This window comes from Geospiza fortis, unplaced genomic scaffold (genome assembly GCF_000277835.1).
Source record: "Geospiza fortis unplaced genomic scaffold, GeoFor_1.0 scaffold283, whole genome shotgun sequence".
NCBI classification, from domain to species: domain Eukaryota; kingdom Metazoa; phylum Chordata; class Aves; order Passeriformes; family Thraupidae; genus Geospiza; species Geospiza fortis.
In genome coordinates, this window is record NW_005054571.1 from 542,115 (window position 1) to 605,454 (window position 63,340).

A 63,340-nucleotide genomic window follows, 5' to 3' on the forward strand; every position below is an offset into this window, starting at 1 on the left:
CAGTTATCTCTACTGCTACAACACTTTCTCCCCCCTTTTTTAGTTCAATAAGGATTTGGAAGACGGAGTTGTAGATGATTTTAGGATTACTGTCAGGCTAAAAGGGGTAACTGTTCTTTTGTGATTACTACATTTCCACCAAGCCCCAAAGCACGCCGAGGATCTCAGCGCAGAGAACAGGACGGACAGGATTTGTATTTCGTTGTTTACAATCTAAAGCAGACCTTCCCCGGCTCCCCCCAAAGGGAAACACCAGCTGCAGGGCAGAGCGGGGATCCCGCCGACCTCCCAGCGGGGCAGAGCCGGTCCTTTCGAACAGCACCGGGCAGCGCGGCGTGGGACACTCATGCCTGGGTCAGCGGGGCACAAGGGGACCCCTGCGAGCCGGGGGAGGCACCGAGCAAGGAGCGGGCTCGGGGAAAGGGGGGGGCAACACCCTCAGCAAGGAGAGGGCTGGGGGCAAGGGGGGCACAACACCCTCAGCCAGGCACCGAGTAAGGAGCGGGTTTGGGGAAAGGAGGGGGGCAACATCCTCAGCAAGGAGAGGGCTGGGGGCAAGGGGGCAATACCCTCAGCCAGGCGCCGAGCAAGGAGGGGGCTAGGGGGAAAGGGGCAATACCTCAGCCAGGCACCGCCGAGCAAGGAGGGGGCTAGGGGGAAAGGGGCAATACCTCAGCCAGGCACCGCCGAGCAAGGAGGGGGCTAGGGGGAAAGGGGCAATACCTCAGCCAGGCACCGCCGAGCAAGGAGGGGGCTAGGGGGAAAGGGGCAATACCTCAGCCAGGCACCGCCGAGCAAGGAGGGGGCTAGGGGGAAAGGGGCAATACCTCAGCCAGGCACCGCCGAGCAAGGAGGGGGCTAGGGGGAAAGGGGCAATACCTCAGCCAGGCACCGCCGAGCAAGGAGGGGGCTAGGGGGAAAGGGGCAATACCTCAGCCAGGCACCGCCGAGCAAGGAGGGGGCTAGGGGGAAAGGGGCAATACCTCAGCCAGGCACCGCCGAGCAAGGAGGGGGCTAGGGGGAAAGGGGCAATACCTCAGCCAGGCACCGCCGAGCAAGGAGGGGGCTAGGGGGAAAGGGGCAATACCTCAGCCAGGCACCGCCGAGCAAGGAGGGGGCTAGGGGGAAAGGGGCAATACCTCAGCCAGGCACCGCCGAGCAAGGAGGGGGCTAGGGGGAAAGGGGCAATACCTCAGCCAGGCACCGCCGAGCAAGGAGGGGGCTAGGGGGAAAGGGGCAATACCTCAGCCAGGCACCGCCGAGCAAGGAGGGGGCTAGGGGGAAAGGGGCAACCCTTGCCTTGTCTTCTCTCCCTGCCCTGCCGTGCGTGCCCTGCCCTGCCTCCCTCACTCCCTACCTCCTTCCCTCTCTCCCTCCCTGCCTCCTGCCCTCCTTCCCTGCCTCCCTTCCTGCCCTGTCTCTTGCCCTGCCTCCCTGCCCTGCCTCCTGCCCTCTCTCCCTCCATGCCTCCTGCCCTCCATCCCTGCCTGCCTTCCCTCTCTCCCTCCCTCCCTCCGTCCCTTCCCTCCCTCTTTCCCTCTCTCCGCTCTCTCCCTCCCAACTTCCACGTACCTGTTTATCCAAGCGCACCAGGGAAGGCAGCCTCCTCCAGGAGCTCCTGAATAAAACGTTAATTACAGCAAATGATGCACTGCCAAGAGTGCTAATGGGAATTTCATTGTTAGGATATTTTAACCCAGTTTCACAATTCAGTGTGCCTTTGAACGATTCTTTTTTAATGTCTCGTACAGTGACGCGCTGTTTTAGGCTGTATTTAAGTGTCACATAACTTTCTTCAGCTGTTTTTATAGTAGGCTTTCAGTTTTGGTAGAGGCCAATATAGATTTTCCTTCAATGTCTGTTTGCTAATGGCCTTTCACGTTATTAAGAAGGCAGAATTTAATTATTTGTATTTATTAGTTGGTCAACGTATTCACCAACATATTCACAAAGAGCTGCATTACAAAATAACCTAAGCAATTTGTTGGAATTTAAATTTAAGAGCAGCTATTAGGTAATGATATCCAAAAAGCAGCATTTGTCTTGAGATTTGGGTACTCACAATACTTAAGGTACTCTGAATCAAAATTTCTATGTCTGCTTTTTATGTTTTCTATGACTTGTTGTCATGCTCTTACATCTGTTGGGAGTTCCCAATCCCCTGGTACTCACACGTGAAGAGGGGAATAAAGACAACTGTTTCGACAGTAAAAACTGAGTTGCAGAAGTATGAGATGTTTACAGTGTTTAAGCATAAAATTTTAAATACCTACTACTAAACTGAAAGTTGGGGTTTTTTTGTTTTTTTTTGGTCTTCCACAAAGATTTTTGTGGGGAAGGGAGGGAAACAGAAGAGAGAAGAAACAAATAAAAAAAAAGGAGCTCTTACTTTGGTTGAAAGATTGACTACAAATCATGGACCACACCCACCAAGAAGGGATCTTCATCTCCTGTTCTGGATCTTAGGGATGATGCAATTCTTACTTCCCACACAATAGGGAGTGAACTTACAGTGTAATAGCTTGGTTCTCACTCACAGCCAGACTGAAGAACTGCATAAGTTTCCTGCATTGAAACTAGACACAACTAGAATAGGAAAAATACAAAAAAAACCTAGTCATTTTTTTTTCCTAAAATGAAGAAGCAAAACCAGTAAAAAGGAGATCTGAGAATCTAAGCTAAAAATCAAGGACATACATCTTCCTGCAGATGAATAACAAATGCTCTAAGCATTTAAAACAATATAAAAACTCAGGTGACAAATGCTCATAAAGTTAGTGTGCATAATAACAAATAATAACAATAACACCAGAAGAAAGCAAGGGAAAATGTCCCTTTTTTTGAAATATTTTTCTGATACATTGGTGGCATTAATGGGACTTTAGGTCCCATTCTCTCAAATGTTGTTAATTTCTTATGAAGCCTGGCTGTAGCTGTCTTTGTGCTGTTTTCTGGCACTCTGAAAGCTCCAGCCTCAGCTACCACCAGTTTGTAACTCGATTTATTGAGCTCTGGCTGCCCTGTGGATTGACACTGGTCCAGAGAGATGGAAGTGCTCTAATCTGCAGGTCAGTTGTGTGGACTGCCTGGCACAGGCTATACTGTGGAATACTTAGGCCATCTTTAATATTGGGTGTGTTGTCTTCTGGCCTTGTCCCCTCTCTTCATCCTTTCTATGCTGAAGCTGGTTTCCTACCTTACAAACTTGACTAATAAATTCTCCAGAGGTAAATTTTGACATCCATCCCAAGTGTTGGGAAGGATGTAAGTTTGACAAGAAAGTCTCACAGATATGTGTGCTTGGCAGAAAGATTTTGGAATGTAGAAACTGAAGAAAGGATTTAAATGAAAGCAAGTTTTGACATAGAGGAAAAGAATTGCTGAGCCAGTCTTAGTGGATAACCAAGCAGGCAAAGGGTATGTTAGTTAGAAAAGGTTTTTATGGCTTATAGCAAAGGATAAACCCACCTCAAACAAGATGCTTTTACCAAGCAGAAAGATAGCACAGGCAAACAAGTCTGCCAATGTTGCAAGTAGAACAAAGGTCTCAGAATTTTCCACTGCAAGAAAACTGAAACACAACTTCTAGCTTAAACGGTAACGTTCTAACATTTAGTGACTGGAGAATAGTGACATGAATATGGTAATTATAGTAGTTATGATAGGCTATAGGTAATAGTTAAGGTACAGATTGGCCCTCCTGTATTAAGATGCTCAGCAAAGAAAAGTATATCATGCATTGTAACCAAAACCAAAGGGTCTCCAGGCCTGCCTGCAGCTGGAGCTGACAGCTGTGGGCACAGGCTCTGTCACCCATGACCCTGGAGTGCTGTAACGTCTTGGATACAAAAAACTGCATTTTGGAGAGCAGCGTGGAGTCCTGCATCTCTCATTCAGGCTCTTACACCAAGCCTAAAGGTGAGATTTATCTCACCTATCTTTAGCCATCTAAAATGTAGCTGTCTAGTCTAAGGAACCCATCTAGGGTCCTAGATAGGCATCTCCATGGGATAATTGTTCCCTTTCTGTGGCTGGTGTCTGACACAGGGGTGATTAACGTACTTTTGGAGATGCCTGTCCCATGCTTTTGTGGTGGGAATGTGAATAATTGGGTTAGGCTAGAGACAGAACTCGTGGATTAAACCCATGGCCGTGGAGTTCTGCAGGATCAGAACCCTTCACAGCAAAAGTGCTGGGGAGTCATTAGGAAGGATTCATGTTGAAGGCCTGTCTTGTAGGCTCACAGGGCAGAGGCTGATGACCCTGTTGTGCACATGGCCAAATCAAATATGACTTCTCTAGGCATCATATAGAAGATTTGTCCATTTCACATTCCAGTAAATGAAAGCCAAACCACTCCCTCCAGTGAACTTGCAAACACAAAAGCTGTTTTCTAATCTATAGTTAGATAACATTTTCTAACTGTAAATTGAGCTATCAAGGGGCTACTGTGGTATGTATCTAAAAACCTCAGGGCTGTGTCAATACGTATGAGCTGAAAAGCTGACTCTTATTTTAAAATGGTTTTCTAAGCCTTTGAACACATTATTTTAGAATTTATTTCCATACCGTCCTCTGCTGTATGTGTGTAATGCTGTTCTAATCCTTGGGAACACACATGCTTATTTTTTTGTGGTTTCTGGCTTACAAAAGTCCTTTGTTTGTCCTGGGAGAGCATGGTGTTAATCATAGGAAAGTATTTTTACATTCCCTCTTTACAAAATATGAGAAAAAAAATGTTTTCTATCTAGGAGTAAATCCTATTCTAGTAAACCATCTTTTAAAATGCAATTGCAAGTATAATTCTCTTAAACCTACAGCTAATATGGTCCAGATTCACATCAAATCTTCTTAAAATGAAAACTGGTGTCTTGGTTAAGCCTGGTTTGTTTCTTTTTTTTTTTTCTTTTTCCCAGATATTTTAAAATCATCATTCTTAAATTAAGCAGTAACATTTCAATGGGAAAATAGGGACTTCTTTTCTTTAAGAGAATGAGAAATATTTTGGTTCTGTGAGAAGGGATACAAACCATGTGTAAAGAATGGCAAAAAGGTGGGAAACAAAGGGGCTAGCTGCAGAAAATAAGAGGTCTGCTTAGACAGGCTGGGGAAGCTGTATGAAAAGACCAAAGAATGAGAATTGCAGTAGGACAGCTAAAAAAGCCTCATAAGGGTACTTAACTTAAAAGAGGAAAATGATTTATTAATGAAAAATGGATTTGCCTTCCTGGAAGCCTGGAGTAAACACTGTCAGTGGCTGTAATTCTGTCAGACAGCAATGCCTGAGCTGACTGATCTGGGAGAAGACCAGAGGTGTTCAGGAGGTGAAGTGAAATTACTGCAGCCAGGCTGTCCAGACCAGGCATTTTCACACAGTAGCTCTCTCGAACCCTGTGAGGAAATGCAGGTACATGTGGGGAAGCCAGAGCATGTCCTGCAGGGCTGGATGAGTGCTTCCAGACCTGAGCCATGCTGTGGGATCCCACTGGGAGGGCTCTGGGACAGAAAACTGCTGAGCCTGGAAGGAGCAGGCTCTTAGTTCCCAGCCAGGTGCATATCCACACATGGACTGATGGAAACACCAGGAGTTTGGGAAAGCAGAGGGAGACCTGGTGAAACACCTGATGCTTGGAGGACTGAGGATGTGCATTCCCAGGAACACAGACTGAATGCATAACAGATCCCACTGTTTCCAGGTGTGAAGGGGTCATGCTGGGGAAAAGAGTCATCTCTTCACAAAACAAACTGCTAGGGTGGTGTGGAAAATGCCAATCACTTGTTTTAAAACGTTTTAAAAGTTTAATGATAATAAAATGGTTATAAAAATAGCAATATAATTAGAGTAATAAAAATTTGGACAATTAGGATATGAGACAATAGAAACAAAGAGTTCTGGACAGTCTGGGTATCTTTTTCTGGGCAAAATAAGCCTGGAAAAGGACACCCGTTAACAGACGTTTAGCCCTTAAAAACAATAGCCTGTTGCATATTCATACACCTCATACATGATGCATAAATTCCATTCAAACACAGGATTCTGTCTGGTCAGTGACAACTTCCTCCTCTTAATCCTAATGACGTCTTCAGGGCTGAGCGAAGTGGGAAGAAGTTCGTTTCTTCTGATAAGAGAGCAATAAATTCTTTTTCTCTGAAAGATTTAGGTGTCCTTTGGCTGCTATCTTGGTGCGAGTCCTTTCTTTAGAAAAAAAGTATCTTCATAGTTTCTATTTTAACCCTATGTTATAACCAAAAACTATATTTAACACACTACGTAAGAAAATTAATACAGCGTAACTTTCTAACATAACACATATAATTTTCATTTTAATATTTGGGAAAGGCCAATCATACAATACTAATTTTTCACAGGTGGGAGGAACCCATCTCTTTTAATTTATAATACAGTCCATTGAGAGTCTCCTGAAGTAGCAATTTGGGATGACCCCTCTGCATATGCTTAGTTTAGGAGAACTAATTACTGGTAGTGCCATATTCCCACACGTATCTGGTTATTGCTGTCACTCTGAGTTGCTTTACTCCACAAGTCTACTCCTTAGTGCTTCATTATCAGGGCTATCTGGAGTACTGGTTTGTTGCTCCTCTAGAAAAATGCTAATCCTCCCCACTCCAGATTACAACCCAGGGAATGCTCAGTATATTTGCAAAAATAGGTACCCTGAGATTTCTTAAATGACAAAAGTATCTGTGGGTGAGACGCTTGAAATGTTGAAACTTTGGACCTATTCCCTGTGAACTGTAGTCGTACCCCTGAGAGGAGAAGGATGTTGAGTCATAGTGAAGAAAGGAAAGAAAGAAAAACTGAATGTTTTTTCTATTGCAATCATCCCAGAGGTCAGACACAACCAAGACAGACAGATGAACAACAAAAACACTGGTTAAGTGACTCAAAAGGTTGGGTTTTCAGGCATTGGACTGAAACAGTTCAAGTACTCTGAAAGAAAATATAGAAATAAAGCATATTTTCTTTTGAGTCTAATGCCTGAAGAAAGATTAATTTTAACATTTATTGGTAGAAAGCTTCTGAAGGACTTACACCTAGGCTCTCTGATGGCTACTGTGGATATATGAGGACCAGAATAGAGAACAATGACATTGCATTTGCTTTTGGAGGTGTCTGATAATGGCATAAAGTAACATATCTCTTGCAGCATGATATAACACAATTTTTAAAGTACCTTATGAAGCTACTCTTTTGCTTAAATCAATTCTTCTTTATGATCACTCACCTTGCTTTTGCTACACAGAATGATTGCAAGAGTGAATGCTGTATTTGAAGACGTGGCTAAGGCTGGAAAGCATACCAAAAGTAGGAAAGAGTACCATGCATTCAAACACTTGGCTAAGGTTTAATTTCACAGCATAAGCATTTTGTAGCCTACTATTCATGCATTGATCATTCAATGACTTGCCAGGAAATTAGTTTGACTCTTTGACACAGTCACTCTCCTGTTACAGCTTTCAGAAGAAGTGATTTATTTTTCTGAGGTTGTACATTTCCCCATTTCCCCATTTGTCATAACAGAGAAAAAATTGATTCAGCATCTACTTCTGTCTAGAGCTGCACATTAAAATGCCCCACAACAGAGGCTGTTCAGTTTCTAGGACTCATTACCAAGCTGGAACCTCAACTGAGAAACCAGGGTGATTGCTGGCTTGTTTGTGACCCAAGGACCCAACCTTCACCCGTCTGCTGTGTCTATCTGGATTGCCTTCTGTTCTCAGGACTGGCCAGTCAGCTCATCATGGGCCTGGGTGTGACTGCAAGTCATGATGAGTCATGGTGTAAGTGCACAGCTCTACTGAAGGGAAAATGAGGCCAATGCAACTCTACTTTTGATTTTATCTCCAGGTCAGTTCTGTGAAAGTCACCAAAACTGCTACGCACAGCAAAAAGTAACCTAGTGCAAATCAGACACAGAAGGAGATATTGCCATCAACATGAAAATTAAAAGAAAGAAGGAAAGAAGGAAAGAGAGAGAGAAAAAGAAAGAAAGAAAGAAAAAGAAAAAGAAAAAGAAAAAGAAAAAGAAAAAGAGAAAAAGAAAAAGAAAAAGAGAAAAAGAAAAAGAAAAAGAAAAAGAAAAAGAAAAAGAAAAAGAAAAAGAAAAAGAAAAAGAAAAAGAAAAAGAAAAAGAAAAAGAAAAAGAAAAAGAAAAAGAGAAAAAGAAAAAGAAAAGGAAAAAGAGAGAGAGACATAAATGCACAATTCTCTGTACTGGCTCTGACAGCTTCTCAAAACCAGATCATTGGATGATGCACAAACTAGTGGTTGGTGTTTGTCAGAGAATGAAAGTTACTGAAAACATCAAGCTGACAATTGGAAAGTGCACTTGCAAATCTGGAATTTGTTATAGAACTGATGGAACTGATTATACAGTGTCATTTCCTGATAACTTTGTTCTTAGCTATTTTTTTTTTGTCTTATGGGGTATAGTTTAGCACACAATAATCAGCAAATTTCCTACTGTTTGTATTTTTCCTCTCCCCTCTTTGCACAGCTCAGGATCCATGTCTTAGGAGTCTGGTTGTACCAGGGCCAGAGGAGACTCACAACCTTTTTTTCGAAACCTTTTGGAGCTGAGTTTCTCACAGTGCAAGTAGGAGCTTCTTGAAACCAGTGTCAAAGCTTATCCCAGGAGCAGTTTCTCTTCCCCTTTCCTTTCACAGAATCACGGCATGGCTGAGGTTTTAAGGTACATCTGCTCCAAACCCTCTGCTCAAGCAGGGCTACACAGGGCTCGGGACCATGCCTTTGACACTTTTCGATATCTCCAGGGATGGAGACTCCACAGCCTCTCTGAGCAACTTGTGTCACCCTTACAGTGAAAAGGGATTCCCTGATGCTCAGATGGAGCCTCCTGTGTTCCAGTTTGTGCCAGTTGCCTGTCACTGGGTGCCATTGAGAAAAACTCATGTCCATCATCTGTATACCACCCCTTCTGGTATTTTACCTGCTAAGATCTTCCCTAAGCTTTTGCTTAACAGGGATGAAGTACTAAAGGAAGGCTGAAATAGGCCAAAATGCCTTGTGAAAGACATATTTACTCAGCAAAAGTCTCTGGTGCTGTTCTTGCATGATTCCAACACTTTTGAGGCTTGCTTTTTTACAGACAAACCCATAAATATTGCTCTTAATGGCAGTGCAGGTCTTGAGTGTTTTTGGAGCCTGGGTGCTGCTCCAGCCAGAGCTTACATAGCCTGGGACCTTTTCAAAACTGTCTGTGAAAAAAAACCAACTGAAAAAGCCAATGAAGGCTTTTTAAAACTCATCCTGGGGGGTGCAACAGCCTACTGTCACATGCCTTGGGGCTGGTTTCATATCCAAAATGGTCAAATGTATGCTAGGCTTGAGTGCAGTGGTGAAAAGCTGCCTGTGAGTATTCTGGTGATAGTTTCTTTGTAAATTCTCTATCTTTACTGCAATTGGCCCCTATCTTTTGTTTGCAGAGCTCACATAGGCTTTTCAGTCCCCAGGAGAGACCAGCTTAATTACATGTTGGCAGCTTTACCTCTCAGCAAGTATTTGGAAGGTTGGGAAAAAGAAGGGAAAGCAGAGGAAGTGAAGGTTTGCCACACTACCAAAAGCTTGGGAGATAATCTAATTTTTGTGGGTCCTTCTTTGCCCACTTACTTCCTGATAAAGGAAGTACCTACAAACCTACAAACTTGAGTTTCCTGTAAGGTGATTCTTGAGTGTTTTGCTTACAAGATTAATTTTCTCTTAGTATTTCTTGTGCCACTGTGATTCTTTTCTCCAGCACAAAATCCTCCTCCTTTATCTATCTAGCAAATTCCAGCTGTATTGACTCAAGGACTGTCCCACTACATAACTGGTTGTAGTAAGGCTTTGTGTAAGACTGTTGTCTGTGGGTGGGTGTATTCCCCAGGAGGGCAAGACCCTTACAGCCTTTCTAAGAGGATGTGACCATTTATGGGACCTGCAGAGCAGTCTTCTCTACCTGCTTATGCCAAGCACACTGCTGCTCCTGGGGGACCCAGAGGAAGTGCTTGGCAGAGCAGTTTGCTGCTGACTAACCCCTCAAAATGCCCTGGGGCAGTGGTGTTCCCCATGGTGTGTCCTACCTGTGCACATTACCTACTTCTCCTCATGTCCCTCCACCTCAGAATGACATGGAAAATTTGGGATTCTGGAGTTCAGGTGGAGTTTTGCAAGTTAGGGTCAACTTGTTTACATCTCTGCTTGCAGCCGTGGCAGAGCACAGTAAGGTTTGGACCTGATAAGCCTTCAGCTCTGAGTGCTCCCTCACATGCCTTAGATGAATCAAAACTGGATGTTTTTCTCTGAGTATGAGTTTAATAAATACATAGAGAAGTTGCATGTAAATACACAGTAGTGGCTCCTGCATTATTAACAGATCATGAGGTGTGGATGAGAGTGAACAATACAGGGGCATTTTTAACAGCATTTCTGAAACAAAATAACAAATGTAACAGAAGCATTTGGGAATGCAAATCAACTGCCACTGCAGCTGGGAATATAGGCTTTGGGACTGGTACTTATAGCCTATGTAAGGAATGTTTATACAAAATTTTACAACTCTAGGGTTGTGAGTTGCAAATACTCCAAAGTGAGAGTAAAATGGAATATAGTACGGGCTGAGTCCCTCTTCTGCTAAAACTAAGACATTTAGCAGAGCACATGTACATAAGTAGAAGAGTAGTCCCACTAGGATCTGAGTGAACAAGCCTTTAAAAATCTATTCAAAACATACCCTGTTCTGTTGCATGTCAGGAAATGTCAGAGAAGTGTTTTCTCCATCATTCTGATCTGTGCTATTTTAACACCACCTGGCAGTTTCATTGGTGGCACAATGTGATTTAACAAACTGAAATGATACAGCAGAATAAGGAAACTTGCAGACACTAATCTCAAAAAACAAGGAGTAACAGATACTTTGTGTAAAACCAGTTTTGGGTAAATGTCCTTGTGAAATAATAATTAATGACAAATTTCGCCATCTTTGGAAAATTACTTTTTTCCACAACTGTTTCATATATGAGACTTCTAAACCTGTCTGTCAATATATATTGAAATATGTATACTGAAAATACATTGAAATGTATACTGACATGTGAAATGATACACAAATGAAACACAGTTTGAGGTTCTACCCATTCTCTCTCTCATTGCCCAAATCTTGCCTGTTTGACTGAGACAGGTCACGTGTCATCACAGGCATGTTGATTTGGATTAGTAGCTGTTCTTCTTCCAGCAAGAAACTTTTAATTGTTTTTTTGTTGCCAGCAGCTGTATTTGTAAGGACATGATGACTAAGCTTCACATGTTTCTATTAATACAAAGTTGGCAGTCATTGATATCAATACTTGCTGTTGCATAAAGTGAGAAATACTTTTGATAACCACTTAAAATTTTCTAAAAACTTCTCAAATGTGCATTGCACTACAGATTTGGGCTTAAAGGTTCTCAGTTGCACAGGGCAAAGGAAAACTCATTTCTGTCAGGACATGAACAGCCTGCTTGGGTTTTTTTTTGTTATTTGCCAACCACAGTGGAAATGATGCAGCAGAAAAAAACTGCTGAAGAGTCAGTTGTATTTTCTAGGTACTTTCTGGTTTTGAAGTAACACTATCGATTATCGCAAATGGTGCAGTTTGAATTCAACTATTGCCAAGTTTTTACACTGCTGATGCTGGTGAGAATAGAGAAATCAGCATTAGAAACAACTTCTTAACTAATATCTTGTAATTTTCAATATAAAATATAAAATTATATTTAAATTAAATGTCACATATTATTTTCATGACATTTCTTAAATTACAAGGTATCTTAAGAGTAGTGTAAAGAACAATATGTGTTGGAGAGCAGTCTGCTGCTGCAGAAAGCTCTGATTTACCAGAACAGGTGGAGAACCAGAAGGTTGTGAGTTAATGTTCAAGGTGACACAATGCCACTGGTACTATAAATCCCCTGATGAATGATAATAAAGAATATATGTATCTCAATCAAGAAAGACAGCGTTTTCACCAGATAAAGCCTGTGAGCTCTCTGACAAAATCATGATCATAGAATGACAGAGTTACAGAATATCCTTAGTTGGAAGGGATCCAAAAGGCTCTTTGAAGTCCAGCTCCTGACTCTGCACAGGGCAGCTCCAAGAATCCCATCCTGTGCCTGAGAGTGTGTCCAAATGCTCCTTGAGCTCTGGCAGGCTTGGTGATATGAGCACTGCCCTGGGGAGCTCTCCAGGAGTTCTTCAAGGCTCCTCAGCTTAATCTGAGAGCAAGTGTCCCCTGGGGGGAGCAGAGCACTCCCCCAGCCCAGGAACTCTGCAGGGGTTTGCACAGCTCAGCCCTGGGGAGATTTGCTGCTCTCAGTGTCTTTCCTTGCAAAGGTCACTGCATTAGCTGTGGACCCACCTCCACTTCTACCCTAAGGTGAGACAGGGCCTCTGGCTAAATCATTAGCAAAGATATTAGCAAAAACCTGTGTTGCAAAATGAAAGAGGGTATGTTTTATTTGCAAGTATTGCTCTTCAGTGATTCTTCCAGGGAGCTGGAAGAAGTAAAATATTAACTGGACTGAAAGGGCAGGGAGGCAACTTCATAATAGCTGGTGTGTTTAAAGCACTGCATTTGATAAAGCAGTTCAAACAGAACCCCTGAGCTGGTGACAGAGTAGCACAACTGCAAATACTGCTCTGTGGGAAGAGTTTGGAAACATGCCTGGGTATATCTAGGTATACAAATACACCTGGTTTGCTAAAACTGACCTCCACTTACATCCAAAATACAAAACTGAGCAGTGTGTTCCTTTTTTCTTCTTCTGCACACAGTTTGATTTGCTCCATCCTTTCCTGTTTGACCTGAGCATCTTCTCAGTGCCCCCAGCTGTGCATGCACAGCCCAGCCACAGCCCAGGACAGCTATTGCCTGTCCCTGATTAAGTGCAGGGCTCGAGTTTTGAGGAGCAGGAGTGGCATTTGCAGTGTCCTATGTTGCAAAAGTTGCTGGGAAAGGACCCATTTGCTACATGACAGGATCAGGGTTCATCCTCTCCCTGTGTCCTCTGACTTCCTCAGCCTATTTTCTGGAGTTGGGGACACTGTCTTTGAAGCTGACAAAACTTCCATTACATCCCTTTGACCATTCTTTGAATTATTTTGGTAGAAATTACTAAAAAGCCACAAAAAACCAAAGCCACCATCATCAGTTTTCCTTAGTTCTTCTAATCTTCTGATCATTAGTTCTCCAGACATTAGCCTGTTTATGTTGATCAAACACTACTCTTCTGAAGACATCACCTGGATTTTATTTTAATCCATGTGCACTATTTTAAACTTGGAATTAATGAGTTATATAAAACAGGGAGCAGGCCATAAAAAATGTGATAGTTAGCTTGGATTAAACTGAGCTTTTTCAGATGCTGTCAGAGTTTCATACAACAAAATACAACATATTGTCAACTGCCAGCTACCTTCCAGATGCAAAATATCCTTGATTCATTGGCTTCATCGGCCAATATAGTTGAGCAACTATTATGGTGTGTAATAGATAAACAAACAAACAAACAAACAAACAAATAAATAAATAAATAATGATGCTTCATCCAAAGGGAAAAAATGGTATTTAGGTAGATAAAGCCCTGGAATATTCATAGAGTAAAAGCATCAAGTTTAACCACTGATGGAATGAATTAGAATTAGTTAACTAAAAACTTCTCTGGAAAACAAATGAAAAGTGCTGAGAAAGGTTGTGCTGTTTTGGGTAGAATTTAAAGTCAGCATGCTCACGGAAGCTGTTGAAGTACAAAATATGTTTGCATTATCAGATAAAAGCAGAGAACACACTTCTGTGAAAATGAGTTCCAGAAAGGAAAGGTCCCTCCCTATCAATGTCAGAGCAGACATATCAGAGATAGAGTTCTCTCCTTACCCTACAGTCTGTGAGAGAGAAATAAGCTTATACTAGGGAGAAAACCTGTTGCTGTTAGTTAAGAAAAAAGGAAAAAAAAGAGAAGGAGTTCGAAAGAGCATTGGGAGAAATAAATCAACAAGTCTGTAAGAGATGGGAAAGCAGAGTAATTATAAAACAAGTAGCTAATTGCAACAGACTTACCATCAGGGAAAAGCTGCCCATTAAGAAAGTTAATTGGCTGTTAATAAATTAAAACAGTTGTGTTGCTACTAAGAAATCCTTTTTTTTTCTTTTAATAAAGCATTGGTGTGAGTATTAAGTTAATTTTTCTACAGAAAGAGCCATCTGACAGAAGGTTAGAGCAGTTCTAATGCAAAACACAATTAAATGGTTCCATTCAAAAAAAGGAAATTAGAAAGAAAATTCTAGCAAAGAACAGGTAACAGAAAAAATCAGCCCTGAGAATGTTAGTAAACAGCATTAAAATTAAACATTTCTGCTAAATAAAAAAGAACTGTTTGCTCAGATCAATAATGGATGGTTAAACTGTGCACAGGGTTCCCAGAAATAATTAGGCAGAAGGAAGGATGGAACTGCAGCTGACTTCACAGAGTGCATAGCCCAACTTAAAAGAAAATTAGTAACAAGAACAAAGAAGGAACAACCTGGAGTAGCAACTGGAAAAAAAAGCAATCCAGTTCAGTTGTACAGAGTGAATGGGCAAAGTGGGAAAAGTGGGCACGGCAAAGGATGCCAGGCAGCCCAGGCACTATGCCTGCCTTCCTCTCTCCTTCCCATGCTTGCTCCTTCCCTTCCTTGGGGGTCTGTTCCTGCTCGGAATTTCTAGGAGTTCCTGCAGCACCAGAGGTGAATCAGCAGATGTGTCCTGGGATTTTTGGTCCCACAGATTGGCTCTGGAGAGGAGGATTGGTAGGACACTGCTGCATGCTTTTCTCCTCCTGTTTGCTGCACATGAATGAAATGGTCCCAAACAGTTTTCCAAGGAAGTTCCTAAAGACTCTCTTAGAGTATCACAAAGTTTATAGGGCACATTTTCCCAGAACTTTATTACTCTGCTAAGTCTGTCCTTAAGCTGAGACATCATCAAAACCTTCTGGAGGTCAAAGAGCGCAGATGAGCAAACTTATTTTTAGGGTACTTTTCCTGCATTTCTTAGCTCAGATCACCAAGCAATAACATTCTTTCAACATGTTAGGAAAGCAGTGTCCTGCCCCTGGTCAGCTGTCTTTCTCCAGGGTTTCCACTTATTGGAAGAAGCTGCAAGTTGAACCCTGAAAAAGCTCAAGTACTTCTTGAATATAATTGTCCATACAGTATAGACAACTGTCAGTTTGTGTATCATACTTCTTCATTGCAGCAACACAATAATATTTTTTAAATTGTTCCTTAGGGTTTTTGTTGTTGTTGGTTTTTATATTTTAACAGGAATGTTTCCTTTTTACTTTAAATCTCATTTTCCATTTGGATCTCCTTTTATTGTTGAGTGCACAAGAGCCCTCTGGAGCTGCAGGAGCACTTGCCCTGTGTGTTTGAAATCTTTTTGGCTTCCTTGCTACTTGATATTAAAATGAGTATTATATGTGTTATGTTGGAAAGTTATGCTGTATTAATTTTCTTAAGTAGTGTGTTAAATATAATTTTAGGTTATAACATAATGTTAAAATAGAAACTATGCTATGTAGGATACTTTTTTCCTAAAGAAAGGACTCGCACCGAGATAGCAGCCACAGGACACCTAAATCTTTCCGAGAAAGAGAATTTATTGCTCCATTATGAGATTAACTTCTTCCCACCTCACTCAGCCCTGAAGACGCCGTTAGGATTCAGAGGAAGAAGTTGACACTGACCAGACAGAATCCTGTGTTTGAATGGAATTTATGCATCATGTATGAGGTGTATGAATATGCAACAGGCTATTGTTTTTAAGGGTTAATCCCCTGTTAATGTGGGTCCTTTTTCAGGCTTATGTTGCCCAGAAAAAGGTACCAGGACCGTCCGTAACTCTTTGTTTCTATTGTCTCATATTGTCCTAATTCAAGTTGTCCAAATTATTATTACTCTAATTATATTGCTATTTTTATAACCATTTTATTATCATTAAATTTTTAAAATTAAAAAAAACACCAAGTGATTGGCATTTTTCACAGTACCATAGAATGGTTTGGGTTAGAAGGGACCTTAATGATCACCTTGTTCCTACACACCTTCCATGGGCAGGGACACATGCCACCAGACCAGGTCTCTCCAAGCCCTGTCCAGCCTGGCCTTGAGCACTTCCAGGCATGGGGCAGCCACAGCTTCTCTGGACAGGCTGTGCCAGGGCCTCACCACCCTCACAGCAAAGGAAGAGGGGCATGGAGACTCAGCTGGTGGGTGACTGTTGTGGTTCAAATTTATTTTACTGATTCCTTGTTAAGTGGTTTGTTCTGTTGTACCCCCATGTTCTCCCCGAGCTGGTTTACCCCTGGGTTTTACCCTCCCTCAAAGCTGTCCCTCATGCCATCCCTGCCTCTTGTTCCAGCTCTTCCCCTGCCTGTCAAGGCAACCCAGCTCTTGATTCCCAAACATTCTCTGCCACTTAAACCTCGGGCCAATCCCTGTCTGCAACATCCCTTTGGAATTCCCCTACTCCTGGAAGCCCCATTGGCCCATGTGACCCATCCTCACCCTTCTGCCCCAACTAGTCCCAGACACTTGATGTAATCCCCTCCCTCTTCCCCATAGGATTCCTTCCATCAGCCTTGAGGGATGCTCGGTGCTGTGGCTTTGCCACTGCTTTTGTTGTATTGTGGGCACTTCTTTTTTATTGTGATTATCTTCTCTTGTGTGATTTTTAACATTTACATTTGCTGTAGTGCCCGAGCTTTTGTATTCTTTGCCTATGACCCTATTTTTATTGTATTCTTTGCATATGACCTTATTTTTTTGCATTAAATTCTGTCTGAAAACATTCTGCACAGGCCACTGGGGAAAAAAGCAATCTACAAGGGAAAATGAAAAACTATAGAGGAGCTTGAACAGGACACATAAAGTGGTAATTTTTTAATTGCTGGGTTTTTTTGGGAAAAAAAACACACAGAAATTAGATTTTCTGTCTGTCAATTTACCAAGAAGTTTTACTGGAGTAACATTTGCTCAATCAGCTGAACATTTACTGCCTTATAATTAATATATTACAAATCAAGAAATCTTTGAAAAGGGAAATAAAACTACTTTGTGATCCTCCTTTGTCCATGGGCTTTGATTTTTTTTCCCCCAGGTCTTTCTAGAAGGTGGCTGAGACTGTGTAGGGTTTTCACTTGTATCCATCAGACCCTGAATGAGGGTTTTCCCTGAACTGGGGAATTTTTTTCCCCATCTAATAACTGTTAGATGTGTTCTGTAGTTTCTTAGACATCTTAAATTGTTGTGTCATTAATACCAGCTGAACTCTGAGCTCCACTCAACCTTCCACTAGCCCAAGTAGCTCCAAACCCCATCCAACCTGGTTTTGGACACTTCAGGGATCCAGGGGCACCCACAGCCTCTCATAGAGATAATATTTCTATCAATAATTTTAAATCTCTAGAGAGGCTCTGGAGCTTATCATTGATGGTAAAAATCTCTTTAAATGGTGTAAAATCTTTCTCTCTCTGGGATAATGAAATCCTTTTGCTGTTCAGGTGACTCTGAATCTTTTTACAGCTGGTAAGAGCAACCACAAGAGTTTTTAATGCCTCTTGCTTGCAGAATTCAGTGCTCATCAGAGTCCTTTTGCTCTCTGGTGTGCCTGTTTGTTAGCTGTTTGTGTCCAGCCCCTGACTTGTATCTGAACAAAACCCCTTGTACAGTAGAGACTGAGGCTTTCTGTCCTGCTCCCTTCACCTGGAATAAACCATTCATTGTGGAACCTCAAGACGGAGAGCTCCTCCTTTCTCCTCTGCCTGGTCCCTGTTGTGGCTTTTGCCTGGCACCTTAGAGCAAGTGGCTCTGAAGGTTCTGCCTCTGGTAAATCCCCATATGGAGGCAGGTCCCCACTTCTGGTGTGGAGCCGGAGCTCTAAGAGCTAGCCTGGGTTCTAAGTAGCCCGGGTTCTGGCAGCTACTTCAGGTGACCAGACCCCTACATCCCCAAACAGTCAATGTAGAAGGAAAAGACCTCTATCTCAGGCACTTAAAGTTGGAACAAACATTTCCTGCCTGCTCTTGACCCCGTTCCCAGGGCAGCATCAGCCCCAGATAATGCGTGATCTGAGTTGGTAACATCTTGCTGTGGCATTTTCTCTGTTGTCCGAGTTCTTGTCAGATGTCAGATCTTTACGCAGTCTTAATTTTCAAAGGTGAAGTCTGGCATGATGTAACATGTCAATTTTTGTTTATTTCAGAAAAAGAAGATACTCAGAAAGGCCTATTACCCAGTGCCGGAGAATGAAGTCCCAAAAGACTCAGCCTGCTGCTTACGCAAACACCATTTAGTTTTGAAAACTCAAACTTCACAGTGATCAAAGCTCAGTATAGATTCCTCTTCTAATTTCATCCTTTAGCTGGCACTGATTTTTAACTAAAATGGAATTAAAATATGTTTAATATTTAAAGGAGGCTGGAGATATTTATTTAGAAATAGAAGTCATCAATTACACATCATTAAGGCTGAGACTAGCTGAAGATGATGTGCTTCATAAATCTTCTGATTGCAGCAGAGAGATGTTAAGTAAATACTTCTCTTGAAACAGGAAAGTGCATAATCAGACAAAAACCTCCAAATAGTGAGATTGTAATTTTGTTTGTTCAGTTGTACATGTCATGATAGGTCTGAGCTCACTGTTATATGACATCTCATACAGGCACTCAAAGTTCCTTATCTTTTGTAGGCATATCTTTTGATACTCCTGAATAGATAAAAAGAAAAAGAAAAGAAGGAAAAAGTAAAGAAAGGGGGAGGGAAAGGGAGAGAAGGGGAGGGAAGGGAGAAAGAAGGCAAAGCTTTGGTTTTGATTAGTACTGATCGGTGATTCTGATTAGCAAATCAGAAAATTAGGAACAGGTTCAAGCCAAATTTAAAGGCAGTTTTCTTCCTTCCTAGGTCCAGAAGCTGCATTATTTTGTGTTTGAACTTGATATATTCTTTTTTCACAATTTACAAAGACCAAAGGAATGGCATTGACAGCAGGGGAGAATCAAATTGCAAGATGAAATCAGAAGCCAAATTGTCTGAGGCCACATGTGCCCGTGTGAAGTGTGCATTTGTAAGGAGGGAGGTCTGTGCTGAATTGTTGCCAGTGCATCAAAGTTGGTAGGAAGAGATGGGATGGAGTTGAGCTGTGGGATGTGGGACACACCTGCAGAAGCACCTGGCAGGACAAAAAAACACCTGGGTTACAGAGTAAATTCAGCTGGGACATATTTTAGTTCTGCGTCTTTACTTCCCACATGCAAACTGAAAATTTTATTTGCTTATCACACATCCAAATTCGAGTAGCAATTCATGTGGAGAGCAGAGGACCCACCCTGCTCTCCACATGAGCACTCCTCCTCTGCCCAGTTCCTACATCAAAAGCAGAAGGTGCTTTCTCCAACAAAAGGGTGCCCCAACCACAACTGTAGGAAAAATTTTATTTGTCTATCTCATCTTTGAAGCAGCTGAGATCTCCTCTTGCTGGAAGAACAGGGAGCAGTATATGAAGAGAGAGAAAAGGAGGAATGGGGCCTATGTGGCACATACCCATGACATTTTTGTCCTAGTCCAGTATTTCTGCTACATTTTTCCCAAAAAAACCAAAGCAAGATGAGCATTTCTAAAATTTTTAGTAGTATTATGCCGTTAGTCAGCCAGTTAAGAGCTGTTTCTAAATGTATTTATAGTCCTTTGTAAATACTTGACCTCCTTATGTGTTTGCTTGCTTTTTTCCTTTTTAAACTCATACAGTTTCATATAATGACCCTACAGAGTCACTTCATACGGGTTGGCATGGCTGCAGTTGTGTGAGTGGGAACAAACGTGCTTACCAGGAATGACAAAGAGAATGTTTTGTTCACCACTTCTGCATCACAAGCATCTGGCTTGTGTGGCTGCTGCAGCTGGATCTAGACCAGCTCGTGGTGCTGCACAAGATGGTTTTGTAATGCACCTCACCACACAAAGGTCCTCCCTGCTGATAGATGCTGGGAAGACCTTTCCAGCCCCCTGCCAGAAAGCTCAGTGGAAAGGCCCCGTTGTAGCCCAGTGTTTGAAAACTCCAAGCATGTAATTAAATTCCAATGAATCCCAAAACAGTCAAGGTTCAAGCCAAGGAACTGGTCTCTCTGGCCTCAAGCCAGCAAAACACTTCAGTGCGTGAGTAAACCTACTTTGAATAGTCCTATTGGCAAATCAGAGGGAGCTACTCATTGCTTCAAGTTAGGGATATGTTCAAGAGATTTGTTTGATGTGGCCACAGTGCCCCACAGTAAATGCTCTTTGAACCAGAGCCTAAATCCAGTTTACCATGTGGTGCCTTTTGGGCGTTGCTGATTTTTTACCAGGCAGTCTTGCTCATTTGGACTTGGACAGCTTCATTCCAAAAGCAATGTTAAGCACTTTAAAATGCCACTTTCTCATTATAAACATTCACAGGTGATTTCCTTTTGGACAGTAATATAGTGGTAGATTTATTCTGGCAATCAAACTGTGAGTTGAAATTCCCTTGAACAGAATTTACAGGATTAGAAGAATATCATAAACATCTGAAAACATTGCATGTACAGTTATACTCAGGAGATACAAAGGTCTCAAAAACTGCCAGTAAAAATGGTGTCTTTGGTAAAATCCTTACCTTTTGTCTTCATGTCTCACCTTTAAATAAAGAGTAACTAGAATTTTACTTCTTACCATGTTTCAGACAAATGACAAAACATAAACCTCTTTTTATTAATTGAAGGTGAATTCTAAAGCAGCTAAAGTTGAAGACCAAAGTTAGTAGCATGCTTTTTCTGCTCTTTTACCCTTCAGAATGTTCTAGGGACTCAAATTTTCCAGAAACAAGTTTGTTCAAGTAGATGGTGGGATATGCAAGAGCCACTAAATTCATTACTGGTAAAGCAGTTCTAATATTCCAGCGCAGCCACTTTGGGTTGTTGAAACTCAACCTGTGGCTGGAACCTTGCCCATGCATTAGGACACTCTTCTGAAGCCTGACACTTCCCCTATTCAGATTACTTAACCTAAATACAAAGAGAAAAATAGGAAGAGAACACTTGTGCTTTCTTTTAGAAATGGGTCGCTTGTTAATACCAGAGTGTATGAGATTTAAGGCATATTCAAATTTACCAGCAAAAAAGAGGCACATTCATCAGTTGTTCTGTACTGTGTTATTTAAAGCATATTTGACTCTTAGTTATTGTACCATTAAATAAGCGCTGCAGAGTGCCTGCAGTTGGTCAGTACTGTCTAAAGCCATATAGGCCAGATTTCTAGATATATAAATACAGCTGAACTCCCAAAGTAGTTTGAACAAACAGAGATTTTATCATATAATTGATAGAATCATAGAATCATAGAATGGTTTGGGTTGGATGGGACCTTAAAGATCATCCAGTTCCACCCCCTTGCCATGGGCAGGGGCACCTTGAACTAGACCAGGTTGCTCCAAGCCCCATCCAAGCTGGCCTTGAACACTTCCAGGGGTGGGGCAGCCGCAGCTTCTCTGGGCAACCTGTGCCAGGGCCTCACAACCCTCACAAGGAAGAATTTTTTCTGAATACCTAACCTAAACCTACCCTCCTTCAGTTTCATCAATAATTTTTAATTATGAGCTCTCTCAGCTTTTTATAGAATGCCAGAACTCGTGCAACTTGGGTGCTCTTGTTAGGTGCTGTTCAGTGTTAGGTGTTGAAAACTACACCTCTGTTGAAGTATCTCTAGTACCTTAAAAATATTGGATATCACTCCTTGGGTTGTTTCAGATGTGACCAGATAGTGATAAATTTGTACACTGACTGTTACCTAGTTATATAAAAATTATTTGTTATAAATAAGTAAATAAAACTCCACTTGGACAAACATAATTGTACATTTTTTAGGTATCTCTGCTTTATAATAATAATGTCCCACTACCCACCAGAGGGAGCTCAGTCAAATGTAAGGGCCTGTTCCACCAATGTGAATTAGTGAGAGCTATTTGAAGGGTTATAAATAGATTTAAGCACAATTTTAGCAGTTAGTGCATAGCTGGATGTAATTTATATTAGTTGGGAACTAATGTAATGTAGTTGGGTGGTTTGGGTTTTTTTGCTTGAAAGAATACTCCTTTTTTGAAATTATGTCAAAAAGAAGTGTTCACATTCTTGGCATAGATAATTTCATCAGAAAGTACTTCTTCATATGTGAGTTTCTGGCTTTTATATTCACAGCCATGGAGGGAACGCCTTGAGTAAGTCTATTATTTAGAATAGCATTCATAGGAGTACGTCTGAATGTGCCTCTGACTTCCATGAATATTAACATTGGTATTTTTTGTACTGACATCTAATCAGGAAATATCTATACTGATGTACTTGCTGACCAGGGATACAAAAGGGTCTGACCACAAGACAGTCAATTTCCTTAGCAGATAATGTTCAATGATGCATTTGCTTCTGACTGCTTTAAAAAGTTCAGAGTGGTTGACTTGTTTCAGGTGTCCACACACAGCAAAGGAATGTGGGAGTCAAAGACCCAGGCTGGGGAAAGCATTGTGTTGAAATAGCTGTGAAGAAATCTGTGGCCACAAGGCAATCTGGGTTGTGCACTGACGTTTGTCGTACACTTGTAAGAAAGTTACAAGACAGAGGTGAAAGTTTTTCAATCACAGACCATCACACTGCTGCGATTCCTTCATGTGAGAAACCGGGGATCTAGTTCATAAAAGTACCAAACTCTACTTGTGCAGTGAAAGCAGCAAAAACCATTAGTGGGACTGCAGTTATTTTAGTACTGAAGTGCTCTGCTTCAATGCAGTTTTTACTTTACATAGGCTATTTATCAAGGTTTTATTTATCTTTAATGCAAATACAGCAGTTGGCTTAGAATTGGGCTCAATGACCCTTATGGGACCCTCCCAACTCAAGAGTTTCTATGATTCCATGATTAGCACAATAGTCATATTCTGATACCGGTTATTCCTCTTTCTGTAGAAGAACCATCTGCAACGCTCTGACATCTGTACCACATCATAACTCTGTTAATTCTGGACAGAGTTGACAAAAACATTACTTTAATGAAGTAAATATTCCGGTATAAAATTTTAGTGTAAACTAGGCTTGGAAAAGTGCTGGGATACATCCAAAAAAAAGCTTCTTAATGCTGAGCTAAGGACAACAGCCTATACATTCTGTTGGTGCAAGCCATAAGCAGCCAGAAAGCAAGCAGTTAAGGCAACAGCTCACTCACCAGTTCCTCTTCCTAGCTGTACCTACTTCCTTTCCATCACTTAAAGTTCTCGTATCACTTAACTCATTCCTTGTACCAAGAGCACAGTTTGGCATCTGGCTGCACATTTGTTACATCAGCACACACATCCTCATTTTGTTTCCCTAATTCCTGTATTAAAATTTAGTATAAGACAAATAACTAAATCCACAGACCACTGACTCTCATATTTTCTAACCAGTTCAAGGAAACCAAGCATGTCTCGGAGTAGGCACCTGCAGGCTGGTAGAATTCCTTGCTGCCACATACCAGCACCGAACCACAAAACATCACACATAGCACTTGGAAACCACCTTGAGCACATGGTGATCATCAGACCATGTCATAAGATCGTCAGACAACTGGATCTGAGCTCTGGGCTGATGCTGCTTACTCACTGGGGATGGGTTGTGGTCAGGGGAATTGAAGGAACTGAGGTTTAGAAGGGGGAACTGATAATTGGGGTGTAGAAAAGCGGAGTGACTCATATGCTAAATCTTGTGCTTTCTACAGAATAAACCATGCAGTGGAGGAAGCCTGGGTTGAGGATAACGGTGATTTGTGAATGGTTGTCATTTTTCATTCATATGGGTATGAGTAACACAGGACATTACTTGTTAGGAGCACTGAAGAACCTAGAGGTGACTGGCACTGTCTCAAGCAAGGTAGATTTTTCATTCTTATAAAATAATCTACTTTGAAGTGTCAGCCTCACAGTTTTGGTGTGCACCTGAAAGACCACCTTGGTAACTCCCAGTTTAACATTCCTCAGCCAGTGAAGGAAATGGTGAGGTTGAGGCTGCCCCTCCAACTCTGCTTTGCTACCTTCCCTTCCTCCATAACGTGCACCATGGTGCAGTCCCGCAGTTGGTGTCTGGTCTTTTCCGCAGAAGAACATCAAGACGAACAGCAGGGCCCAGCTTTTTGGTACTTGTTCAGTCTTAGTCTTTCTTTGCTGCACGCCTTCCAGGCTGTCACAAAGACAGTTAATAGTTTCATTGCGGGTTTTCCAGGGATATGTATCACCATATCATCCATGCATCTACACACCATGGCATCCCACCAGGAGGGAGAAAACCCTCAGAGCTGTGGGTGCACAGGCATGACTGTGGAAGTATGAAGATGGGAGACAAAAGTCATGGCAGCACCCAGGTTTTGTTCCTGTTACATCACTGCCTGGACCAAACTTCCTTTCCTTGCAGCCCTGTTCTTCCACCATTGCACATTTTGTACCCCCCACTGACAGAGAGGCAAGACTCTTCCTGACAAGTCTGTGGTGGTGTTCACAGGGGTCCCAGGATGAGGGAAGAGACGAGAATCTTGTCTCCATGTTTCAGAAGGCTGATTTAGTACTCTATGATATATATTATATTAAAAGAAAATGACATATTAAAACTATACTAAAAGAATAGAAGAAAGGATTTCATCAGAAGGCTAGCAAGGAATAGAAAGGAATGAATAATAAAAGCTCGTGACTCTCATAGAGTCCAAGTCAGCTGACTGTGATTGGCCATTAATTAGAAACAACCAACATGGACCAATCAAAGATGCACCTCTTGCATTACACAGCAGCAGATAATTATTGTTTTTCTTTTCCTCTGAGGCTTCTCAGCTTCTCAGGAGAAAAATCCTGGCAAAGGGATTTTTCAGAAAATATCATGGCGACACAAGTCTCCTCTGTTCCTTTAGACGCTTCCACTTTGTGTGTTGATCAATAAAAGAATTTTAGATAGGGAAAGCCATCAAATGGTTTATGGTTATTACTGTGACTAGCTAATTTCTGCAAGGTGTCCTGTGACTGGAGATGAAGCAGCAAAGTGGCGCGTGGCAGAGGTCCCCGAGCACACAAGCCAAAAGAAGGCTGAGAACACCTCTCTGTCCCACCTGTCCCCACTGTTAACAGTGTGTAATCTTTACAAAGGCCTAGATGATGGAAGCCTCTGGTGGGAGGTGACACACTTCCAAAGATCATTAATTCACAAAATCAGACAGAATAGAGGCAATCCTGAAAAGGGAAAGTTTTTCTTTTTTAAAAGGCACCGAACTCAAACTCACAGCTCCTCATCTTCCAGATGTTCCAAGCGTCAAGTCACCCTTGGCTCTGGCTGTTTCACGACTGCATGAGTCATATCCTTGCTAACTGGAAGCCTTAAATTGAGTTTGTTCAGCATTCTTTACGAGGGAAGGAAGTTGTTTAGCAATGATAGAAAATGGAAAGCACAGGTCTTGTTTTTGTTTCAAACCCATGTACTTCGCTGTGCCTTAAGTGGTTTGAAGCAAATGCATTCATCATGGTAGTGGCATGCTTACTTCTGCTAACCTGAATAACCTGGATAACAGCAAGAAATACACTTTGTCTGCCATACAGCTGCAGTTCTCACAGGCTGTAGTCAAATGTTATAAAATTGAACCTTTCTTTGGTACTTGATTTCAAAAACTGGCTTCTAAGTTTTTGAAATTCTAAAAACATCTGTGAAATAATTGTATAAAACTTGTTTTTATAGTGTGATAGATACAACAGGACCTAACATGCAGACCACTTCAACCAGAACACAAACCATATTGTCTACATGGAAAATACAGGATCAGTATGATAAATGCTTTATTAAAAAGTCTAATTTCAGCTATTTAGTCAGAAGAGCTCCACTGTATCTAGAGAAAAACTCAGCATGTCCAAATTGGAGACTTACTGAATGTGAGAATATTTTTCACTATTATGCTCTTGATAAACAAATCAAGGGATGGATGATAGATACAGCAGTTACCTCTCAGAAGGTCGTTCCAGCTACCTTTACTCTTTTCAACACCTGGATGATTTTCTGCATTATGCGGACTATGCCACATTTTAATTTAACTTGCCTATGAATATTTTTGGAAAATTCCATTTCCCTACCTTCTTGCCTTTGAATCCCACTTCCCCAAATATTTTTTTTTTTTAAAACAATTTTCAAGAGACACAAATTTTTCATCCTTGGTACTTCTATATGAGTTTTACTCATTTGAATTGTGATACAATTTCTCTGAGCTCCAGCTCTCAGGCACATGAGCATGCATGCAGGCAAATATGTTCATACAAAGCTGTTATTTTTTACTTTAACCATAACTAAAAGCAGGAGGAAAATTTGATTGCACATAGCTAAAGTCCAAGCTGAATATAAATCTATGACTTAAATTAGTTTGGTATGGTTTAAGAATTTCATATTTATCCAGGCTTGTAGGCTGGACCACATCAAAAATTTGGCATCTGCACATCTGTAAAATATTTCTTGAATTCTTCTATACTGGTCAGTACCTACAGGTTAGGAAAAACATATTCCCTGACTATTCTCCAAGTGCTGATTGCCACAAATGAGGCCCAGCTTTCCTTCTCCACCTGACTGTGGCTCTCACTCAGGTTTTTCTCCCAGCATATGGTCTGTAATTTTTCTGATATCTAAAGCATGGTGACTGCACTTAAATAGAAAATTTCAAGGTGAACACAGTTATTTTTAAGTAAAGGTCTGCTGTCTGATCCATTTGCATCCAAAGACAGTCTGTCAATAAACTAATGTTATGTACTTTATATGGCTTTCAGTGAATTCACTGACATAATCTGACTGCATGAAGTTTTCAAGGCTAGATGGAAAAACCTTTGACTAAAATGACAAACTATTTTAAAATGAGAATTCTCTTGTTCAAAACACACAAACACAGGCAAAAAAGGGTAATTCTAGTTTTTTTGGTATTCTGTGCTCAAAGCAAAGCTCTGATTTCAAGTTCTATTTCCCAACAGTGCAAAACTCAGACAAGACTTTTCCAGCACTTCCAGGCCTAATATTCCAAGTGGTTTTTATTAACTACGTTATTTTTTCTTCAACTTCCACAAAGTACAAGGAAAATTGGATCCTCAGATAATAAGAGGAATAAATACAGTGTTCCACTGCTCAGGGAGCATTCCAGCGGGAAGTGCATGCCTCAGGAGTGGTGATTTCCCAGGTACAGCAGGAAGCAGTGCCAAGTTTGGATGCTGACGCTGCCCTGGAGGCTCAGGAGGAGAAGGGGAAACAAGGTTGTCCTCTCCTCCTACCTCTTCATGCTCTCCTGCTGCAATGCCAGGTGCTTGGAGCAACACAGAGCCACTTCTCCCACCGGTGCTGCAGGGAATACTGTAGGCAGTTAGCACAGATAAATTACAGGCAGCTTGTAATTCTTTTTTTGTCCCCTTTGCTGCCAGGAATTGTTCTGATTAACAGGAAATTCCGTTTTCATGATAGATTAATGATAATAATCAAAGATAAAGTCCTGGTGCAAATCTTAAGTTCAGAGTTTTCAATTACTAAGACACAATACTAGTAACACATTTAAGTTGAATTCTAAGCTCATGAAGATGTAACAAGCTGCACCTGACAAGCAGAGTTTAAAATACAGGGTGATTTGAGAACATTTAGAACATAAAAGGGCTTTTCTACATCCACTCTTAATGAAAAAAAATCTCTATGAATAGAAATGGAAGTATAATGAAGATTTTTAAGTTGATCTAGGAAAATACAGGGATAAATAGAGCAAGTAAAACTGACATTTTACTTTCCAGTAATTTGTGTATCACAGAACTCCCATCCCTACTTACAGCCAGTTATGGTCCAAAATAGACCAGGAAATAAGAACAAAAGAGCCTTACAATAATTTTACTGACATAGTCTCAGTTGAAGCTATGATGAAATTATGATTCTTATATTAATTTTTCCTTTCTTGCATGCCTAAAAGTACAATAAAAAGGCACTCAAGTAATCTGTACACTTAAGGAAGGAAAGTTTGATCTCATCTGTTTCTTTTTAATTTTATAACTTGCAAATTATCACTGGAAGTGCATTTGTTTGATAAAAAATGATTTTGTAACTTCAATTTTTAATGTGCAGTTTTTCAGATTTTATACAACAGTGTGAAGTTGACATCAAGCATAGTTTTTACTAGTGAGGAGATCTGCTTCAAGATAACTTCCAAACACTTTATGCATAAGGAAAATAATTTAAAAAGAATTTACCAAACTAAAATTAACATACATGTATTCCATATATTAACATTGTCCCAGTCCTTAGTATGATCCAAATTTCCAACACAGAGACTATTTATATAATTTTCTAGTGTGTCCATATCTTCTTAAATTGGAAGAAATATGTTTAGAAAAGAAACCTGATCCACTAGAACATATAATGGGGATAGCTTAACTTCAATTATGTTACTTGAAATAAAACATTCATTATATAATGGATGAAATATCCATTATATTAAGCTACTAGGTGGCAAGCATAAAATCAAATTCAGACTTTTACATGCTCTGTATCCGTAGTAAAGTGTTGTAACACATTAAACAGATCTTTATTTTAAAATCTGTTTTCCATTCCTGTATGAAGTGCCTCCCACGAGCTAGCTGGGAGTTATGAGGAGCCCTGTCTCTTTTGGTACTGTATCCTGAGCTTTTCCAGCTGCTCCACGCACTGCATCTGGGCCAGCTTCAGCGTCCGGTTCTCCTCTGTCAGCTGTGCGTACTCCTTAGCCAGCCGAGCAGCATCCATACTTTCTTTTTCCACTTGCTCCAGCCTGGCAATCAGCTCCTTTCTGATGGTTATGAAAAAAACCCCTCAATTATTAAAAGTGGCAGTAGGCAAAAATTTGTTGTCCTGTGTTAGGTCAAAGATGGGCTGTGTGTGTTGTTAACTTCGTTTTTATTACTTGAACTTGTGTGAAACGAGGACATAGAAAATGAATCTTTTAGAGTCCTGTTTTTTCCCTTTGTGAAAAATGCCAATCATTTGTTTTTAAAATTTTAAAAGTTTAATAGTAATAAAATGGTTATAAAAATAGCAATATAATTAGAGTAATAATAATTTGGACAACTTGAATTAGGACAATGTGAGACAATAGAAACAGAGTTACGGACAGTCCCGGTACCTTTTTCTGGGCAGCATAAGCCCAAAAAAGGACCCCTGTTAACAGAGAATTAACCCTTAAAAACAATAGCCTCTTGCATATTCATACACCTCATACTTGATGCATAAATTCCATTCAGACAGAGGATTCTGTCTGGTCAGTGTCAACTTCTTCCTCTGAATCCTAACAGCGCCTTCGAGGCAGGAAGTAGTTCATTTCTTCTGATAAGAGAGCAATAAATTCTTTTTCTTTGAAAGATTTAGGTGTCCTGTGGCTGCCATCTTGCTGCGAGTCCTTTCTTTAAAAAAGCATCCTACATAGCATAGTTTCTATTTTAACATTTTTTGTAACCTAAAACTATATTTAACACACTACTTAAGAGAATTAATACAGGATAACTTTCTAACACAACACATGTAATATTCATTTTAATATTTGCCCAAAGCCAATCATAAAATACGCATTTTTCACACCTTTAAAAGACTAAGATTCCAAAATCTCGGATTGGTTTGCTGTTCAGTGACCAAGCCTGAAAAATGCTGTGTCTGTATTTGGGAATGTTCAGCAGAAGAGAAGGCTTTGGGGAGACCTTAGAGCCCCTTCCAGTACAAAGGGGGCTCCAACAGATCTGGAGAGGGACTCTTGACACAGGTGACAAGACAAGGGAATGGCTTTAAACTGAAAGACATCAGGAAATGGTATACTGGGAAGAAATTCTTCCCTCTGAGGCTGGTGAGCTCCTGGCACAGGTTGCCCAGAGAAGCTGCGGCTGCCCCACCCCTGGAAATGTTCAAGGACAAGCCGGATGGGGCTTGGAGCAACCTGGTCTAGTGCAAGGTGTCCCTGCCCATGGCAAGGGGGTTGGAACTGGATGAATTTTAAGGTCCCTTCCAATCAAAACTATTCTATTGATTGCATGATTCTGTGATCTCTAACTTCAGTAAGAGTTGAGCACACAATTCACAGTGGAGAAACAAGTTCCTAGAGATGACTTGCTAATACTTTGCCAGAAGAACAACAATTTCTTTTTCTCTCAATACCAGGTATCGCTGAAAGAGAGTGAGGTGCTTTTGTTTGGTTGGTTAGATTTATCAGTAAGTTCTGTGAAGTGTGCCTGGTTTCCTTTTCTCTACTACAAACAAATCCAATAAGTAGTAGGCACTGAATCTGAGCTAGATATATTGTTTCTATAACATGTTTAGAGTCAGGTCTTAGCCCTATTGCTGAGGAAGAGCTGCAAACCTGACCCCTCCTGGTCCTCCTAAGTACAGACACAAGAGGATTCAAGCTGTGACTTTTCCAGATGGAGTCACACAGTGCCTTGTATTCCCAGAGCTGGCCAGGAGCTGGAGTTTCCTGTATAGTTTCAACTGAAATTACCTCAGCATAAGTTGAGATAAAAGAGGTCTTAAAACACGCTGAAGGCATGAGTAACCCACAGAGAATCTAACTGCTCTCCCCTTAGTCACCCACCAGGCCAGCCTGGCCTCTGGGTTTCTTTTCCCTTTAAGTCAAAAATTCACCCATTACAGGAAGTCTCTTCTAAAAGAGGTTCTTTTGATCATTCTATCTCAGAGATTAGTTAATCTTTTAACTGTTCATAGCCCTGTGACTTTATTTCTCAGTCACGTCAAAACAGTATTTGTAGATCATCAGTGGGAAGTTGTTCATGCCTTCATAGTGGATAGATTTCACTGCAGTCCCTAAAGGAGCCCACTTGTCAGGCTAGACCAGTGCTTTCAGACAGGAAATTCCTAAAGCTCAGCAATTCTATTCCCACAGGTCAGAGTGTTCATGAAAAGATAACATTCCTGTGTTTGCTGATCACTTGTGTTACTTGTGGCTGAAAAGCTACCACACAGAGCAGCAAAACTGTAAATCTGCCTTTTGACAAACACTTCTGTGCGGCCTTCGTTTAGGATCAGGTTAACCTTCCTCTGTCTTTACTGCAGCTTTCAGTGATAGCAGAGTTTGCCCATGGTTTAGTTGACTGTTTACAGTCATGGTTACTGCAGTTCAAGGATTCACAAGTTAGAACAGATTCTTGGTACAGCCATTTCTACCAGCTGTGCTTCCCATAGATTAAAAAAAAAAAAAAAAGAGAAGAGTTGGCAGCTGTTACAGAATTTTTAAATCAGCCAAAGGCATCCTCCTATATGATAGCTTTGTTTTATACTACTGAGGTAAGGCAGAGCAGCTATGCTGCAGCAAAGCCTCTTCTGTTTCCTTTCACCTGGTGACAGGTGCATTCAGTCAGGCCTTTGAGAGGAAACATCAAGAGGGTATTTTTGCTCAGTAGAATTCTGTTTACATTTAACACAATATAGCTGTACAAGTTTTAAACACAGCAAGCCTCTAACAGGTTCATTTCTCTGTGGCTGGGCCATTCTAGATCAACCAGTTTTCACAGAAGTCAAGACGATCTTGCTAGACAGCTCCTTTTCATGGGCCTGAGACCATGGAGGAATGATTTCATGTGAGAAATATATTCAGGGACAATGAGTTTTTACAACTCCAGATGTTTGGGGGTTTTTTTCTGGTTTATTGGTTGGTTGGTTGGTTTTGTTTTTGTTTCTCCCTGGACTTCCTCTGGAAGATTTTTATCTCTGGAGACCAAATAAGAACTTCTGCAGTATTTCTTTGCAATTATTCTCTGGTGCAATGTTGGACTGAAGGGCTAAATTAAGCTCTTTCAAATTACAGACTGTTAAATTAGAAGTGTCCAAACAAATGAATTCAGAATCATTCTTCCTTACTTTTCTTACACTCATGAGCTTTTTGAAAGGGAGATGCAGTGAACACACTGATTACTACGTAATCACAGCATCTTAAAAGTGGGTAAACCTTTTCTGTGGAAACTTTCAGGACTTGAAAAGGAATGGCATTGACCCTCCTGGACTTGAGCCAGGAGAGGCACAGACAGACAACGTGCAAACTCAGACAGCTCCAGTAATGAAGGTCAGCTCTGATTTGATGACATTCTCTGCAGGCTTGGCTTTCATGCTGCTCTCCAGTAATATTCAAGCAGCCCAGATAACTCCCTCCCCCCTCCCGAGGATTTAGATTTGCTATCAAACAAACTATAAATGCATTAAAATCAAAATACAATCATTGTTGTAGTCCACACTCTTGGACCTTCCTCACAGAAAGCAGTTTCCTTGCACTGAGGTAGTAAAATTGCCCACTTCTGAGTCAGCAGAACCTACTTAGTCCTTTCCCATCAGGATCAACACCTGTTTACAGGATAGGGTGATGTTTCAGGCTAATACTGTCAGCCTGCCACAGATCTAAAATTAGAGTACCAGGGAATTACTAAATGTTATGAATGGTGTAGTTTAGGAAGCTCACAAAAGGATGAGGACAGTAACTAACATTTACATCTGATCTAATCCTAGATTTGAACTTAGCTTTCAGAGGTTAAAGAACACCATGCTAAGCTCTTGCACCATCTAGACCTTGTTGTGGATGCTTAATAAATAGATGTAGCACTGTGTAATCTGTGCTTTCTGTTAATGGTTACCCCAAGTTTAAATATTAACAGTATTGATAAGGTATTTTCCAAACTAGTGCTGAGGTACTCAAAGCTTTGAGCCAATCTGTAATGTGTACTTGAAGGGTTCTTTTTTGGGGAGGGGTTTGGGAGGCAACATTAGTGATTTGCATCATAAACCCATCAACCACAAGCAGGAGAAAAACATAGCACTGTCTTAGGGAAGTTATTTCTCTTGTTCTGGCCTTAATGACTAAGCATGCAGAGAACAGAGCTCCTCAACAGTCATATTCACAAGGAATAAATACAAAGAAAAGTGACAGACTAAGCAGATAAATCTGCCTGGAGATACGTGTATTTAGAGATAGACTGACACAAGGAAAACAGTTTCCAGAATACAAAGACTCAGATCTGCCTTTTCCCCATTGTGAACAAGGTATTCAGGATCAGGCATCTGTGGCAGTACAGTATCTGCTCCAACAACTGCTGTGTACTGGCGGCCATAAGGTCATTTTCTCTTCCCACATTTGGCATGGCTTTCATCAGGGGGAATTATGAGACCCTGCAAGGTAACTGCTGTCTTGAGGAGATTGTCCTTGCCTAAGTCTACTAATAAATCAAAAAAAAACACCATTAAAGACATTAAAGTCTGCTTTAACATAAAAGAAAATGTGTCTCAGATGCTAACATATAAAAGGTCATAGAATGACAGAACAGTTTGAGTTGGAAAGGACCTTCCAAAGGCAAGGACACTTCCTCTAGAAGAGGAGGTCTCTCTTTGTATTAGAAAAGCTGTAATTTAATTTCTAGTATTTGGCAAGTAACATATATTTTGCATACATGTGAGATGATGAAAAAACAGGTCTAGAATGGGAAAATCGAGCTAAAATGTTGCCTTTAAGGTTTACACCAATCTTCTTCTGAAGTACCTAGAGGTCTGAAAACTACTTGTCTTCACAGTGTTGGGAAAGACACTCAAGAAACTGTACCTGGAGACATCCTCTGGACTAAAAAGCACAGAAACAGTCCTTTGGTCATGAGAGCAAGCTAAAACATATGAAAGGCTCCCACAAAATGAAGCAGTCATCTTCACTGCATGCTATTTGCCAAGAGGGGCAGTGGGATGCTGGATTTTATCATCAACAGCATGTCCAGCAGGAGCAGGGCAGGGACTGTTCCACCGTGCTGGGCATGGCTGAGGCCACTCCTCAGGTCCTGACTTCTGGTCCAGTTCTGGTCCAGTTCTCCCTATCAGAACTGGACTTCTTCTACCAGAGGACTTCTGGTCCTCTCCCTATCAGAGAGGCACTGAGGGGCTGCAGTGTGTCCAGAGAAGGGAACAAAGCTGAGGAAGGGTCTGGAGCACCAGGAGCTGCAGGGGCTCAGCCTGGAGAAAAGGCGGCTCAGGGGGGACCTTCTCACTCTCCACAACTCCCTGACAGGAGGGTGCAGCCAGGTAAGGGTTGGGCTCTGCTCCCAGGGAACAAGGGATAGGGAGAGAGGAAATGGCCTAAAGTTGTGCCAGGGGAGGTTCAGATTAGATATCAGGAAAAAGTTTTTCATTGAAAGGTTTGTAAAGTACTGGAATGGGCTGCCCAGGGAAGTGGTTGAGTCACCATCCCTGGAGCAGGTAAAAAAACATGTGGAGGTGGCAGTGGAGGACACACTTTAATGGTGAACAGGGAGGTGGTGCTGGGCTGGTGGTTGGACTTGATAATCCTAAAGGTCTTTTCCCATCTTAACAATTCTATGATTCTGTGTCTACTCTAATGTGTAAAAAAAGGAAAAGAAATCATATCCATGGCCAAGAGAACAAGTGATCCTAAACCAGGTGGTGATCAAATGATCTTTTCTGTAGATTTATATTAGAATTGTCTGGGGGAGGAAAAAGAGATAACCATGCAGTGCTAAGAATATAAGATACAGCTAGCAACCATGGCAACTCTAATATTTAACTACATAATCCAGGGTCATTATCTAGTAATAGCAATATAACAAGTGCTCAAAATAACCAGCCATCTCATCCCTTTCACCCAAAGTTAGATACCCAAAACCATCTGTTATGGAAATACGTGTGTGTTTCTGGAACATAAATTAAATTACATTCTGTGCCCTAAATGTGGTGTGTTCTCGCTTCCACACCCTTTTCTTTATTTTCAATCATGTCTCCCATTCCAGAGTGGTTTTTTCCCTTGTACTATGTATTGCTGGCATAAATGTGAAGAGTGTGAGTGAAGACAGCAAACGAAGCTATGATTAAATTAGCAAAAAAATCTACCCAATGTTCTTTCAAATTCTTGCTTCCTTTTTTATTCCTGAGTAACTTCTTTTCCCATCTTTATTTGCTTTGTCCTTTGATTTTCCCTTTTTTGATACAACCTCCTTTTCTTTCTCACATTTCCCATTTTCCCGTGAATTACTTGTCATCTTCTCTCCCACTGCCATCCTAGTACATTCTCTTGCCATGTATATTGCACAAAAGAGAACAAGTAATTAAGTTTGTTCTCACCTTGATGAAAAGCAGCCCTTGTCATTTTGCTTCACTGACTTTTTACTTTGGCTGTACTCGATGCTCACATTACACATCAAGCTAAGCAGAAGTAAAAGCCTTTGAAAAGTTGTAAAAGATTCAATGGTTTTCACTTTTATTAAAATAATAAATGTACAACTTGCTATGTCTTATAAAATAATATAAAAATATACCTGTATATATTATTTCATGTAGGACAGGTTACACTGAACTTTGGAGGTTGGAACAAAAATTATTTAAAGTAGAATTAACTCTACTCCTTTTTTTTTTTTTTTTTTTGCTAAGAAGCTCTAATACCTGTACAGATATGTGTCAGGTTAACATTACTTCTTTGTCCTAGCCAACAAATAAAAAATATTTGCTCGATCCATTTTCCGCTTTTTTCTGTCAGTCATAGCCTTCAGCATCCTCTATGTACTGTCACAGGCACCACAGGTACAGAAACTGCCAGGTGAGACTTGTCATTGGAATGACACAGGTGAATGGATCTGTGGAGAGAATTTGGGAGCACTGGCAAGGATACCATCCAACAGCATTTGTGATTGCCTTTGGTAAAAATGCAGACTGAAAAACGCTTATAAAAGCTGTTTGTTCCCATTACAAGGGATGCAACTTGATCATTGTCCATTTTATCAAAATAGTATTTAAGAGAAATAGACAATAGATAGTAGGTGTAGTAGACAATTGGGAATCTTCATTTCCATACATTCAAATTCAAATGTAGAAGAAGACACCCACAGCAGGGGCAAATTTAAAAAATTGCAAAGTCTATGTTTTGAGTTTGATTGTAATTGGTTTTGAGGCTAAAAACTTGTGCATCTCATCAGACTTTTTAGACAAGTGAAAGCATTCTTCCCTTTTTAAAACGGAATATTCAATACTTCCAGTGATGGGGCAGCCAGGGCTGTCTGGGAAACCATTTCCAGTGCCCCAACATCCTCACAGGGAAGAATTTCTCCTTAAAATCCAATCCAAACCTACTCTCTATCAGTTTAAAACCATTCTGCATTGTCCTATCTCAGCATGGCCTTGTAAATAGTCTCTCTCCATCTTTCTTGCAGGCTCCTTTCAGGTAGTGAAAGGCCACAATTATGAGGTGCATATATAAGTGTATACATATATAAGAATGTACACATGTATTTATATACACATATGTACTTATATGGACACACACAATGCAAAACATGCATGCCACCCCAGCCATTATAATCCACTCTTCATTCAGTATATGCTAGTCCCTAAACTGCTTTTAACTCTCTTACTGTAAGTGCTGAGAATGTTTTTAGACATAAATCAGTGAACATGACAGCAAAACTCCCTTTTACTTCTTGCTTATTCCTTTGCCTCCACACTTATACTTCTTTTCTATCTAGCTTTAAATAAAAATCAAGTCTGTCGTGTTCAGGTTTGTTCGCTTACATGTGTGTAAAGTTACATGTGTCCTAATAACTTTTTAATCCACCTTTCAATTTCAACCAAACCATGTGGTAAAGAGGTTCCAATTAGTTTCTAGAGGGTTTAATAAAAACAGACTGCTCCAGAAAGAAAAGATATGCAATGGAGGAAGGCAGGAGACTCACTCCAAAATACTACAAAATGGATAATCTACTTGGAGGAAAGAGTTATAAACAAGCCACATCTGGAGAAAAAAATATCTTCAATTTGCACTTGCAGTTTGTTAAATGCCAAAATCAGGCAACCATAGTGCACCAGCTTGTGAGGAAATTAAACATCCTTGATCCCAATGCTGTAGGATCGCTTTTTCAGATTAAGACACATGGGAGGTGTGAAAGGTGCTGCCCTGATATTTGTTATGTTTGGGCGTTTCACAGCTATACAGCATGTGAATAGAAGGCTACAAATATGTAATTAGAAAGTACATGTGGGTCTCAATAATATAATTCCATTTGCTGCCTTATACAGCCACTCATAACATCTGTTTACTGGGGCATGGAATTCCCAGAACAGGTTCAGCAAAGACAGCAGCGGTGGGAGCCTCCTGACATTGTTCCACTGTTGACATCCACTGGTGGAATGAAGGAGAATGCCAGCCTGAAGCCCTTTAATTCATCCAAGATAAGCAGCTCTGAGAGGCTGACCTCTGGGCTCAGAGATTGATTAGGATAATTGTGAGTTCAGGTAAATAATTTTTTGCATGTACTTGCCATTCTCAAGAACCAAACCATTTCTAATTTAGCTAGTACCGGAGACTTATAGATAAAAAAATTGCATTCAAACAGCAATTTTTTTTAAATTCTGGAAAGTTCAAAAATATATGTGAACGTCTCATTTTCATGGGCTCCAATCATTCTTCATAAATAGGCATAACTGATTCAGAGTTGTGCCAATAATGATAATAATAATAATAATAATAATAATGGATTGATATTAGTAGACTCGAAAACCAAAATGATTGAAGGCTACCTTTGGTGTTTATACAACTAAAGTCAAGCACTTAAAGAGTCATTTAATATTTTATATTGTGCTTGGATTTTCAGAGTAGACAAAGACACACGGTTTCCACTGAATTGATTGCTAAATACATATGTAAGCAGCTTGTATCAGACAACCAAATTGAAAAATCATTGCAAATTTAAAATAAATTACTTATCTTCTAATCTTTTTAAAAATACTAATTACTTTTGATTGGCCAAGTTCAATTAATGGTGAATCAAATGCAAACACTGCAAATATGAATCAAATGCAAAATGCATTTTCCCATGACATTGGTCATCATCTTTTTTAGCTTTTGTTCCAGTCTGTCAGCATCTGAGTGCCACACTGATCCTTCAGTGGAAGGGGGTTTGCAGTGGGAAATTTCAACTAGCTTTGACACTTTAGGCAAAAAGTAACTATATTATGGCTCTAGCCATCAACCCAGGTAAAGACATCTCACTTTCTTACCCTGCATAGTTTGGATTCAGGGAGTTCTTTGGCTGTCTTGTAAGACTACAGGATTTCAAGTATCCCTCTTGCTTCTGCAGCTGAAGATTCCCATGGATGCAAACTTGGCTGAGCTGCAGGGTCAGCTGGGCAGAGATTTCACTATTCACCTTCTTTCCTCTCTCTGAATTTCTTTTTCAGGTTTCTTGTGGAAAGGGACCAACAGCCAGAGTGCACTTTGCCATTTAGTAGTCAGGCAAAAGATGACAGGGCTGTGGGTACAGGCCATAAACAAGAAAAAAAGCCTCCAGCTTATTCACTTTGGGTATGAACACCTGAAATGCCAGTGTATATTGACCCAGTGTACAAAAAAACATGTTTACTAATATTGTCAAGGATTCTAAGCCTAAATGAGGATCCATTTTGTTCTTCATTAAAGCGCGCAATGTTTATTGAAAAAACTAAAATTGAAAAGGAACCTACACCAGATGAACTGGATTGTTACGTGACCTGGAGGCTGCCAGTGAAGCTTTTAGGGACACCCACAAAACTGAACTGTGACAGCCCTTGGTGGCCCCAGTAGGTCCTACAGAGGAATGGCCAACTTGTGCTCATCAGGCAGAGGCACGAAACCATGGGATCACAGGATGGCTTGGGTTAGAGGGGACCCCCAAGATAATCCAGTTCCAACCCCTGCCATGGGCAGGGACACCTTCCACTAGACCAGGTTGCACCAAGCCCTGTCCAACCTGACCTTGGACACTTCCAGGGATGGGGCAGCCACAGCTTTTCTGGGCAACCTGTGGCAGGGCTTCACCATGCTCAGAGGGAAGAATTTCTTCCCAATATCCCATCTATCCCTGCCCTCTGTCAGTTTGAAGCCACTCTCCTTGTCCTGTCACTCCAGGCCCTTATAAATAGTCTCTCTCCATCTTTCTTCTAGGCTTCCTTTAGATACTGGAAGGCCACAATTATAAAATATGTATAAATAAGTATATACATATATAAACATCTGTATAGAAGGTGAGAAAATACAATGTTAAACTTCCATGTTTCAAACAGGGTTTTACAAAGAGAATATAGGACAGTAAATCCTTTGGGAAAGTTACTCACTTTCTTTCTTCCAGAAGAGCAATTTCTTTCTTGACCTCGTGGTACTCTTCTGCTATTTTGCAGTGCTGTTTATACACCTGCATAGATTCCTTAGAGTCATGACAAGGAGGCAGAGGCTTTAAGAAAAAAAAGAAGAAGGAAAAAACCCCACTGTTTTTTGAATGAAATATTAGTTTAAACCCCACATATTTTGAAAGATACAATATTTATCTGAATTCCTGTGAGAATACCTAAAGAATTTTTTTCCCCTTAACTTCTGTATATGGCCAGCTATTCCTAGTGATGACCTTTCAAGGAAGGAAAAAACCCAAACCAGTTCCCTGCATAAGAATATGTGTGAAACTTCAAACATATGTGTAAAACTTCAAACATTGTGAGCATTTTCAGAACTCTCCTTGTCAGCTTTGCAAAATATCCCTGAAGATTTTTCAAAGAAGGATTTCTCCCTTGCCTCCCTCTTTTTCAGCTAGAGTGATATGGAAATGCTAAAGCTCATGCATTGATCAGACCTATCACACACATCTTTACACTGCCAGGAACTGACATCATTGCAGCAACATCATCTTTTTTTTTCAATGTATACTGAGTGTAATAAATACGGCAAATAAAACCAAGGTGTCCTAGGACTCCTCAGGTAAATTTCATCAAAATCCTTGCAAATACATTTTGGTTAAATGTAGGTGCTTTTTGCTCCTTAAAAAAGAATGCATCTTCATTCAGGCTTCAGGCTGACTGTCACATTTTGGTTATAATACTTTCAGGAAGTATTTTTAAATTATTAGCCATGAATCTATTGACTGTAAATGAACTCCAGATAGCATGCTTGAGCCACCTGTTTGAAGTAAAAGGAAACACTTAAAATAGTTAATTTACTGCCCGTTTAAATAACATCCAATTGCCTTCCACAATATTAGTAGATTGCTTTGCATTTCTTGCTGTCCTACCTTGACTCTTCTGTGTAGTATAATATTCCCTTAATGACATTATTAGGAAAAGAAAAGCACAACTAGGCAGACTTTTCCTATTTATGATCTTGTAATTCTTTGTTCAATCTAAATTGAAAATTTTAATTTTACTAAACATGCTCAGAGACAAAGATGAAAAACATTTTTGTTCAGGAGGCAGAGTGTGGTGGCTTCAGACATAACCCAAAGCACAGATGTAAGTAATGTATGCAGCTTGCAAGTACTTGTAGTTGGTATGTAATTCCTCACTGAAATTTTAACAGACACTCATATTCCATAGTCTAAATTTAAAACTGCTGCAGCAGAATTGTTTCACAGCACATTGTTTCATTCTCCCTGATCTTGGAGATTTTGGGAACCCAGGGAAAGATGAATCTAATCCCTAGAAAAGGGCTTTTAATTGCATTTCAATGTGGATGAGCAAGAGCACCATTCATATAGCCACCCAAATAATAAGCATAAATTTAGCAAGACTGAATATAGAACCTCAGTGCTCTAATCCAAGAATGTGTGGATGAGCCAAAGCAGCATCTCTGCTATCTACCAAAGATCAGCCACCAAGTGTGTCACAATAAAACAATTTCAAACAGTACCAGGGGAAAGTCCCCAAACAGTGATACTTCAAAAGAAAAACACAACAAAACAAAGCAGAAAAGACCCTGGATTTGCTTCCAATTTAGTTTCCACTAATCTAGCTGGTTTAAACCAGTTTAAAAATTAAAACAGCACTCAGTTTCTATATTCCAGCTTCCCACTCAAAAGATATATATAGAGAGCTAAAAATTATCAAGTCATGCTGAAACTCAGTATCTAAGGCTCACTTAGAACCAGTTGCTGACTTTTAAACCCCTTCCTATTATTGTTTCCTCTTCAGTGACATTTTCTCTTACACTGAAAATTTAGCACTTAAATTAAACTTAAAATGAATTAAACAATCAGTTTACTAATTTCTATTAATAAAATTCTTTTCAACTTATCTGATGGTAGTAAGCACTAGATCAAGAATCTTTTAAATTATTAGTGTATTATTTTTTTAAAACATAAATGTTACAATGTTTTCACATGACTAGATAGAATATCATTGGATCATATAATGGAGTGGTTTGGATTGGAAAGGACCTTCAGGAGCATCAAGTTCTAGCCCCTCTGCTATGGGCAGGGACACCTTCCACCAGACCAGGTTGCTCCAAGCCCAGTCCAGCCTGGCCTTGAACACTTCCAGGGATGGGGCAGCCACAACTGGAGAATTTGCTTTGCTCCTCTGTAATTTGGAAACCACTAAGAAAGGCTCCAGAGATATTATCTACAGCATCCATGAGTAGTTTCTGGTCAGTAGCATATGAAACAGGCTTATTTAGCAAACACTTTCTCCTGCAATACCATGGGAAAAGGAGAGATACAAATCTCCAGTGGAAGGATTTTTTTAAACAGTCTGTGGCCAGGCAATGGGAAATACTGCAGATACTGCAGTACAGAATGCCCAGTGGCATTCCATGAGGTCTGTATAACATCTTTATGTTAAGGGATTGCAAGTTTACCAAGGTGACTAATTTCAGAAGGCCTCAATAAAGTTCAAGTTGCAGTATGTTTTTTTTCACTCAGAAGTAAACAGCCATACTTTACTTTCCTCTTAGAACAGCCTGAGCTTGCTGTACCTTGCCTGTCCATAAATAAATATAAATAAAAGCATACCTGCTAGACAAGCAAAAAACATCCCTGCCAAAGTAGGTTACATTTAATGGCCACAGTTTCTGCTTCTAATCCTGTTTATTTCAGGCTTCAGTGTCATCCACCCTCATTTTCCTGATCTGACAAAATATGCACAATGCAGCATCTCTGATCTTGTTCACAAAGCTTGTACAAAAGCTACAGCTGTAAGTTATACTGGTGGTCTGTCCTATTAAGCCTGATTTTCAACAAGGTCTGATGTTTCCTTGTGTTTTGTTGAGTAACTCACTGTAACATTGAGAAATGTTCTACAGAATTCAGCAAGTAGACACTAAGAGATCCTTTTATAGACCATCCTGAAACTGCACATATATATGTAGATCTTTACAAGACATATGTACTGTTTATTTAGACTTTTGTTCAGAATCCAGACATAAAAGATGACGTTGGAAGATGACGTGCAAAAGCAGTTCATGAAGAAACAGAAAATCACAGAGCGTTTGGGTTGGAAGGGACTTGCTTTCCTTGCAGGAGAGGTGTTCCTTTCCTTTAATCATCTGGGTAGCCTCCTCTCTGCCTGCTTTTTAAGGCAGGTGAAAGGAGGTCTTCTAAATTAAATATTTGCTAGGGTGACAAAGAATGAAAGTTTTCAGGTTTGGGCTTTTTTTTTGCTTCACTCACTGACGAGTTCTTTTGCCTTGCCATATGAAAATCAGCATTCCATATCCACAAAAGCTGTATAGTTGGCAGTGCCACTCAACTGTTCAAAAGCTTTGAAACAGTTGATTTTTTAATTCACCATCATTGCACTTATGTGTTTAACTGTGAAAAAAAATTAAAACTTTCTCCTGAAAAAGTTGAAGTTTCAAGAAAAAATTGTATCAGGCAGTTTTTCCAGCTCATGTGAACTTGTCTAGAAGTCTTCAGCACTGGTGTAATTAAAGAGTGGTGTCTTGCTTTTTGTAAATTTGGTAACTTTCAGCTGAACTCTTCTGAAAAAGTGGAAAATCCAATATTTTGAATGTGGCCTGTGTTCATTATGTGGCCTTGTGCACTCTTCTATGATAGAAAAACCCACATTGTGCCAAGCAAAAATGGCACATTGCAGCTACTTTTTGTTGTGTAACTGGAACCCTTCCACTAGTTTCAGATACCCATCTTAGGATGCATCTAGTCTAGTCTAGTTTTACTATGAAAGTAAACAGTTCTCTTTCTTCCAAACAATTCAGGTCAACTGGATGAGAGCAATTGTGAGTATTGCTCTCCTTCCTGGGAGATTTTGCATTCTTTTCTAACCTTAGTGTGATGCTCTGACTTGGTGAACATGCATACATGTTAACATACATGCATAAAATGGTCTTACATAATCTAAGACCAAAGTTATCACAGCAGCATTACAGGAGACTTATCAAGTTCATAGGCAATCAAATCTAATTATAGAGCAACACAGTCCTCTAGGAATTCTCATGGAAACCAATACATAGCAAAAAAATTACAGCATCCTCTTTAAAAACACAGTATGCTTTTACACTTTCTAAAATTAATTTATGTGTCCAACAGAAATCCTGGCATTTAGCAGAAGCAAATAAAGTTCCAGACTAAACAAGGTTTCTGCTAAATGCTTAAATCACACACAGCACACTGCCCCTTTAATAACATTTGCATTACTTCTTTTCTATGAGCATTTTCTATTAAAGTGAGAAAAACTATCCTTTGAATTAAGGTTGAATGTTACAAATGGTTGGAGTTTTTTCCCTGTTGCAGCAATTTTACAGTCATCTAATGCAACAGATTTGTAACACAAAATATGACATAAATGTCTCTCAAGCTCACGATTTCATGAGACAAGATCACAGAACCATTGAATTGTTTTGTGTTGGAAAGGACTTTAAAGATCCCCTCCTTCCAACCCCCTGCCAGGGACACCTTCCACTAGGACCAGGTTGCTCAGAGCCCCATCTAACCTGGTTTTCAAAGATAAAGAACTATAGAACACCCTGTGTGTCCATAGGTGACTTCTTCCCTCTTCAGGATCAAGCTCTCAGCTGGAATAAAGATTTTGGTGGGGAGCAGAGAGATGAACTGAGCAAGTCTCTGGAAGTGTTGGAATGGGACAGGCCATGCACAGGGCACAGCAATACAGGTATGAACACCAGATACCCTCCTCTCCATTCAGTGACCTGAACAACAAGGCCTTGGGTGCTGAGGTATGTTTCTAAATACAGCACATAACCCATAGTAAAATTTCTGCCAGAGGGTCACTGTGCAGCTCATCAAGGAAGTGCCTTGCAAGGACCCATCCAGACAAAGCAAAGGTTAAATTGTCCCAGCGACAGAGTGCCAGGTGTAACCAGCCCACCCTTGCTGCACTGCCCACCAACCACATGGTGCACACACCGCAGGGGGAAAAACACCAGAGCTCAAACAAGCAGGTATTGCTTGTCAGTGAGAAGAGAATAATTTCCAACACTGCAAACAAAAGGAATTGAAAACAAGAAGTTTTATTGAGTTCTGTTTCAATGATAACTTAGCATGAAGTTATTTTAGTTGTGTGTGTTTTGCTTTTTTTTGTTTGTTTGTTTGTTTTTAATGATAAAGCTGCAAATATAGCTTGAACTGATCTGTTCTCATATAAAGGGCTTTCATGTCACATATAAATTTTGATTTAAAGTAGTTATTTTTTTACAAATTGCTTCTTGGAATGTGTAGAAAAATGTAACATTCAAAAAAGTAATTTGAAAATAACATGTTAGTCTGGAGCTAGCTACTACATCAGAACACACAGACTGATCATTTTTGTTCTTTGGAAAGAAGATGCAAATAGAACAGTCCTTTAATAAGAGTCCTTAGCAAGAATGAACTTTTTTGCTAAGTCTCCTAGAAAGACCTTCTCTCCAGGCAATTCCACGTCCACCTCTGTAGAGCTTGGCCAGCAGGGTTTGTTACCCTGCCAAGGAGAGGCTGCACTGAACTTTGCCCTGCCATTTGATACTGCTGCCCAGGGAATAGGTATGGAAGAACTGTGGGAGGAAAAGTGGGACCACTAGGTAATTCTGTTCAAATAGCCAAGTTGTCTGCCAAGGCCTAACATAGGAGGACGAGAGCTTGAAGCCCAAAACAGAGGTGCAAATTGCTTGGTACTCAGGCTGTGGTCTGCTGCCTGCATGCATAGAATTCTAAGGCTCTGATTTTCCAAGTGACTCGCTGAACTTACATAGCTTTCAAGCTGCTTTCAAAATCCAGCTTAAAGATCAGCTAATTTAGGCTTTTTGTTTGTTTGTTTTTAAAACAGGTTTCAAAATTTTCCTTTGTATGCTTGAAACCTGTAAAGTTATTACTTTTTTAAACATGCCTATTACTATACAGCCACATAACCTGCATTTATAGTTTGCTTCTTTAAATAAAATTCAAATGTTTTTGACTGTATTTATGGGACACTGATGAAAATCTTGTGGCTCTCAGATATGATATTTTTATTATGAACACATGTACCAGCATTCTTACAGATTCAAGCATTTCAGGCTGCTGTTGCCACAGTTGATTAAAAGGTTCATTTACACGACCCTTCATGTGTGTGATCTGTATCAATGCGCTTCAGAACAGAAAAAAGCATGGATGGAATGACAAGGGACACCACCATTCACTACTTCTGCAGGTCTTGGTGAAGCCCATTTTACCTGTTTCTGTCATACAGGAGCTATCTCTTTCAAAGCTGGCATGAATTGCAAGCACATGCCACAGAGTTCTGACAAACCCGCAGCAGTTTGGATTGCAGCGATTGAAAAAACCACAATTAATAAGAAATGTAATACGGTAAACTATAACTTTGTAACAGCTATTGCTTGTTTGAAATTTTAAAGCAGATTAAAAATACTGTAATTACATTAAATAGTTATCACATGAAACTGTAATCCAGGTTGACAAAAGCAAGGAAATTCAAGTTTTTTTTGCTAAATTTGAATGCAATGTTATCTCTGCATCAGCTCAGAGCCCTGTGTTGACTTCACTGCCCTTGGATGAACATAAAGGCATTGAATATAAGCATATACATAAGATTGAAAATGAAAGGATTAAGTGCTACCACAAATTTTATACTTTTAAGTGGTTGAGTCAGGTAGTTCTCGTAAGTTATCTTTTCAGCTATCCTGATATTACCAAGAGAGATTATGAAGGATAATAAAAAGAAAATTACATTAACCAAATCCTTTGATTGTTTCTTTGAATTTGTTATCATATTGAGATTATAAGAGTAAAGGAAGGTTTTCTGAAACAAATGCCAAGTACTTAACAGACCAATTGGGTACACTTAGGGGGATTGTGCTAGTGTGTACTTAAAAACTTTTACTGAAGGGCTATTACATATCCAGAACTCTTGAATGCTTCCACAGGAGCACTTTTAGCCTATCATGAAATTCTATATTTAGAGTATATTATAAGTTCCAGAAATGTAAAAGTCATAAAAGTCTTAATAGAAAAAATCATCACTTGTCCTGCAAAGTACTTATACATAATGCTAGTAATATTGTTTTTATGTATCAATAGCAGCAATAATAATCATTCTTTGCTCTTTTAGAACAATCCTTACTTACTGGTCTTAATGCTCTTCAACAAAAAGGTAAAAATTATTAACTTAATTTCAGAGATGAACAGAGGGATGAAGCAACTCCAGGGTTAAGCAATGTGTCACTGAGAGAGTTGGAAAGAAAATGCAGGTTCTTTACTTTCAATTCAGTGCTCCAGCCATGAAACATGATTGCTTTTCTCAAATAGAATTCTTCTAAGGAAAAAAAATACCAATACTGATTGCTGCACTGGAAGGGTAGTGGAATAAAGAGGTTAGCATACTACCTGGTGGTTCCTTAATTCCTATTTATGCCTAAAGAACCTGCCCATATCCTCAGGATGAGAGGGATAGAGCAAGAGTCTCTGTCATCCTCCACTCCTTTCTCAGTCATCCTTTTGATGAGACAGTGGGACAGAAGCGTCAGCCTTGAAGTCAGCAGCCACCCTGTGCTGTCCCACCAGTTGATGGGCACAGGAAAGATGACATTATTGCACAATGAGTGGTCTACTAATGCCCTTCTCAATTTACAGTCAGGAAACAACTGCCTTCAGAGTGAAATATCAGAGGAAGTCTAAATGCTCCTGGGAAAACAGATGATCTGAAGTAGTCTACCAAAGCCAGCAAACACTCCAGAACCAGCACAGAGGAAAGGGAAATAATCCCTGGATGAAGAACTGGCTTTGTGCCTAGAGAACCATGGAGTTGCCATCAATTGCTCACTGTCCAGTATACTGGGGGCCCATCATTCTGTGCTGACAAATCAGACTGGTCACCAAAGGATTCTCTTGGAATGCATCTGAGAAAACTGATGATATCTGTCATAGCACAGCCTGCAGGCATTACAGTGTATAATGCCCCTCTCATTCCTTCTCCCATCAGCTGAACAAGGACTCTCTTCATTGCAGTGCAGCAGCACTGCAGGAATTGGATGGAAAACCTTAAAAGCAGGCAAGATTCTTAAAATGGTAACTTCTCTACGGTTGGACTAAACATTTTCTGTAGATCTTGAAAAAACAATGCTTTCTTCTGTGGATATATGCAGTCTTATTAAATGTTAACAGGCTAGAAAAGCACCACAAAAAACTTCCACTATAGTGTAACAACCAGACATATAAATTTGTTTATAAATTTGTTTTTATAACAACAAATACAATGAATGTGAAGTAGAATTGTCATAAGAGAAGAAAAGTTTACCTGCAGCTGCTGATCTAGTTCTGGAAATGCCAAAGAGAAGTTTTCAGGGGAAGCATCATCTAAAAGGTAAACACAATGTTAAAAGTTATTGTCTGCCAAAGAGGGCATTTCAAGTAATCTGTTTAATGCAGTTCTATATTGCATATATGGACAGCAATATTGGGATCCTGAAAACACCTCCACATCTTATCTTTTACACTTGAGATGCCTCAGTAGAATCCTTGAAAATACTAGTGGATTGGTAATAAGAAAAGTTTACGTTCTGGAAATGCAGAAAGTCTATTTTCCATTGCAGTGATTAAAAAACAAAGCAGTTGGTCCAGTAGAACATGTGATAATTTAATAAATCAAATAAATCTAAACTGTTTTTCTTCCTGAGCTCTCTCCACTACACTGCTAAGTAAAGAACTGTCTTAAGAGACTTTACCTGTCAATTACAATCCTTATGGGCTAGAGTTAGTTCAATCATGACAACAAACCAAGCTGTGTTTTTATTTATTTGTTTGGGATTTTTTTTTGTTTATTTTTAGAACAGGCTTCCAGCAAAGGTGGGACAGATTGCACCAGTTATGTCGGGGTTGTGATATGGACACCTGCCCACTAGTAGCTGGACTGAGATCAGAAATATGAATCGCACTTGGTAGCGCCAGTGCAATATTTCTTTCCCAGTGACTTTCACACTCTCAGTTTTGCATTGGGCTGTGATGACTGTTTATTCATCTTACTACAGGTTATGGGAGGTGAGGAGAGTGTTACTATTAGCTTACAGTCAGTTATTTGTAATGTGTCAAAATTAAATAAGGATGGCTCTTCCAGGAGAAAATTGCTAACACGGTTCAGATCCTGCAACCTGCTGTGTACTTGTAGACTTGAACACAGCAACAAAACCCCAACAAGATCAAGAGGACCTCATATCAAATAAGGATTCTGAAAGAATACAGACTAGGAGCTAAATTATGTCTCAAATATTTGATATCTCTTTCTCCTGGCCTCTGTGGTTATACAGCAAAGGAGGTGGGGCACACTGGCTAACACATGGTCAGATAATATAGCTCAATAATATAGCTAGAGCTGGGCAGCCTCTGGGAAGAGATGCTCAGAGAAGAAAAAAAGTATAGTGATACAAAAGTAAAAGCTCTTGAATTTCCTCAGGAAATAAAGTGAAGTTCCTGTTATTTTCATGGAGCAATTGTCTTGCTGCATTATAAAAAGTCATACCCATGTCATGTGAGTGTCCCCCTTCCTTCTTCACACCATATGTCAAGCATGCCCATTCTGGAAAATACTTAAATTGCTTTAATTGTACAGAATTGTATCATGGTAATATGCAAGTGTTTATCTTTAATTTGCTATTGCTTTCTTGTACAATATAAATAGACTAATATTCTAAAACAAGAAAGATGAATCATATGGCAAGGCTAAAAGGAAGGACGGAATAAGACTCGGTCTGACTAGGGCTACAGCTGCTCTACAGGTATTTGGCTGAATAGCTGTTAAATATTCTGGCAGAGATTCTGGACCAGAGTCATGGATGGCACTTAAACTGCTATTTGTTTTGGCAATTCCAGCAGTACAATATTTGCTACAGGAGTTTTATCGAGGGATCTTGAACATCTTTAAAATTCAGAAAAACATAGCAAAAGCAACACTCCAAATGATTTAAAAAAATTGAAGAAACATCAGAGAGTAATTACATTTTCACACCATCAGCTTTTAATAAGAAAATAAAATTAATGCAGTGTCAGAATATTGGAAAATAAATTGGATCATACTCTGAAAGGAAGCAGTTAAAATTTTTGGAAATACTTTAGAAAAGATGGAATAGAGAGAGAAAATAATGTAGAGGAAATCCTTTCAATAAACAGATGTTCCCTGCTTAGTTTTTGAACTCAAGTGACTGAGTCAATGGTACTAAAAATAGAATGCACTGGTATCCTAACCATTATGACATACCATAGTACATTTTATAATGGGCTTGCCCTAGCATCTATTGAACAGCTGCTAGGGTTTTTTTTAGTTTAAGACTTGTTTAGATCATCATCTGATGTGCATAACATCATCGAGAAATGCTGCAGACTTCAGTGTTTTGAAATTATCCTGAGTTCCTAATTCTCTTTGGCTCTTCTGAGAATTTCAGCTGAAGTATTTAGCTTACATAAATTAACAGAAATCCTCATAGCTAACTACAATCTTGTTTTTCACAAAAAGAACAGCAAAAAGCTTTCCCCACAGCTTTCAGTGAAATTAATTATTGCCCCAAATCAGTATTTCACTGTTGTCAAAGTAACAAACACAACAATAACAATAAAAATCACTTGGTAATAATGAAAACTTAAATTTCACACAAGGGGAAAGCAAATGAAAGCAGTCATTCACCTCCTAAAACTTTTTTGAGGATGTTTTCAGGATGTCAAGAGGAAACATAGAAACTCTGGGTTTTTTTTTTTCAAAAGAATTGCTATTGCCCTTACCAGCAGAACACCAGTTAAAATCACATTGACTTCTAGCCTTAAAAATCTATTGACTCTGAAAATCAGATACAAAAATGTCTGAAATGCCAATGAAATTATTCTGAAGATCAAAACATTCTCAAAACTATCTCTTGATCTCTGTTTGTTATTTTCTATTCTACCTCTCCTGAACCAGAAAACAGAACTCTGAAATACCTCTTTTCTCCCTTTTCTCAATTAACTATGATTTTTTAATTAATATCTAGATTATTTTAAGGAATCCAAAGTCCTGTTTTATAATAGAGTTAGCGGCGTTCTGTATCACAATTCCCTGAAAATATCTAGTCCGATTCTTCACCAGTTACATACAGCATTTTATCCCTATAGCCACTATAAAGAAACACATAAAGAAAAATGATTTCTAATTCAAGCTGGATGTTGAAAACTTATTTCATTTAAAATAAAAATATATTTAAAAAGCAGTGATAGCAACTCACTGCACCTGAAAATGAGCCAAGATTTTGGTCAAAAGGAAATAAAGAAGGAAGAATGTACACGTGCATATTATGGCCATACCAGCAAAGTCAACAGCACTATCCTGTGATGTGAAAGAATCAGATCAGGCATTTCATTACAGGCACCTAAGTTAACATATCTGTCACATGATTTCTAAAGGAGTAGCATTTCCTGATTTCCCATAGATCCCAAATCTAATTTTGAAGTTCTATATTTAAAAATGCCCTAAAGACAGGTACCCTGATTAAAACCCATGTGTTTTTAGACAAAGACTGAGTTTGTGTGCATGAAATAGTGTGATTTTCATGTTTCTTTCATCAGCTTCACATGCTTGCTCGGCTTGCTGCTGAAAACTGTCATTCATAACAAGAGTATCTGAACTCTATTAACACTGATGGGCTTTGTACAAAAAGCTCACTACTAGCCCTGAGGCAGCTGATATATGCTAAAGTTGCACATTTGAGAATGAAGCTTGATTTCTGGAAAGCTTCACTTATTTAGTCATGTTCTGTCCTCCTGGAGATTCCAATATCCCAGACCTCCATCATGTAGTCAAATGAGAGAAATCCTTCACATGCTGCTGTGAAAAGATTTGGGTCTGGCACAATGAAGTGTAATACCCAAATCTTTTCCTGTATGGCTGTTCCATTTAACTGAACTGTGAGCTAAAGGCAATAAATCCTTTAAGAATAACATCTGATTCATTTCCAGTATAATCTTGAAAATTAGTTTCTCTATGATCTTCACTAAGATAGACAGAAATAGAATATAAAAAATTTAAATGTGTTGAAAGCACATTAAAGTTGCTAAATCAAGCACTTGAAACTTAGGAAATGCCAATCACAGCTCTGCTTCCTTGAGTAACTGAGTTATGATCCAGTATTTAATTATACAGTCAGGTCCTATTTTTTTTCTCCTACATGTGTGGGCCAATGTATTCAGATCTCTTCCTTCTAAATTAAAGAATTAAATTGGTAACATAAGTAGGCTGCTATCCTGTAAGTGGATCAGCCCTTGAACAGGAAAAGTGCCCAAAGTGAACTGCAAGCACCACAACTTGCACCAACAACAGCGGCAAAGTGCCTGTCAGGGTCCAGCCTTGGCCCTGGGAGGGCTGTGAGATGCAGCAGCTCTGGGCCTGGACACTGGCAGACAAGCACAGACTCATCAGATTCATCCTGGAAGGCTGTGTGGCTAAGTGACTGCAACTTGGCACTGCTCTGTGCAGCTCCAGGGCTTCTATTCCCAGCCCTGCCTGCCACGACCTCACACAACCTCGCAGTTACCTCACTGGTAAAATAGTGGGGAACGGCCACTGCCCCACCCAGGAATAGGATGTGAAGGCTTGCTCAATAATAAGAGTTGTGGACCTCCCAAAAATAGAAACAGTCCATAACAGAAGAGGTAAAAGCAAAATCCTTCTGCTTCATATACCTTCATTCAAACCTTCATTCATACAGATGAATGTCTCTTTGAGGCTGTCTCACCTGATTTCCCTTCTAATTCCCCAAGAACCAAGCCCTGTAGGTTGGGTGTAGATTTAGGAAATTAGCTCTGCAAATTTTAGCCATGTATTTTAGCAATCATCACTGGTTGTCAATCAATGTGCTGGAAAACCCCTGGAGCCATCAAAACTAATATGAGGGTGGGGTAGGAATTTGAAGGTTGCTTTTGAAGAAGCAACCCCTGCAAAACAGTTTAGCATGATGAACTAGAAAAGCAAAAAATTCTTTGTAGTGACTAGGATAATGAGCATAATGAAGAGTAAAATAAGTAATTTTGCTATACTTGCAAAAATCTGACACTGTTCCACTGTCTGTCAGGTTCATTAGAAGATCTGTGTTTTGCCTTTGTTGTCAGTGATTTTTTCTGTAAAGTGCTGTCAGAGGTAGACTAATTTCAAATTAAAGAACTCACTAACAATTTCAGTCATTTATCACCACATGCCACGAGCAGAACTTTTCAGCTAGATTCAAGCTTTTATTTGAGGAGGCAAGGTGAAGAGAGATGAACCTATAAGTCTTCCTTTTGAACTATTACACAGAACAAATCCAGCTGTCTAAATCCCATGAATTTCATGTATTTGTAAGATTGATAAAAATTAGGACATACTGAATTTCATGGGTAACATTAAATTGATGCTAACAAACCACAATGAATTTTCAGCTTTGGAACACTTATTTGAATCTTGGAACACCACATTCAGTTCGAGCTGCATTAGTTTCCAAGTGATATAAGGTAGGTTGAAATAGTATGTTTCCACTTCATTACTTTAAAATGGTACCTTAAGTCAAACTGCTGTGATAGAGTGCACAGACACAGCCTAGGAAATGTGTTAGTGGACTTCAGTGAAAGGGCCAAACACAGACATTTCTATATACAGGAATAAGAGATACACAATAAAACTGTCTTCTTCTATAGCACCCTCTGACTGGCTGCTCCTGAGACTTTTAAGGAACTGATTACTCTACTATCACATTAAAAACCTCACAAAGCTGGCCAGAATTTCAGTCATCAGGTGCTGACTGACAAATAATGTAAGACACTTTATTTCTTGTATACTCAGGATAGGCCAGCTCTGGTTTTGTAGGTCAGTTAACACAAAGTAGTTTCTTCTCATAAGCTGAGAGTAGTTTTTCCTTTCAGTGCTCCTCACACCCACTGCTTGGTTACAATCCTAGCCAGTGAGATAATCACCACCCAGAAGAAACATTCCATTTCCTCTTTTTATATCCAGTTATGCTGTCAGTTCCTCCTAGTAAGCTGTTGCACAGCCCCCGGAAGGAGAATGCAGCCTTTCTTGGCAAAATGTGTCACTGTGCCTTTCAAGTGAGGTAGAATTTAAGGAAAAGCTTAAGTCAGGGAGATTTCCACACCATTTAGCCCTTGCCAAGAACTTACTGTATCCTAGCAGTGCATGAGCTTCAGCTGATGCTTTACTATCACACATCAGGTCACTCCTGTTTGAACTGAAAACAAATACCTTCATCAAGGAGAAGAAAAAGGTGAAAAAATATAGAAGAGTAAGGGGAAAAAAAGCACCTACTACAGAATACCTAAATGTCTATCTTTTGAATGTTTTTGTAGCTCATCTTAACATGTTAAATACTTGTTTGTACTCTCTTGATTCAATTATGGTTTGCTGGAAACTGTCACACCTATTAAAAGCTTATTTCCTTTGCCTTCTTGAAATATGCCTAACATAAAATCACTTGAAATTCTTATGGGATGGTAAAACAATAATGTTGATTTAGACCTCCTGGTAGTCCCCAAAGAGATGTGATGCAGAGGGGAAGATGGCACTCACTCTACTGATTGCTGGTTTTTTTGTCAGTACTCATGAAGATTCTGGATTGCTTACTGTAGGAACATTTGGATATATACATTAAAGGATTCAACATTTTAACAGTTTTAACATTTGGAACAATTTAACAGTATGTAGAAGAAAAAGATTACCTTTCTCTAATTGAGTTTATTTTTGTAAAGGTTAAGAAAGAGGCTGGACTTATTAGCAGGATAAAAAGGTAGAAAATAAAATATGATGCAATGTTAAGGAAGTTAGGCTTCCTGCCTTTCATGTTCCCTTCTTGCAAGCTATTCACAACATTGTCATTTCCTACTGCCGTCTCTTGTCACAAACCACTCTGCTCTCTTTGATTTTCCCATGGTCTCAGCTTTCCCTGACTTGTTTTCTGTGTCTCACATTGGCATTCTTTTTTCATAATTTGTAAGAGCGCTCCCCTTTCTTTTACATCTCTCTTCAAGACCTATCTATGCCATAATTCCTGCAAGAAATTTATCATGTGACTGTATCTTGAGAGATTTTAATGATTCCTTACTGCTCTCTGTAATAAAAATGTAATTACCAGGTTATTTTAATTTATGGAAAAGGTACATAGGTTATCATGTTTCTTTATTTTCCTTGTCCCAATCTTTCTTTGTCACTCATCTTTATGAATTGAAAGTTAGGTTCAATAATATATGAAGATGTTTGGTTTTTAATTCTCTTGCTTAGGGAATGAGATTGTATTTCAGTATTGTAGCTGAAAATTAGTAGTACACAACAATGAGCTAGGAAAGATAACACATATTCTAAAATATTTTTAAAATAGAAAATTGCATTCAAGCTGAGATTCTGTTCATACAAACCTCAGGCACCAACCACCACATTATCCTACAATGCAAAGAGTCCCATAAAGCTCTAAACAGCACAGGTTTCTGTTGTCCTTATACCTCATGCCATAAACACAGCCCTGACTCCAGGCACTCACCTTTAGCAAAAGCAACAGCCAACTTTTTTGGGATGCTTTTAAACTTCCCCTTTGATTCATTTAATTTTGACTTTCACTGTTTGGCAACAGCTCTCTGGTCCTTAATAATATTGAAGGTGCAAACCAATAATATTTATCTACTCCAAAGGGTCCATGTGTGTACAGGGTATGTTTGGGTAAATTAATACTCCCTCAGCATGAGCTGATAGGATAAACATCAATGAAATTTCTGCTGCTGTCTGAGAGAACGTGCCATGTGGGGCAGCTGTTTCCTGAAACCTTTCACCAAGCTGGGCATGTGTGGCACTTTCCAACCTTCCCCCTAGAAAAGGTCTCTTCCTCCTCTAGGCAAATTTATCCTTTTACTTTTCCTGTTTTGCAATTCCACACAATCAGACGTACTGCACATGCAGGTAAATTTGATAGTTAATTACAGTCCTAATTGCATTCCACAAACCACTGAAAGAAAGCAAAGATTGAAACTGTCAATCTAGTGGATTTAGTCTAATGAAATTGTTAATGGAAACATTAAAAGTTATCAGACAGGAAAACTGACCACAAGATACCACTCATGAAAAAAAAATCCATCCATTACCCTGGACTACATTAGATATTGTAAACACTGGTAAGTTAATGTAAAATTTAAAAGTAGATGTGGTTTAAATTTAAAAGCATTGTGTTTTACTCCATAAATTAAACTGTACCTGGGGAATCATTAAGGCTGAAGGCAATTCGTACCTGCTTATCAGCAGGTACCCTGGCCGTGGTGATCATGTGGGCACTTGAGTCAATGCTTTTACTTGTTTGCTCCAGCTGCAATAATACAAAAAATATATTTATTACAGAGCATGTGACATCATTCAACAAATGAGTTTTAATGCTTTTCATGCACTCACAGCTGCCTTTCCCATCCTAGCTAGATGTTTAGAATCAAAGTCAAGGGAGGGCCATTTCTCTTTTCCATTTAAAAAGAATTTAAGTGAAATTCAGTGCAGAATCTGCTTTTATTTTTGCTATTTATAGATTAGAAAGAACGATGGCAAAGGAAGCTGCCTCTCTCCTCACCTGCTTGCTCCCCGCCATTGCCCCTTCAGCAAGCCTTGACTCGTGGCAATACTGCCTGGTTCTGAAGGTGAAGAAGGAAGAAGGGGTGGGGAGTTGAGAGTAACATGACCCCAAGCCTGCCCTGTGATTGGAACCGTGCACACCACTCCACATGGTGTCAATGAGGAGGCACTCATCCTCCTACCTTCCACCCATACTCCCCCAGTCCAAGGGCTCCTGCAAGTCACACACTTCATGGCCAAAAATTTTTGGGGTCTCCAAACCTTGGTGGTGATTCTTCAGTGGAAGCCTGTGCAGGTGTAGGGGTCTGTCTGCATGGATTTGGCTCCTGGGTTGGGACCTTACTCAGTCCTTGGTCTTTCTTCTGAGACCATCGATTCCAAAAAGTGATTTTACTGTGATGAAACCCTGTCCATTAAGAAAACTGCTAGTTCATTTCAAATATAGCACTGAAGAACTGTTGAGCAATAAAAGAATTAACTACTTTTGATCTCTAACAGTGTAATTAAAATTAAAACATCTCCGTGCCCTGAGAAGTTATACTCTGAGCTCTACTATGCATATTTTATCTTTTGAATGAACAGTTTTGGTTAAACTCTATTGAATAGCTGAATGCAAACAATTCCCTTGACTATCTACCACAAAGCTGCTAAAATTCAAAGATATTAATCTTCTGATTAGCACCATGTGTGGAGAATGTGAAGTTAGTGGGACTTTGTGCATGCAAAAGATCTGCCCATAAAGAAATTATTTTAGGACTCTGGACTGCCATCCAGCACACATTGTATTCATACCAAATATGTGGACAATTATGCTTTCAAATTACCATAAAAATTTCTTTGGGAATTAGAAACCAAATTCATCAGGAAAATACAATGAATTTACTAACTCATTGTCAGCAGACAACACAGCATTTAGCTGGTGAAAACAAGAGCCACTTTCCTAAGCCAATAGTCTTGCAGTTTTACAGTAAAGTAGCTATTGTACTGCATGAAAATGCTACCAAGTCATTCTAATTCATACTGAATTATTGGCAGTCTCAAAAAGTCAATAGAACAGAACACTATTTCAGGAGAATAATCTTCCTTGGTGGTGTACAAGTGAATCAAACACTTCTCTGGCATCAATGCCATGCAATCAGTGGAAGAGGATCAAGTTTGCATTGGGTCCAATAATTTCAGCATTTCTTGTTTATTTGCTCTGTCTCTCTTTATATTTAGCTACCAGAGTGATACAGTCACTTGTTACTTGAAGTGCATCATCTTTTCTTACAATAACAACAAATAACCTAAAATCCTTACTTTGAATAAATTTTATTAGAAGCTGAAAGTTCTCTTTCTCTAGTATATGAAGGATATCAGGGATTGCTCTTAATTTACCATTACTAGTCTTCAAGACCCACAAAATTGGATCTGCTATCTGTGGAGCAGAGGCAAAGAAAAGCCAAATAAATTGCAGCCATGTATGTTTTAGATTCAGGAAAAGACCCTTGGAGTCAACTGAAATATTTTATTTTGAAGTGCATTGCATCAGAATAAATAATTTTTACCTTCTGAGCATTCTTGATCTTCTCCCCACCCTCACTTCATAAGAAACATCTGAGACATCTCATTGTTTTTAAAATACAACAGAATTACCAATGCAAAATTCTTAAACATATTTCCCTTCCTTACTTCCCAATACAAGGTAAAGAAAATACCCTCTCCAAATGAAGAGATTTTAAGTGATAAACAAATCCTTAAAACAAGGCTTTTCATTGTTCTGTGCTATTTGTACACTTTCTCTGACACTGACTATCTCTAGTGGTCTTCCACATAAGAGTGTACTTCACATTTCACATCACAGCCTGAGAAATTAAAAGGATGCCTTCTGATAGAGTTTTTAAAGTTGCCATAACAATATTGCTACAAGACTGTTTTTTATCCCAATCACATACTCTGTGGTGTGCAATGTTTTTAAATTAACTCTTTTAATCATCTACTGTGTGCAGGCAAAAATCAATACCCTTTCAGTAAGAAATGGTGAATTCTATTGAAACACAAAAGAAAGTTTTCATTTTATTCTAATTTAAAAAAAAAGACATCTCATCCTTATACACAGCATTTACCCTGTTATCGGTTTTTTATATTTCATTTATCCCTTCTCTCCTTTTTTTTGCGAAATCCTCAAAAAAGGATTTTTCTTTTTCTGTCCATCACAAAAAGCAATCACAGAGAACAGAGAGGGATGGAAAAAGCCTGTGTGCAAACAAGGTGATATTATGAAACATTCAGACCAACTGCCCCTTATTCCCCACATGCTTTCCCCATGAATGAAGAGCAGTGTCTCTGTAGACAGAGATGAGAGTGAGTGGGTAACCTGGAACTTAATCAGATTTAATGAGCAACTCTCATCTTCCCAACAATTGCCTATAGAGCTGGCTGGCTGCTGTTCCTCTGTAAAAAACCTGCAGCAGAACTCAGATTAAATGCTGTTAGAGCTCTATGTATTTTTTCACACCTGTTGCCTTACCTCACTTAGCGGAGTGTCTGCACTTGTATAATCCAGGGCCAGCCACTGCCTTGGCTTGTCGTTGCCTTTATGGAGTAAAGCTTCAATAAAAGAAAGGGCTGCACCTGCTGCATAGCAACAAACTGACAAGGTCTGAGAAGCTGAGACAGCTGTCAGGGCAACATGCTGCTACCTGCACTTCCCATAGGCTTTGCTGTCCCAAAAGATAACCCTTTTCCACAATTCTGATTTTCCTTCCTCTCCTTGCCAGGGATGAGGGATTATGATGCTGTCACACTTCAGGGAGGAAAAAATCCTTCTGTTACAGGCATTATTAAACAGCAAACTGTGGTGAGCCCAAGATTTTTAATTCATTAGTCCTGGCAAACCTGAAATACAAACAGTCTTGCTTCATAGGACAGGAATGTTTTCAGCATGACCCAATCAGTGTCTGTGTCTATTCCAGCAAACTGGCAAAGATAGCATGACTCCAGTCAGCAAAAATGTCTGCAGCTCCAATCAGCTTGGGCTGACACTGCCAACTTGGACTGGCTGCAAGCACACTCTCAAATGGTAGCAGGGACTATCAAAGCTAACAACAACTGATGCATTTGGCTCTGAGGCTTACATTTGTGTTGGCTTTGACTGAGCCAGGTTTGTTTAAGAGAAGCCACTAGCCCTTCTCTTCTGAGGAGATAACAGGCAAATCTCAGAATGTGTAGGCTGTAAAAGCAGATATATTTATAGAGCAGCCAGTGATGGCAGTGATACATGAAGCTGACTCAGAGATTTGACTGAACTCAGAGGATTTCCCAGTGTGATTTCAGATAGCTTTTTTTTTTTTTCAAACTACTGGCAAGCAATTTAATAGATAAATCTTGAAGTATTACAAGAGATTAATTTCTTCAGTTTAAAGTTTTATTTTCTGTTGTCAGAAAATAAAAGTTTAATCCCTGTCATGCACATGTACTACCTACATGACTTCTTTGATTGAGTGCTACCACTGTCATTGGAACAAGTAGAGAAAAATGGAGAACAATTACAGAATGATTTTACAGAATATCTTTATTGTTTTGTGCTTGAAAAGGAGGTCTCCTTCAAAATGTATGTAAAGGTATCGTTCATCTTTAAATTCTTAATGGAAAGAGCTTATCTAACCCAGATCTGTATAGACACATTCCTAGATTCTCTTGGCTCAGCTGAGATATAGAGAGATTGCTGGACAAATAAAGACATGAAGGGCTAAAGTAAAATTTTCATCCTTCCTCACTCTCTCACCTTCTGACCCTAGACCAGGACTGATCTCACCAGGGCAAAACTCTGGAAGCTGCCAGTTGCACTTATGGCCTCAAAAGACCTTTTGTATACTTCACCATTACTGAACTGCAAAAATATCCTACCCACACTACCTTTACCCCAGGAATGACCTGGGAAGGCGTTGGACAGCTACACCATTAGTTAGATATCTCTTGAGGCTCTCTTTAACTGCAGTGAGATTTCAGAGCTCTGGCTCAAACAGCTGGTGGGAAGCTGGACTGCACCTATGCATACATTGACCATTTTCTCTTCTCTTGCTGTGTTTCTGAAAAGATTGAGGGTTCCTCCCTAAATGTCTCCTTTGGAAGGGGCAGAAGACATATTTGCCTCTGATCACAACCATTATAGCAAATAACATTCTACAGCTCAATATTATCAGCAGCTGGTATTGATGTCCAGCTCCACATCCAATTACTGTGAAAGTATTGGAAAATACAGAAAATCCTGGCTCCAATGGAGTCACAAAAAATATTCTGCATCAGTTTTTGTGGAGCCAGGGATTTCCCCATTGCTTTGTATGGACAAATGGTATTCAGATGGAACTCCTACTTTCATTACATGCCATTACAGTAAAGGCTAAGAAAGGCTCTCTACACGAAATCTTAACACAGGCAAAGTTTCCAGTAGCCATGACAGCAAGGGGCTTGGACATAAATGATGTCTGAATGGGGCAGGGTGCTTTCTTCCAGATGGCTCTGACACTCCACATTTCCAGACTGACACTTCAGTTGCACTCACTTTAAATAGCATGTGCACTTGCAAATTAAGTAGATCATCATTTTATGTGTTGTAGCCACTGTATCCATGTGTTTTTGAATTTCACTGTTTCTAGTTAAATCTGTATTATTCACAGACCCATGGAATCACAGAGCTTTTAGGCTTGGATGGGACCTCTGGAGATCACCCAGTCCAAGCCCTCTTGCCAAGGCAAGTCACCTGGAGCAGGTGACACAAGAATGTGGCCAGGTGGGTTTGGAATGTCTCCAGAGAGGGAAACTTCACAAGACTCCTGGGCTGCCTGTTCCAGTGCTCTGCCTCACTCCATGGAAAAAGTTCTTCCTCACGTTTGGGTGAAACTTCTTGTGCAGTTTATGGCCATTGCTCCTTGTCCTGTCACTGGGCACCACTGACAAGAGCCTTGCACCATCTTCTTGTCACCCTCCCTGGAAATATTGTATGGATTACTAAGATCTCGTCTCATCTCATCTCATCTCATCTCATCTCATCTCATCTCATCTCATCTCATCTCATCTCATCTCCTCTCCTCATCTCATCATCTCATCTCATCTCATCTCATCTCATCTCATCTCATCTCATCTCATCTCATCTCATCTCATCTCATCTCATCTCATCTCATCTCATCTCATCTCATCTCGTCTCGTCTCGTCTCGTCTCGTCTCGTCTCGTCTCGTCTCTCTCATCTCATCTCATCTCATCTCATCTCATCTCATCTCATCTCATCTCATCTCATCTCATCTCATCTCATCTCATCTCATCTCATCTCATCTCATCTCATCTCATCTCATCTCATCTCATCTCATCTCATCTCATCTCATCATCTCATCTTGTCTTCTCCAGCCTAAACAGGCCCAGTTCCCACAGTCTCTCGTCCTAAGAGATGCTCCAGAACCCTCATCATCTTTCTGGCTTTTGCTGGACCATCTCCAGAAGCTCCACGTCTTTCTTGTCCTGAGGAGCCCAGAACTGGATACAGTCACACTCTTCTGCGAAGTGTGCTGCCTCTGAATTGTGGGCTAAGATCCAAAACTGCACAAAAAGGCCCCCAATTTGCATTTAAATATCAGCTCTGTGCTATACACAATGATTAGTCACCTGAAACCACTACTTTACAGGAGGTGGTATATTTTTAAAATGTGAGACTGTTATAGCATTCTGCATACAGAAGATCAAATCTGAAGCATCAGGATGAATGATTTGACTGTAAGTGCTTTATCAACTATCTATTCTTGGGATAATTGTGCTAAAACTCTCAACAACATGGACTCAAACAGCATATTTTAAAAAGTTCCTTAAATTACTTTGTAAGAGTAAACTGGGGAAGATCTCAATTTTAAACAATGGGCAAATTGAAGTCTAGGATGATTCACTTTGTTGACTTGCTCAAATTAATAGTCCGAGGCATTTGGGTAGAGATAAATCTCACAATTCTTACTTACTAAAGAGATTATTAAAATAATTAAACAAATTAATCTCCAATTTCTTGCAACACAAAAAATACTTTTTCCTGACAGACTGCACATATACCTTACAGTCATCTCTGTGAAAATTACATAATGCTGATAACTCCAGGGTGTTTTGTGGTGGTTTTTTTGTTGGTTTTTTTTTTGGGGGGGGGTGGTTATTTATTTTTGGTGTGTAGGAGCACAGCCTGCCCTGTTCCTTTTTCAGAATACTCTTAGTAATCAGGTTCCTGGTATCCAACCAAAAGTCATTCAGTCCTGCATCACATTATGAAACTGGTGATGTGCTAGAAGAGGATATCACATTTTATTAGCCAAAAACACCTTAAAGGAATATACACTAAATTAGGAACACTGGTACTTATGATATTCAGTAGTGGAAACATGCAAATTTTTAAAAAGTTTTAGGATGAAGTAGCAGTTATTCTATAGATGTTAAAAAAGCCAATATCTGCAATCTAATAAAACACCTGTTGCCTTCACTTTTTAGCTGTGCTACTTTCAATTCATCTCAGTGTCCTAGTATAAGTAGTATTTTAGTAGCATATGATCTCATTCAAGCTAAAATGGTGTTTTGCAGATTGCCAGTCACTATTTAAAAATACACTTTAAATATTCTAGCATATGGAAGATGTTCCAAGAAGAAATCAACTAAAAAAAATATATTGCCTGAAAACAATCCAACATCCCATATCCTGACAACTGGAGCAACCAACAGAGCATTTCCTTAGTGTTCTCTGGTATTAGCTCTGCTCTCCTTGGCTAGGTAGTGTTTTAACACAGGTAAAATAAAGTTCTATTCTCTGAAAGAAAGTTCTATTCACCAAAGTTCTATTCTCTGAAAGGCTGACCCCCATCAGATTACATTAAATCATTAACACCAGCAGGAAAATACATTGCGCACTGACTTACAAAAGAGGACATAAGCAAATTCATAATTAATGGCAAATTGATATGCAGTAGCTGAATTCACTTACATAGGATCACACAGGTTTAATAAAGGAAATCATTGCCAAGAAATTAAAGATTGCCTTAATCAAGGTAATGTGGATTTGCAGGAACTGAACCCAGCAATGCAGCAATTTTTACACCTGCCTTGAGATCATCTACAAAATCACTTCCACAGCAAACTCCAGGCAGAAACAGTGAAAAGCTAATTCTGCTGAAAGAAAACTGAAGCCTTTGAGATATGATGTTGCCAAAGACTCTTGTGAAACTCTGCATGGAAAACAGGATGAAAGTTGAAGCTAGAAATATTACTGTAAAAGCTTCACTATTGTCAGAAATCAATAGGTGCAAATTTACACTCTTTATTCACATCAGCATAGAGATGAAAATAACTTTTAGAAGCTAATTATGGGGAGAATGATGGGGGT

General features: G+C 39.8%; 1 protein-coding gene across 7 annotated transcripts; it reads right to left on the minus strand.

Annotated features, from left to right (window-relative positions):
• Positions 1-27,151: 27,151 nt before the first annotated feature.
• On the minus strand, positions 27,152-58,823 carry MAP3K7CL (MAP3K7 C-terminal like). 7 transcript variants are annotated; one of them, XM_031064221.1, is made up of 6 exons: positions 58,468-58,823; positions 56,220-56,364; positions 55,596-55,704; positions 47,655-47,713; positions 39,264-39,379; positions 27,152-27,485 (listed from the first exon to the last, which is right to left on the minus strand). In XM_031064221.1, the coding sequence occupies exons 3-6, from the start codon at positions 55,663-55,665 to the stop codon at positions 27,227-27,229; spliced, it is 504 nt and encodes a 167-aa protein (XP_030920081.1). In that variant the 5' UTR covers positions 55,666-55,704; positions 56,220-56,364; positions 58,468-58,823; the 3' UTR covers positions 27,152-27,226. The 7 variants fall into 7 exon arrangements, with proteins under 7 accessions (XP_030920081.1, XP_030920080.1, XP_030920079.1 ...); XM_031064220.1 differs by lacking the exon at positions 58,468-58,823 and adding an exon at positions 55,957-56,017 and having other exon boundaries at positions 27,152-27,473; positions 56,220-56,282; XM_031064219.1 differs by lacking the exon at positions 58,468-58,823 and adding an exon at positions 55,957-56,017 and having other exon boundaries at positions 56,220-56,282.
• Positions 58,824-63,340: the final 4,517 nt, after the last annotated feature.

Excerpts from the sequence above, each read along its gene's own strand:
- MAP3K7CL (XM_031064219.1), bottom strand. Across the intron at positions 39,380-47,654 it reads AACTAGATCAGCAGCTGCAG|CCTCTGCCTCCTTGTCATGA; the intron begins GTAAACTTTTCT and ends TTTTTCTTAAAG. Across the intron at positions 27,486-39,263 it reads GCTCTTCTGGAAGAAAGAAA|TATTCCCTGCAGCACCGGTG; the intron begins GTGAGTAACTTT and ends AACTGCCTACAG.